We start from the raw sequence: 72,089 nt of genomic DNA on the forward strand, positions 1-72,089 counted from the left end.
TTGAACCCCCATGAAAGTAATGAAGATTCATCAGCAGTAAGGATATCCCAAATAAGATGAACCAGTCTTTGCTGAGAATTTCCAAAGGGGAGTTCTGAGGATGTTTAGAAAGAAGCACTGTTGTAAAGGTCCACACATACTTCAGAGGGTCATACTGTTAGGAGAGATTGAGATCTTAGGGTCCCCCAAACCAAACTTACTAGCTGTGCCCACTGACTTCCCCTCTCCCTGGTATCCTTTAGAATTATTTACCATTTGGAATTACCTTTAGAATTATTTACCATTTATCCACTGCCAATCAACTTGACCCTCTTCTCCATTACTCTACAAATTCACTTCTTTACTGTTCACCACAATCAGGAATATGTTCAGCTGCAAGTTATGGAAAGCCCGATTAATAGTGGCTTAAACACATCTGTTTATTTTTCTTATATAACAAAGAGTCTAGAATTAGGGGGCTGTTGGTATCCCTTCAGCCACTCCATAATGACACAGACGTCTTCTGTTTGTAGGCTTTCCCATCTTTCGTGCATTTCCTTTATCCTCAATCTTGTTGCCTTCTGGTTGCAAGATGATTCTATACCTCCAGGCATCGTATCCAGACATTCAAGGCAGGCAGAGCGTGGAACAGGGAAGGGGGAAGGTGAAGCCAGCTGCCTCTCCCTTCTCTCAGGACAGAAAAAGCTTCCCCAGAAATCGCCACAGCATATTTTCCCTCAGGACTCATTGGTTAGAACTGGTCACATGGCCACCCCTACCTGCACAGGAAACTGAGAAGTTGGGCAATAAGGTTGTCACAATTGGTGTGGATCGTTAAGATCTATCACTGGAGGCGGCCGCATTGGGTCAGCCAAAATCAGGTTCTGTTAGCAAGGAAGAAGGGAAAATGTTTCGGTAGCTAAATAATAGTGTTGACCACAACCGCAGCGTGCCGATTTTACTTCTGAAACAGCCCTTGGTTCTCCCTACCTCTCTTTCCCCTGGCTTAGCTCTGGTCCTCAGGGACTTTTAATTTGGCTATCAGAGGCAGCCTCTGAACTGACCCATCAACTTCCGGTGTGACGCTCCTCCACCCATTCTCCATCTGCTGCCCGACTGACACTCCTAAAATGCAAGTCTGATCATGGCACCCCATGGATGAGAATTTCCCTGGCTCTCTCTCTACTAATGGTCCCTCTCCCAGGCTTGACCTCATTTCCTGTCCTTCTCCCTACTTGGAACACTCTCACTCATCCCTTAAGACCAAGTCTAAATGTCCCTTTCTCTGGGAAATCTTTCCCCTTTTGCTCTTGGCTCTAATAAAGCGACTCCCTCCCATTTGTTCTCATATATCTTTTTAACATGTCAAGAATAATGCCTGTTACATAGAGTTATTTTCTCAGAGGTTTGTCTCCTGCTAGATTGTATTGTCCTTAACAGCTAGCATAGTACCTAGCACACAGCAAGTGTTTATGGGCAGAGGAAGCTACTTGTTTCCTAATATCTATTCTCACCCTCTTTATCAGTAAAGGAACTCTGATTTTTAACTGAACCCATGGTGACTTTGAATAAAGACCCAATACTTCAACCTCCTTTATAGTTCATTGAAGCCATGAGACATAATGCCTCGAGCTACAGCAGCCATATTGGATCATGAGATGACTTTGTGAATCGAAGCTGTAAATAGGGGATGGAAACAATGAAAGGACATGTGTCCTTGACATGAGATATAATGCTTTATTGGCCTGGGCTTCCCTTTGGAGTTTCTGGTGGAAAAGAGAAAAACTTCTCTTGTTTGAGCCACTATTATTTTTGGTTTTCTGTCACTTGTAGCTAAGCAATTCTAACTGATAGGAATAGATATATATAACTTATATAATATATATATAAATAAAATAAATATATATAAATATAAATATATATAAATAAAATAAAATAATAGTCACATAAAATATGTAAATAGTAAAGGTAACAAATTATATCAACTATATCTTTATAGAAGTTATATAGCTTATATAAAATAAAAAATATATGTGTGTATATGTATTTTTATTTATATTATTTAAAAAATTTTATTAGAGACAGAGACAGCAACAGAGATAGCGAGAGAGAGCGTGAGCAGGGAGGAGAGGAAGAAGCAGGTTCCCCACTGAGCAGGGAGCTAATCTCAGGACACTGGGGTCATGACCTGAGCTGAAGACAAATGCTTAACCGACTGAGCCGCCCACACACCCCTCTATATGTGTTTTTAACTGAATTGGTTGAAATACAGTTGGCTGAAACTTAGCATGGCTTGACAACTGTAGGCCCATAGGCTACATTAGGTTCTCAGACATATTCGCTATATATTCATATATGTTAAGATATGTGACTGCTAGGCAGGGCATGCCTCCTTCATCCCCGTGGTCTCACAGCTGACTGAATGTGCCTGCGTACACAACCCACCCAAGCACGTTAGCATTTGTAGCCACTTGTCCTAGAACGAACTTTGCTTAGGTTATAAATAATGGATTATTCAACAACTTCTTGCCAAGTGTTTGGCTGCCCAGTTGCTCTTCTGATGTCTACCTGACTCAAAGAGCCATTAATAAAGGGAGGAAAAGGTCAGAATAAAAATCATTTCACTCAGCCTCTAAGAGCAGAGCTCAGTCCCTGAGGGAAAGCCACCTCTCTCTGGTGGAATTGGCATTAATCACTTATACGCAGTGGCAGGACCTGCGCCAACACCATTCATGGGGATGGGGATAGAGGGGGTTGTCTCCGGTCATGGGTTGGTGTTTTCTCTGCTGGAAGAGGGCAGAACTCTTTCCCACCCTCCTGAATGCCACCTCTGACCCAGATTTGCAGTCAAATGTCGTATTGGACAAGTGGGCCAGCAGTTGGGGTCTGAAAATTTTCTAGTAGAAATTGTCACTATTTTGACTTACGAAATCTGGTATATTATAAATGAAGGACAAAATGTCTCTGGAGTGCTGTAGGCCTTGCCCAAATATATTGGCGGGTTTGAGGGGGCGGAAATCACCTCAGCAGAATTCTCAGAAGTAAAGACAGTCTAAGGCTCTTGGCTCAAGAGGCCTTGCCATTCACATGGAATTATCAAGAGCAGTGCTGAAGAGCACAGCTCAAGTCAGGAGGGTCTGGGTTCGAATCCCGACTTCCTACACTCTGGCTGGATGACCTTGACAAGCTGCTTGACTTCTCCATCCACAGTAGATCTGCTGTGTTCTGGAGCTGGCTTGTCCTTGGCAGAGGGCTGGGTGTTCGGATGTCTTCCCTGTTGTGTTCACTGATGCCACGCTGGCTATGGTGGGAGTTTTTACACCAGGAATATTGGCGAACCAATCTTCCTGACCCTTACACACAGAGCATTAAACATTTACCAGCAACCACTTTACGTTTCCTAATTTGTACAGTGAAGTTGACAACACCCATCGCACCCAGAGGTTGAATCGAAAGGACTCATAGGAAGCACATGTAAGAGTCCCTAATACACAATGGTGTTCTAATTCTTTAAGCCATGTAATAACAGCCCTATTACTGTTGAGAATATTCTTTGCAGGGGTGAGGGGTGCAGACATAAGATTTGATTTGCTCTCACACTGGTTGGCACAACCATTTAGCCTTCTGGTATCTGTTTTGCTGCTGGGGCTCAACTGTCATGGCGGCCAGTTAACCTGCTCAGAAATTCGAGTTCTAGAACTGTGTGTCCCGACACAGATAATGGGCCAGTGGAGGCAGAGTGAGGCCAGAGTTTCGGAGGAAAAGTATGTGCATGGTGCATAGGAGTGGGGATGTACCTCAACCCGACTGTGGGGAAGAGGGACCACAACGAAAGTGTGCTGGAGTCCAAAGGGCTGTAAGAGACCACACAGTCCAAACCCTTGTTCTACCGATGAGGAGACATACACTCTCAGACGGGGGCTTGGCTTTTCTTCTGCTACTGTTGTTCCCGGTTCTTTCTTTCTTTCTTGCAAGATTTTATTAATTTGAGAGAGAGAGAGCAAGCAAGCATGAGTGGAGGGAGGCAGAGGGAGAGGGCGAAGCAGACTCCCCACTGAGCAGGGAGCCCGATCCTGGGCTTGATCCCAGGATGCCAGCGTTAATGACCTGGGTGGAAGGCAGACACTTAACTAACTGAGCCACTCAGGCATCCCTTCTTTTTTTTTTTTTTTTAAAGATTTACTTATTTTAGAGATCATACAGTGGGAAAGGGCAAGAAGAGGGGCAGAGGGAGAGAGAGAATCCCAAGTAGATTCTATGCTGAGCGTGGAACCCGACATGGGGCTCAATCCCACAACCTAAGATTATGACCTGAGCTGAAACCAAGAGTTGGATGCTTGACTGACTGAGCCACCCAGGTACCCTTCCAGTTTCCTTTTTGACCAGGCTAATGCAACACTGTCTGGAAGAGATACCTGTATCCCCATGTTCACTGCAGCATTGTTCATAAGAGCCGAGATATGGAAACAGCCTGTCTATTGATGGGTAAATGGATAAAGATAAAATATATATGTGTATGTACACAGTGGAATATTATTCAGCCATAAAGAGGGAAATTCTGCCATTTGCAACAACGTGGATAGACCTTGAGGGCGTTATGCTAAGTGAAGTAAGTTAGGCAGAAAAAGACAAATACTGTATTATCTTAAATGTGAAATCTAAAAGAAACAAAGTCCTAGAAATAGAATAGATTGATGGTTGCCAGATGTGGAAGGTGGAGGGTGGAGGAAATGGGTGAAGGTGGGGGAAAAAAAAATGTCTAAAAAGAGGAGGCATCATATTCCACATTAGAAGTTTTAAGCTGCCTTTGGGCAGGATCATAGCCCTGTACTTTGCATTCAGCCAGCTTAAATAGCTACTTTTTTTTTTTTTTCTTAGTGACTCTCTCACAAATTAGCCAATTTCCGTGAATACAGAATGACTTACTGGATGTCATCTTAAAACATAAAAACAAAAACCAGTACACGAGATGGTATAAAGGCTGGAAAGACAGAACACAACCCAAAATGCCAATAATGTGTGTCTTTGGATAGTGTTAGTAAGATGAAGCTGGCTTCGAATTCTGGTTCTGCTGCTTCCTGGCGGTGTGATCTTATGCACGTGGTTCACCTTCTGAGCCTGTTTTCTCCTTTGTGGAATGAGAAGGCAAGCCCTTCCTGTCTCCCAGTGGGTTGATGTGAGAATTGTGAAGGGACATCTATAAACTGCACGTCACTATCTGTTACGGACCCTCTACCACTAAATCAAGACATTCGTCCTAGACATTCGTCCATCAAATCAGAGGCCCTCTGATGCGCCCCTGCCTCTGGATATTTCTTTATTTTCTGGTGCTTTTTCCAGAAGGTAGACCTGGGAAAAAACAGCTCATGATGTCAGGAAATCTAGGGACCTTCAATGGGAAAGGCATTGAAGCTGGCATTTAAGTGAGGTTTCTAAGTCCATCTCACTGGGAAGAATGAGCTCAGATCTTGGAATTGTGAGGGTAAGTATGCTCTAAACCTGAAAGTTGCATTCCTTTTTCATGGGGGGAGAAAATATTCACCTTTTCAGAGACAGCAAAGTAGAGAGGACACGACCAGACCGTACTCAAATCCATATAAAACTTTTATTTAAAAAAGTCCTATAAAATAATAAATGCAGATTTCCCCATCTAGTGTAGCTAAGAAAGGATAGGAGGCTGAAAGGCACACATTAATTTAAAATTTCATCATGGAAGTCAGATGACCTTTTGCAACCAATGTTAAAAAAAAAAAGTCCTTAAGTTGCTCTTTGGACTAGCAGCATTTAAGGTTTTCTTGTCCCATTTGTTCATTCCTTTGGGATGTGGTGGTGTGTTCAGGGAAGAAACGTTCCTCAGAAAGTTTGGTTAAAACCAGTCCACTCCTTTGAGTGCTTTCATGGAACTGTCAGGCAACCATGAAGAGCTAAGGATGAGGGTCCCAGCGAAGGTCTAGCTTTGGTAAATGAGGCAGAGCTGTCCCGGGCGGCAGACAGGTAAAGTGTGACATCCAGGAGCATCACTTTCATGTAGGGCCTGACGTTCTCTTAAAGACCTGACTTAGGTTCTAAAATAGTAGAGCCCGAGGCGACACCCAAATGACCAACACCGAGATGAACAGTAAAGCTCAGCACTAGTTTCTATACAAACATTTCAAACGAAGGTCTTTATGACGTGGACCAGATCTGCCAAGTGCCTAAGACGCCTCCGAGTTTAAGCGAGGCCTCGGAAGTTCGTCTGGTGCCTGGAGGGTTTTCATGAACCTGCACCTCTAAGGAGGGGCTGAAAGAAGGAATTTCCAGGGACCGCTTCCAGCTCAGGGCCCGGGGTTCCCTAGACCAGGCTGTCCTAATGCGGCTCCCAGAGCGGTGGAAGATCTTGATTTCTCAAAAGAAAGCGACAGGTGACGTTTTGGGGCATCTGAGCTCTGGCCAGGCCCCCAGAGTTTTGCATCGTAAAAGAATTTCAAAATGGAAGTGGAGCCTCTGCTTTACGGTTGCAGCCCAGGTCCTTCCTGGACAGCAGGACATTTATAAAAAAGTAATTAAATACCATCTGGTATTTCCCTCTACCCCGGATATCGATTCTTTCCTTCTCAAAACCCACGCCTCTCATAGTTGACGAACCAAAGCAGAAAATGACAACTGAGGCAGCGATTACCTGGCTCATGCCCATGGCTTGAGGCAGAGATGACAGAGGTAAAAGCAGAGAAAACAGAAGTCTGTTATCAGCTCCTGATTTACAAAATGTATGCAGAACCCAGCAGGGAAGCTGTCAGCCCTTGAACTTGGTGGTCTTTGAGAATGGGCTTGTCCTTCTCTCCCTGACCAGCTGGGAGGAAGACCCCACAGTAACCCCAGATGTGGGGCGGTGCTTCTTAGGAACAGAGAACTGGACCCATCCCACTCCGAGGAGCAGCAGTTGAGACCTGCAGCTGGGTTGAGGAATGGATTTCCCTGTACCTTTGTGTCACCCCGTCATCAAGAAAGGCATAAAGGTGGCTGAGGGACCTCCCAGAAGTGGAATAGGACTCTCGGTATAACCCGAGGGGGCCAATGTCCCAGGCCAGATGGGTCTGTAGTCACCTCTGCAGAAGTCACTGTGAGCTGATGACCTTGAAGGCCACTGCTCTGACTCCTTGTCACCAACCAGCACCGGGTAACTCCACCTCTCCCCTCCCCAGGCCTTGACCTATAGGGAAAAAGTCTATGTGTACGTGAGGACCCCCTCTGTCATTTTCACAGGATGGGAGCTAAAAGTTCTGTTAGGAAAGACCAATTACTTTTTATACCTGAGTTATGGAATAAGATCTGTTCTTGGCCACCTGTGCTTTTGACCTTTCTGTCTTTCGCCGACTTAGCAATGAAGCGGAGAAGCACACTGGTGGCTTCTAGCCATAGACCTGCAGGGTCTGCAAGTCATAGAACGGTGGCTGCAGGCTGGGCCATAGAGTAATCTTTTGAGTTCTAGCCTGTTTTCCACCCACCCATTTTGCAGAAAAGGCAACTGAGGGCCCTTCCGTCACTGGTAGGATAGAAGAAAGTAAGGAAAAGGAGGTACCGGGCAGGGTATCTGGAATGAGATGAGGCCCTCATCTGACGGACCAGTCGTGAGTACATGCTGTCCGTCTGGCTGCCGTGCACACTGTGCGAGCCAAGGACCCCATCTGTTCAGGGAGGACCATCCTTGGCTCACTGTCTGTGTGTAGGCCGGTCGGTTCTGCTTCATTCCTGACCACCAGTCAGCTTGTGGAACAGGTCCTCGTCAAGGGTCTCATTCTGGTCCTTAGACCGAGTAGACAAGAAAATATAGCCACCGATGTATTCATGCACGATCTTGCAATCTGCACTCAGGCAGGTGAACGCAATGGAGACATTCTGGTCAAATTCGATTGCCACCTGGAAGAGGAAGGCATAGGTGAGCTTGAACTCTGAGTTATAAGGTAAGCTCAAACATTTCAAGGAAAATGAGGGAAAAACTGCCTTGGGATGGCCCCCAGAGCTGAGGACTGCTTAGGTGGCTTACAGTTGATTTCCCTCCCCCTCCTGCCCCCCAAAATCCACACACAAAAAAATCAACACACACACCCAAGCATCACTTCAATTGAACGCTTCCAGAAAACAAGTCTTTGCTCTCTGCGCGCCCTCTTGTGTCAACTATGCCATACAGCAGGCAAAACATTCTAACTCCCAACACGCAGAGGTATTTTTGGTCGCTCTTGTTTAGATATAAGAACTTCCTAAGCACACCCTCTGTCAAGGGGTGGGGTGCTTTGCAGACTTTTGAATGGAAATAAAAGGCTCACTTGAATTTTCCTACCCCAACAGCCCTGCACCACTTTACAGCTGAAAGCTGTAAACTCTAAACTCTAGAAGAAACAGATTTTCCTGCTTCTCAACCCTGGTTGCCCATTGGAATCACCGGTGGACCTTTAAAAATTGCTACCCGGCGCCCACTCCCAGAGACTGGGATTTGAGGGGTCTAGGGTGTGGCCTGGGCCCGGGTGTTAAAGCTCCCTGTGTGATCCTAATATGCAAGGTTTTAGAGCCACTGCCTTAGAGGTCACCTAATCTCAAACTTTGATTCTATAGATGAGTTAACAGCCCTGCTGAGAGGATTCCATGGTTTAAAAAAAAAAAAAAAAAAAGGTGGGAGTCCCCTCCCCTCCCTCTAAGGTAGATGGCTTTCTACTGGGAAAACGAGAAAACGAAGGAGGAAGGATTCTAGATCAGCAACATCAGAATGTCTTAAATCAGCTGGATGCTCAGGGGCTTCTGACATGATCTAGAATTTCCCATGCTATAGCCTTGGCTTGAACTTAGCTCCCCGGGTGCAAGTGCAATGGATGGGAGACAGAGGGCTTGGGGGCTCCTTAACTCAGGAGGCAAAGCTCTTCTCAGTCGTCCCTGCTCCCCTCACTTGCTTCTCTTTTCCCTTTGGGGACTGGAATTCTCCCCAGGTGGGCAGTTGAGCCTCTGAGTCCTCAACAGGTTAGATCTCCAGGCAGCCAGTCAGTGAAGCCTCTGACAGCACCAACTCAGGCGATTTCTGCGAAGCACTTTTCAGTGTCTTATATAAGTCTACGCTTAGTGGAAGGAAACTAATCGAACTGCTCAGCGGTTTAGAGTCTGTATGGAAAGTCCGGATGGAGACTAAGCCAACTTGTGGTGTTAATTCCAAGACCATTTGGCCTGTGCTTGTTAGCAAACTGCCCAGACCTGCACGTGATTAGTTTAGCAGCCAATTAGCACAGGCTTGTGGTTTCTGAGTTCTAAATATATGAACAGAGTAATGTACAATTCGGAGGGAACACACATTTATAGCCTCGACGCTGAATACACCGAAAACTTTATACCTGCCGGATTTCCCAGTTTACGTTCCACTGTTTCATATTTGTGAATCTCCATGTTGTAATTGGAATCCCGGTGGCTGCATCAATTCTAATCAGCCTGTTATATGAAACTCCCAGGATATCATCTTTCTTGCTTCCTTTAAATCTAAAAAAAAAAAAAAAAAAGAATATGAACGAAAAGAAACAACTGCTACATGAGGTTCATTCATACACAACTTCTTAAAGATAATAGGAACATCTCTAAATGATATCTGAAGAATGGACAGTGAGGGTTTAACTCTTCCACAGAAGGGCATTTTTATTGTGATAGGAAGAGAATATGAAGGATGGAGAGAACTAAGGCTGTCCTGCAGACACCCTTTATGTGAAACTGACGTCAGAGGGAAGCAAAGTAAGAGAAGGTCAAGTCAATGAATTTAAAATCTACTAGGCACAGGGAATACATTAGCGACCTAACTGAATAGACAATGTCTCACTTCTGGAGCTTGTATTCTAGGGGCGAGTGGGTCATGAATAAGTGAAAAAGATATGGCAGGTTAGATCATGAAGGCAAATAAAGCATAGGAGGGGGACAGGCAATACTGGCAATGAGGGGGTTACCATTTTAAGAAAAGGGAGTCAAGGAAGACTGCAGTGAGAGAGGACATTTGATTAAAGATGTCTGTCAGGGAATGAGCCACATGGGTATCGGGGGAAGAGTACTGGGGGCAGAGGGCACAACCAGTGCAGGGCGGCAGCTTTCTTTTTTTTTTCGGGGGGCGGGGGGCATGCTCATGAACCTGCCAGGAGGTCAGTGTGGCTAGGCACAGTGAGGGAGGGGCAGAGGATGTGAAATCCCAGAGCTAAGGTCTTATTGGGCCATTGTTAAGGATTTGGCTTATGTGCCAAGTGAGCCAGAAGGCCTTCAGATGGTTCTGGGCAGATGCCTGCTGTGGTCTGACACAGGTCTTAAAAGGATCACTCTAGCAGCCAACCTGAAAATTCAGGGGGACAAGGGGAGAAGCAGGGAGCCCAGGTAAGTACTGTGAAGAGAAGGTGTGGAAGATCGTTACGAGCAGACGATGTGTTGGGGCCATTTGTGAGAGGACAGTATTCTTTTCTTTCTTTTTTTTTTTTTGTTTTTTAATTACTTATTTATTTGAGAAAGAGAGCACAAGCTGCAGGGAGGAGGAGAGGGAGAGGAAGAAGCTGGCTCTCTGCAGGAAGCCCGATGTGGGGATGGATCCTAGGACCATGGGATCATGACCCGAGCCAAAGGCAGATCCTTAACCGACTGAGCCGCCAGGCCCCCGAGAGGACAGTGTTCTAGAATTACAAAGAGTTCTACATTCTAGACTGAGAATACACTGGGCTCCGAGAAAGGCACTTGGAGACAGACAGGAAGTGAGAGGGGCCGGTGAACAGTGTGATCACCTGACAAGGTAGTAGGTGAGGCCAAATTCCGGCAGAGACTGCCACGCCTGGATGAACCGCAGCTTGGCTTCGACCAGCGGCATCTGGGCCACGTTCTGGTGGGCTTCTAGAATCCGGGCTGCCAGCTGAGCAGAAGTGGAAAACATTGAACCGTCCTTAGCATACCCTGACTCTTCTGTAATCATCCTTTTAGCTCAGGTCCCCAGGGAGAAAAATAAATGCAAGGCCCAACTGCAACTCTACAAAGACAATTAATTCCCATTCATTCATCCTCTGTTCTTCTCTGTAATTCACTGGGGAGAGGAAGGATCACATCAGCCAACACATAAACCCTAAGGTTCATGGAGATGGAGGGTTCTGGCTCCCTCTTTCTGTATGGTGTCCATGGACAATGGTTTCTCTTGAATCAGTTTATCTGTATAACTTTTAACCCCCTCTCATGGGAGCATAATTTCAATTTTTAACTTGTGGGGACTCAATGATTTTTTTTTAAATTTTTTTTAGAAGATTTTATTTATTTATTTGTCAGAGAGAGAGTACACACAAGCAGGCAGAGAGGCAGGCGGAGACAGCGAGAGAAGCAGGCTCCCTGCTGAGCAAGGAGCCCGATGTGGGACTCGATCCCAGGACCCTGGGATCATGACCTGAGCCGAAGGCAGCGGCTTAACCAAATGAGCCACCCAGGCGTCCCGGGACTCAATGATTTTAATGAAATCTGGGAATACTGCCTTGTTCAGTTAGCAGTAGTCAGCTCTACCAAAGGGAACAATAATTTCTTAACATCGTCTAATACCGAATCCATAGGCAAAAATCCCTATCAGCCAATTTTTCATGACGATGGCCTCGATCATTTTTTTTTTTAAGATTTTATTTGTTTGTTTGACAGAGAGAGAGATCACAACCAGGCAGAGAGAGAGGAAGAAGCAGGCTCCCCACTGAGCAGAGAGCCCGATGTGGGGCTTGATCCCAGGACCCTGAGATCATGACCTGAGCCGAAGGCAGAGGCTTAACCCACTGAGCCACCCAGGCACCCCATGCCTCGATCATTTTAATTCCTCATTTTATCTCAGAAAATACAGCATTTACTGCAAACAGTCTGCTCCAACAAGATTGGCGGTACCTGCTTTGACTTGTGTTTTTTTGCACACCGAGGCGACACAAAACATTCAGGGTTCATTTCCATGGTTTCATTATTGGAAGCTGCCTGAGATGTTGAGTTCCGATTTTTCATCCTCAGAAATGAGAGGATGTTGAGGACCTCCGGCTGGTAGGAGCTGTCTGCCATGGTTTTGCCCTTCGATGCCAGGATGCAGGCAGCCATCCATTGCGCGTACTGGTTCTCCTGAAGCAAACATCAGACGGCTGAGACACAAATTCAAGTGCAAAGTGCCCCCCTGCTGGGAAACGACCAGGACGTGAGCTCTCAGCTCTATAACACACAAAACTGTCAGCTACTGATCGAGGCAAGAGGTGAAGTGCCCCATGTTCTGAGTGGCTGTCAATCACTTACTTTAACACCCAATAGGAATTGGGTGTTTTGAGTCCTGAGTGGAGTTTCTCTGTGCTAAGGGGCTAGAGAATAGGAGTGTCAGTTGTGACCCATTCCACACAGAGAACTTTGCATTGAAAGATGAACCCAGGACACAGGTGTACCATGGAAGACAGACAGGTGAAAACCCAAGCTACCTGACAGCCTTCCTTGATACCTGTTTCCATTTTCATATCATGTCGGATCTCTGTGACAGAAGGAAAGGAGGGAAAAAAAATCATGAACTGATTTCCCATATTCTGTCTACCCTGGCCTATCCTTAGTAAAGATTCTAATCCCAAGGGAGGAATCAGGTCCACTGACAGGCTCTGAACCAGTCAGTGGTGGTCTCTATTGCTCTTGAATGTTTGTGTTCATTTTTTACCTCAGGAAGCCAAGGGCGTGGTTCTAGAAGCTGAGGGGATGCAGCTGGAGAGAGGAAGTCTTCAGAGCAACAGTTGCTGTGGTGCACTGAATTACTGACCTCAGTCTTCATCCTCCTGGTATCCGTACTTTCTGCCATGGAATTTTACAGTCTGTCTCATCAGAGACAGAGTGTAATTTCCCACCTCTGGACTTTGAGCCCCACCATGGACATGCTTTAGCCAACGGAATGTGGGTGGAAATAACAGTGTACTACCTGCCGGGCCCGAGCTTTAGGAGGTCTGCCATGTTTGTAATTCCTCTCTTGCATTTCTGCCATCATTATGAGCAGAGCCTCCCCAGGCAGCCTGGCACTTCCAGCATAAATACAAGGAGTTTCACTTCCAGCAAGGAGCCAAGTCTAGCCAGGCCTACAGCTAGAAGCAGATCTGTCGGGCGCCTGGGTGGCTCAGGGGTTTAAGCCTCTGCCTTCAGCTCGGGTCATGATCTCAGGGTCCTGGGATCGAGCCCCGCATCGGGCTCTCTGCTCAGCAGGAGCCTGCTTCCCCCTCTCTCTGTCTGCCTAGCTCTGATTTCTCTCTGTCAAATAAATAAAATCTTTAAAAAAAAAAAAAAAGAAGCAGATCTGTCCAGGGGACACATGGCTGGATCACTGGAGCGCTAGCCTACTTGCCTTCAGTTCAGAGGCAAATGTTTATTGGTATATGATGTTTGATTTTGTGGTTGTTTGTTACAAAGCAGTAACTGACTGATGAGTGCTCTGATTGGAAAAAAAAAAACATCTCAGCTGGTTTGTCCTTAGGCTGAAGAAAAGTAAAGGGACTTAGCATTTTTCTTTTGGATTTACTTACATGGTCACATCTCAGATACACTTCATTCATACCATCGGCAACAGGGATTAGTAACTTGATTCCAAATTTTCTCCCTGCTACATTGACGTCTGGCACAACTTCACAGCCTGAATGATAAAAGGCAGGAACAAAACTGAGTTCTGAGAAATGTGTTCTGTAAATCAGATGTGCATCTAAAAGAAACACTTTGAACATAAGCCCTTGGCATTTGTTTCTTCTCTGAAAAATCGAGGACAAGCAGACAACATTAATTAAAGAGGAACTAAATAAGACTCATGAACAATTCATGTGGATAACAAAAAAAAAATCTTCTGTTATGATTTTCTTAAATATGTCATCAATTGAATTCATTTTCCGGGTCAATTTGGCTATGCTAACTCATTGTAACATGGAGTTATGAATATGAACTTTTAAATAAACCCACATAGAGGGAATTCTCTTACTGTCACAATGCTAAGGGAACTGAGTGCCCCGCTTAATTAAGTATTTCAGTTAATGGAGTTACCAGCACAATCATGGCCACTTTCAGAAATTAGAACAGAAACTAAAGTGACATTTGAATTAAACATAACCCTTCTGGAATGCAGGAAGCTTTTCAGGACCCTACAATCCCTCATGTACTATGTGGATGACACCAACTGTCACCACTTCAGAGACCTGGGCACGCCGGGGAAGAAGGGACAGCAGAATGGAAATAATCACATTTATCGCTCCACATTCCAGGCCCATGCTCCCTGGAGAAAAGGAGCTGCAGGCAGGTTGCAGTGGGAACCAGTGGGAACCAGTGAAATAGAGGGGCTCCCCTCCTTCAGGGGGTAAGAGTTTGGCTTTCATGGCTGGGTGATGACAAGCCATACCCAGATATAATACTTTCTTACCTCTAAGATTTAGTTTTTCTATTGGTTCTCCTTGCTCAAGTTCCTTATTTTTAAAGTAGGCTATAGATGTGTCTTTAAAGATGAACCAATATTGTTTGAAAGCCTTTAAGATTAGCTTCTTGGGCCTGCAAATTAAAGTACAGTAAGCATTTTAACAGCCATCCAGAAATGGAGGGATACATCGCAAATTTCACCTGGCTTGAGATGTTCTGGAAACCTGTTCAAATAACACACTGTATTGTTGAAAATAAATTTACATTGCTAACTCATTTCTAAAAACTGAAATGGGGTTTTTAATAGATGTAGTAGTTACTTCAGAATCTCAGGGTTTCGACCACTTTGGCTTTGCTACTGCCTGACATGTGACCCTGAGGAAGACACTTCCTCTGCCTGGGCCGCATGTCCCGCCTCTGTGTGATGGGGACAGTACCAGCCTCCAGCTCATGGGGCTTCTGCGAGAATGGGAAGAAGTAATCTCTGAGGGTGCTTATCACAGGACCTGGCATAACTCAATAAATAATAATAATAATAATATATAAGTAATATAATAAACATAATGATAATAAATTATTATTATTAGAGAAACATCTATGGATCTGGAGACATCTGTCATTTCAGTATACTTCTTGGATCTGAAAAAGCTATCCATATGGATGGCACAGCTTTCAAGGTATCAGGCATAAACACTAGATCTAAAAGTAAGCAAATTTTTCTGTAGTTTCCTCTTGATCCTTAAGAGAAACCGCCATAGGGGGCACGTGGGTGGCTCAGTGGGTTAAAGCCTCTGCCTTGGGCTCAGGGCATGATCCCAGGGTCCTGGGATCGAGCCCCACATCAGGCTCTCTGCGCAGCGGGGAGCCTGCTTCCCCCTCACCCCCGCCTGCCTCTCTGCCTGCTTGTGATCTCCGTCTGTCAAATAAATAGATAAAATCTTAAAAAAAAAAGAGAGAGAAAACGCCATAGAATTCCCAGTGAGTCATGGAAATCACAAAAACCTACAGCTAATCTATACAGACTTTATTGTTACTAAAAAAACATTTTGAGGGGTAAGATTCCCAAAAGTGAGATATGTGGGGGCCAGAACACTTTGCACTTTGGGTTGGACAAGGTTGGTAGGGCTAACGGCAGGTCTCAGTTGGGTCATTCAAAATAGAAAATGTGAGACAGAGCTGGGGAGTAGGAAAGTGGGTACAGCTGGGCAAAGAAAAGGTAATATGAATTGTCCATGTTTCCATGGGACAGTGCTGGCTGGCCATGGGGGTAGGTCAGGGTCTCTTATCTAAAGCAGTGGATTTCTGCACTCAAGAATGGTAGAGGGGAAGCCTGGTGTTGACCCTACTTATACATAATTTGGGGCAACTTTTCTGACATGTCAGTCCTGGATTTTCCTTAGCTAAGAATGTGTTATCCTTAACAGAAGGATAAGGGAGAAGATGATCATTTAAAAATTGGTGTACTACATAAAAAGTATAAAATAAAATTGGAAAACATTATAGGCAGTTAACATTTCCAAGATTTAGAAAACCGCTGCATTAAAGTAATATTTGTCGTTATTTTATATTTATATTTATTTAAATAATATTTGTCATGTTCAAAGTTGTAGTTATAATTCCAAGAAACGTATTTAGAATCAGATTCTCCAAAATTAATGGCATTTTCAAAATAGAATCTAAAGACAAGCCTATAACCAAAAGATAGTAAGGTCTTTCTTAGTTTAGTCCTAGGCATTTAAATATTTCATTCAGAATTAAGACTGAAACTCTGTGTCTCCATTCCAACTGGACTCTGAGAGTAGGGACAGATTCCCTCTGCTACCGTCTCCCAGTTTAGCTCGTCTTTCAGGCTATTTCCATTCATTCCCAAGGCTAATGATTACTGCTCCTGTTCCATGGTTCAGAAGCTGAGGATAGGGCCGGGGAAGAAGTGAAGAAGGTGGCTGGCTGGAGCATGATACCCACAGAATGCGGCAGTCATCTGAATCCTCATGGAGCCCATAGGGTCAAGAGAGCTCATGAAGAGATAAAATATGTGAAGTCACCTAACGAGGATGTGCGGCATGAGGAGTTTACAGGGGACACAGCACGTAAACAGAGAATGAAGGATGGATAAGACTTTGGGGGAAAGTGAAGAGAATTTCAGAAGGTGGCAACTGCACATGCCAAACGTAGAGGTGAGTCAGAGCTGGGCCCCTTGTGAACAAGAGTGGGGTCAAACACTTTTTGAACTCCTACCTCCCACTGGGCACTGTGTGGAGCAGTGGAAATGGGAGAGGGGAAGCTCTTCTGTAGCTATAGCATTTCCACAGGTGAGGGATGATTGAGACAGGAATGGCAAGATAGTTTGGGGCCAGGGTCGGACTTCACATGTTCAGCTAAGGCACTGGACTTTATTTTCTAGAATAATGGCTCTCACACTCTGGTGTTCATCAGAATTAGAAGGGAGCTTGTTAAAGGTACCTGAGCATGGGCCCTAATCCCAGAGACTCGTAGTCAGCAGGTCCAGGTTAAGGCCCAGGGTTCTGCATTTTAAGTAAGCTTTCCTATGGTGATTTCCAAGTTTGAGAAATGCGAGTCTAGGCCAGTAATCTCCAAACTAAAACTGGGTACACCCAATCTTTAAAATCTTTTTAATATTTTAATATATGATGTTACCAATATATGTTACCAATATACGTTACCAATATATGTTAGTGACTATAATAAATACCCATCCCTTAACATATTTATAATTGTTTATGTGTAATATTTGTAATATATGTACATTATTATCCTATACAAATAAAAAATGAACATGGAAAGTTCAATTTGTTTCAAAAAGGGAGGTTGTTACTCAGTGACATAAATCCCCGTTGAGGAAATACACTATTGGCTGTGCTCACTAAATCACAGTGTCCATGGTAGAATGCCATCTACTTCATTTTGAAGGTTTGTTACAGCAAAGCTACTGAGTTCCATCTTCCCTGATCTCCAACACTCACTTATGCAAATTAATCAGAAGAGGCTGCATTTGGGGCACCTGGGTGGCTCAGTCGTTGGGCGTCTGCCTTCAGCTCAGGTCATGATTCCAGGGTCCTGGGATCGAGCCCCGCATCGGGCTCCCTGCTCGGCGGGAAGCCTGCTTCTCCCTCTCCCACTCCCCTGCTTGTGTTCCCTCTCTCACTGTGTCTCTCTCTGTCAAATAAAATCTTAAAAAAAAAAAAAAAGAAGAGGCTGCATTTTTATATATTTAATAAGTGGGTTTCAAACACACTACAACTGCATTTAGATGACGTTTAACAGAGTTTAAAACTCTGCTTCCAAGTTTTAAAGGTGTGCAGATAACATTGTTTTATTATTTTTTAAACTAAAAATTGGTTTTATTCTAATTGGCTTTATTAAGTGATTCATAAATTGGGCAGCATCCTACCTGACAAGTAGAGAGAAGCTATGGGGAGGGGTACAAAAATGGAAGGTTGCCATAGGAAGGAAGGTGGGGTGAGAAAGTTATTAGTAAAAGAAAGGACCATCCCAGGCAAGGCCACCTTCCTTGTGGGGAAGGGCAGGAGGTCTTATTAGGTGATTACCTCATTTTTTGGGAGATGGAGGGCCCATGTGACAGATGACCTCATTGGTGCTGATCAGAAAATTCCCTTCTGATTGATTAGGACTCATTTCTGGGGGAAGCTGAAATTGCAACTAGGTTAGGTGTTAAGCCCTAGTTTGGAGACGGGATCTAAGTGATGCTGTTTTGAGCTTGTGGTTTTCTTTTTCACAGTTCTCCCATTTTGAACAGACTCTCAGCTTAACTGAGAGATGTGATCAAAATTTAGGGCAAGAGAATATTGTTTTAATAGGCAGTATCATTATTGGCAACACTGTGACAATGGAAACATTTCCGAATAAGTGCTTTCCAAAACGCTCTCTTCACAGCACTAATCTCTTTCGAATACCAATTGCATTCTCACTCATTTCACAGTCACCTTTTTCTTGAAGGAGAGGTGAAGTGTTTCATTATTTTGAAAGCATCTGCAGGCTGACCACGCACAGCCACTTGTCATCACAGAGAGGTCATAAATTCGGAACACATTCTTTTGAAAAAACAAGAGTGCATGACTCCTCTTAGACATATTTTTCCATGTGATAACCAGGGTATCTTAGTGGGACCAAAGATTTTAATGGTCACTCCCTCTTTATGAAGTTCCCACTGTATTTTAGGTGTCTTCTATTTATCAAGAATCTCACCAATAATCTCCCATAGACATTGTGTCAGTCAGCCCGGAACTTCTTTGGTCTAGTAAATTGCCTACTCGCCTACAGTAACTTGTCTGTGAATGAGGCAATGAATGAATTTTACATGTGCTCCTCTCTCTGTAATCCTCTAGAGGAGCCATTTTATTTATTCCGAAGTAATCTCTGCAACAGTGATTGCACCTTACAGTTTGGACATAAATAATTGTTTTTATTAAGGATGTAACTTAGCAGTAGGATAATAACTTGTCTGATCTGTACTTAGGGGTTTGCATAAAGTAGAATCTTGAAAGCCTGGTTGGACAGGAAGTTCTAGATTGACTGTTATTTTCTCTTAGCACTTTCAAGAGATTTTCTAGCCAACAAGAAGTCTGCTGCCCACTTAACCGTTTTTCCTTGCCAGGAAATCTGTCTTTTCACTCTGATTTAAAGACTTTCTCTTATCAATTATTGGCCTTACTAAGATGTGCATTTATAGTGATTTATTTTGATTGGAATTTATGATTCCTCAACTTAAGGATTTTTGGCTTCAACAATTATGGAACACTCTCAAGCTTTCTGTTTTGAATACTTGCCTCTTTCCCATATATTCTTCTAGAACTCCTAGTAGGTATATATTGAAACTTCTTATTCTACCTATAACATTTTCCATTTCTACCTATCTGTGTTCTCTATTCAACTGTGTTTTTATTTTAATTATTTATTTTAATTATTATTATTATTTTTTTTAGAGAGAGAGCGAGCATGTACATGTGTGTGAGTGGCGGGGGAGGGGAAGGCAGAGAGAGAGTGAGAGACAGAATCTTAAGCAGGCTCCACGCTCAGTGTGGAGCCTGAGGCAGGGCTCGATCTCACAACCCTGAGATGATGACTTGAGCTGAAATCAGGAGTCAGAGGCTTAACCTACTGAGCCACTCAGGTGCCCTTTAACTGTGCTTTTAAACTTGACATTCAGTGTACCTATTCAATTTTAAATTCCTATGACTAAATTTTTCCAATTTTAAATTCAATTTTAATTTTATTCAATTTTAAATTCCTATGACTAAATTTTTCATTTCCAGAATTTCTATCTGGGTCCTTTTCAATACTGTCTCTTCTCTTTCATGAGGATTTTTATCTGTTAGTTTCCTTAAGGATTCTAAACATATTCATTTTACTGTTTTTCCAGATTGTTCTATTACCTAACTGAAACTGCTAATCTTGTTTGTTGGGTCTGCTGTCTTTCCTTTACGGTGGTTCATGGTTAGTAGTTTTTATTGGGAGGTCAGTTTTTAGGGGGTTACTGTTTCCTCTAGAAGGCCCATGCATGCTAGGTTGTGGTTATTTCCCTCCAGGTATTTTTGTAATTACATTTGCCAAGGGCTTCATGGATTTTGTGGTCTTGGGCCATTTCTTTCTTTTTTTTTTTTTCAGAATTCACTTCTCATATAAGACATTTAAATTTAGATCTACATCCATGTGGGGCATAGGGTTTGACTCTAGTTTCTCCAAAGACTTTTCATTTCCCCATATAGGGCCCCACCCAGGAAGAACTTCCTCCTGCTTCCTAGGGCAGATGGACAGCTCTTCTACCCCCGGCTAAACAGAGAAGGCCACCTGTGCAAGTTTCTGCTGTTAGGCACGGGCTTCAGGCCAGGGTCAGTACCTTACAATAGGCCTACAGGGTCATCTCCTGTCTCTCCCAGGGATTAAAATCCCAGCCCCAAACCATGAGAATCTAGGTCTTGGCCCAAATCCCTCTGTACGTTGAGGCTTCATTGGTAGAATCGGATTCCCTCTGCATCGCCTGCAAGCTGGACCTCCCCGTCTCACCTCAACCTTGTATTCACAATGCTTTTATTTTCACTTTACCTTGCACTCATGCATATTTAGAGCAAGACTGAAGTTTGCATTAGATCGGACGTGTTTAGATAAGTTGCTGGAAACTGAAGTCCACTGTTTATATAGTGGGTTCAATAGATTTTGTTTAGGAAAAAAAAGAGCTTCACTGTTAAAAAAAAAAAAAAAAACAACAACGATTAAAGATGGTTCAGCTCAATGCTCTTCTACTGATAAGGAAAGGAAGCCCAAGGAATTGAAATGAAGGGTCTTTAAGGATCACACACGCTAAGAAGTAGGAGGAGTGGAGCTCCACTCTCCATGCTCCTTCCCGCCTTCCTGTCTCCTTTCTTTTTTGCTTCCTTTCTCCTTCTCTTCCTCCTTCATTTCTCCCTTCCAAGAACTGTATTATCTATTAAAGTCGACATCTTTAGACCTTTGGTAGATATAGTGACTGCTGTGAAACAGAAGACAATTTTGTGTGTTTGAGCAAAGCAATCACATTAAAGTGAAGTGGATGGAGGGCTTAACCCCGGAATGCTCTCTCCTTCACTGAAAACATCTAGAGGAAGGGAAAGGTCATCATTTGGTTTGGGAAGAGCTGCATTTGCTCTAGACAGAGAATATGGCAACTTACTTTCTTCACAGAATGATTATTAAAAATTATAAAGATGTATTGGTGGATTCAAATTATTACTGTAGCTCTGACTATAACAATATATGTGGTTGCAACCATGTATGCCACAAAAGCTAAATTTAATTAATTAATAACAATTAATGAAATTGACTTAATTTTTTAAAAATGGGTATTTCTGGTTTATTTATTTTTTATTTTATAAAAATATTTTATTTATTTCTTTATTTGACAGAGCGATAGATGGCACAGGTAGGCAGAGCAGCAAGCAGAGGGAGAGGGAGAAGCAGGTTTTCCACCAAGCATGGAGCCCAATGCGGGGCTTGATCCCATGACCCTGGGATCATGACCTGAGCTGAAGGCAGCCGGTTAACTGACTGAGCCACCCATTGTTTGAGATCACATTAAAACAACAAAAAAATCTTTTTGTTAAAGATTTTATGTATTTATTTGACACAGAGAGATATAGTGAGAGAGGAAACACAAGCAGAGGGAGTGGGAGAGGGACAACCAGGCTTCCTGCTGATCAGGGAGCCCAATGCAGGGCTCGATCCCTGGACCCTGGGATCATGACTTGAGCCGAAGGCAGATGCTTAATGACTGAGCCACCCATTGTTTGAGATCCCATTAAAACAAAAAAAGCAACTTATAGAAACCCAGTGATAAAAATCATTACCTTTGGATGCTTCTCACTTATACCTGATTTGCTGTTCACTCTTTCTAAGTCTTTCTTTGCATCATATGTTCCCCAAACAACTCGTGTTTCTTTTCAAGCCAACTGACCCGCTGAAGTGTCGGTGTGTTAAGAAAAGTAAACGAACCATAAAGTGACACGAGTAATTGGTAGAACTTCAAAGGGGCCTTATTCTTTTCATCTTAACACACCCTGGCACCATCATAAATGTTTTATTTCTTTCCATGAAATAAAAAACTCCTCTGTCTTTTTAAGTCTCAGATTGGTCTGAGGTGACTGGGGAGTTTTTCAGAAACAGTGTAAGAGGCAAAGGTTGATAAACCGAGGTGACTACTTCTGTATAAGCCCAGGACCAAAGTTCTAGAGACAACTGACTTTTCAACCATGAAAGAACCTTCGAATGATGCCCACTCCTGAGCCTCGCGGATGACCAGTCTAGCACAGGCGTTCACTAGTTGCAGACACTGGCCATGTTTACACCATTTATTGAGCACATACTATAAGCCAGGGACCATGCTCAATGCTTCATATATGTTATTTTCTTCAATCCCCCCAATAAACCCAAGAAGAGGTGTGCCCCATTTTATAGATCAGGAAACTGAGGCTCAGGCACATGACAATGCCCAAGGTAACCCAGCTAGTACAGGTTGTCAAGCCAGGATTCAGCCCATTGTCTGTCTGATGCCAAAGCTCGAGCTTCATCTTTGAACCAGGAACTTGCCTAGTGCGGGTTCAGTTTAAATTCCTGGACTGTTCACCTGCGAGGCTTTGTTAGGAGAAATCCCTTTCCCCTTTAAGGGTCACTTACCTAAATAATTTGAGATGATCTGCAAGTTTAGGGATATCAGTAATGTCCTCCTAAGGAAAAACAGATAACATTTCATAAGTGGTTAATTAGGTGGTGTTGATCCTCTGTATCTGCACTGTCCAATACTGTAGCCACTCACCACATGGGGTGATGAAAATGTGAATTAATCAAAATTAAACTAAATGAAAAACTCAGTTCCTCAGTCACACGAACCACATTTCTAGTAGTGACCTCAGCAGATGGGGAGTGGGCGATGGAGGGGGGTGGGAAGGGGCACAGCAGGGGTTTCTGGGTGGCTGGCAAAGTTCTAGTTCTTGATCTGGATGGTGACTTGGATGATTATACAAATTTGTTAAGATGTACATCCCCCCCCCCACTTTTCTGTATGGATCATGGGTCATACAAATGAAAAGAGATTTAAAAAACTGACCAAGCACTACCATTCAAGATAAAAATTTGAGTTAGAAACTGCTACTTTTATATACAAACAAAATATTTTACAAATTTTACCTCAGAGAGGGTAAATCTAGTTACATCTAGTTCACTGATTAACTTCTCAAAAGGAACGTGGTTCAGAGTTCATTCTGCGGTGTAGGCGGGTGCCTACTTTCCAAATGAAAAGCCTATTGTTTAGCATCACATGAAAATATTGAGGGAGGGAGGAGGGACTTTTTCATTTATTCTGAGAAGGATCATGGTCTACCTATTCAGTGGAGGAAGTTGACAAAAGAGAAGTCCAATTCAGTGAGCCCTGTGTCTCCTATAAACGTGAGACAGGGCTCTGAATCTCCACAGAATCTTGGCATTTAGTTTGTGTGAAGTATTTGCTTTTGCGTAATACCAACTTCCCATTTTTAAGGAAATCAATTATAGGGAAACATGCATTAAATCCATAAGAATATGGTGACTCATTTTTATCTCTTACTATTTATATCCAATGACAATAGATCCACCTCTCTGATTCAGTGTGCATTAAACTAATAATTACTCCCATGACTGAAGTACTTAGTTAAACAAAAGGGTGGTACTCAACAGATGAATCAAACAGGAGAGGCATTCCGATTATAAAGCACAACTTATTGTGCCATTCGGCCACGTTTCATGGATAAGGAGATGATAAAATAGTTGTATTACTTTATGTCTCACCGGAAGGTTTTTGTCTATTTCCTGAAGTCAAAAGGGTTTAGGAGCTTTTTCGAGTGTCCCAGAATAAAGGCCCTCACTGTGTCAACCTTGCCCAGTTGCAGTGCACGGCTAGGTCAGTAGATAATAGGCTTTGTATCTGTGAAGCACCTTCTCCGTTCTCACAGCTAGCTGTACAACAGACTGGGTGGTTCTCTCCACACCTGAGGGGAGGGACTGCCTCAATGAAGAAAAGCCCTTGGCGGTGGCAGTCTTTGCCTCCTACTCCCCAGCTTCTCCCTAAGAAATACATATAAAAGTACTGCCCTTAACAGCACCGAACATATCTCATAGTCCCTTCCAGAACTGACCAGAGAAAAGCCAGTCAGGTCTTGCTAGCTTTAAGCTTGTGAGAAGTATGTTTTTTTTTTTTTTTTTTTAAACAGACACAAGATTCTCTTATTTCTCATAAAAAAGAGCTCATTTAGATGTGTCAGCCCATGAGAACGCAGCCACTGTTCTGAGTTACCGGAAAAGTTCATACCAAAGTGTTGTCTGCTTTTCCACCTTCTAGGGTCACTTCCAAGTTAGAGAGTGCCGCTTCTACTTCATCGACCTCAGACTCATTTGCAAAATCCTCTGTGTCAGCGGACAGCGACAGTTTGCTAATGTGATACTATGATATAAACAGAGGTTTCAGAAATGTTATAAACACACATGCATCCCTCAGCACTTTCCTCTTGTTGAAGACAATCTCTTCTGAACGTCTTCTGGAAGGAGGTCTCCCTCCTCTGAAGGGAAAATGACATTTTCATCTGAATTATTTTGAGAAGGATGCTTAGTCATGTTCAAACTTGGTTCTTCTCCGTCACTGGTTGAGCTTGTAGTAGGGATGAGATAAAAATTACAAGACTAACGCCTTATAGAAGATGGGCGCATGTGCGGGGTATGAGGAATATTTTAAATTGAAATGGATTCCCCTCAATTTCAGTTCTTTCTTCAAAGAAAAGAAACAGTATGAAGAAAAGGAAACTTTAAGAAAACAAATTTGCTTTGTTTTCTTCCAGAGAGAAGGTACTGAAGTTCCCATACTTGCAGTGCTGCAAAGATCAACATTTCTTCTTCCGTGCAGTCAATTTCTTCCAAGAGGATGGCCCACCTGGCTTGTTCATAGAGTTGGTTGATTCGGACAGCATCGTACTAAGGGAAGAAACAGGTAGGTGTGTATGTGTTGGGGAGGGGACATATTTATATTCCTCAGTACGAAAACACTGGAAACATGGAGGCCATTCTTTGTTAATGCAGAAATTTGTGCTCAGGTTAGTGAAAGAAATACTTCTCTTTCCACTGCCCCAGCTCATTTTACTTCTGAACTTAGAAACTGCTTTGTCAAAATATTTTCTAGAGCTTCTTCAAGGGGCCAGAATTGACCCATCTCTGATTGCATTATTTCTCCCTCTCTTTTATTATACTTCCACTGATAGGAAAAACCATCGTCACCACCAATCTACAGGACTCTCTTCATTTGACAAAACTGCAACTCTGTACCCATTAAACCATACTCCTATTCTGCCCCCCCCCATAGGTATACAGTTTCCTGTGTCCTTAAAGAAAAAAGGTGAGGAAAATATGGAGGACGAATAGAAAGATAGAGTGCCTAAACAGATTTATCACAGGGTGATTAGCATTAGTTTATTTTTCCTTTTGCATTAACCTTGTACACACTAGAAAAAAAGGTGATAGGGGATCTAAAAATCCATAGTGAGCCCAAACCAGCAAAGAGCATTGCTATCAGGTCAGTGGGAAATGGAACCCACAGTAAAGGCATGGTCCTTCCCGGCAGTGCCGGAGCTGCTGGCAGGGCAAGACAAACACGAACCCACACGCGTGGCCCTTGGGAAGCTGGAGGACTGAGAACCTTAAGAAAGTCTGTCTTTGCTTTGTGAACTTTGCGGGGCACACCTCAGAAGCTGGCCCCAGGACCTGCCCCAAACAAACCAAAACAGAACACACGTGAGAATATTCACAACAACGTTGCTTATAACAGCTCTGAACCAGAAAGGTTCCAGGGGGGTCCCTCGATTGGTGAAAGGCAAAAATGTGGGCCTCAGGCACAAGGGGATGCCACTTGGCAGTAAGAAGGAATGTGCTATGGATACACATGAAAACACAGAGGGACCTCAGATCCAGAGGCACCAGATGACATACTGTATGAGTCCATCTAAAGGAAACTTCCAGAAAAGGCAAACCTGGAGACAGAAAGCGGACCAAGTGGTGGGCTGGGGCTGGGAGCCAGGACTGACCACAGATGGGATACGAGGAAACTTTTTTGGGTGATGCCAAGTGTTTTACAACTGGATTGTGGTGACGGTTGCACAACCATATGAATGTACTACAATCATTATAATAGAATTTTATGGCATGTAAATGACACGGCAATCAAGATAAAAACAACTAAAAAAGCACATTCTAAGTATACCAAAAACCATGCAACCCCTGCCCCCCTCCCTAACAAAAAGACCCCTATAAACTGTTTACAGACAAAATCCAAATAGTATGTGCAGCTACTAAAATTTGAATTGGACTGTCTGTCTGTCTTGGTCTGTTCCCCAGTCAGTCACAGTGTCTTCAATCCTAATGCTGTAGGAGTTTTAGTGAGAGTAAGTTAAATCACCCAATCAGGCTTTTCTCTCGAACGCAGTCAGTAAAGACGTACAAAAATGAATCAGAACTTCCACACCCAAACAAACCTAATTCCCCTGCCACCCCCCCTCCCCCGCCGCAAAGCCAAATAAAACAATATGGTTGGAAGAACGTTGGCCAAACAGAAGTTGGCCCACATTTGCAGACTGACAGTAGGAGAACAAGCTCTAGTACAAGATGTTATGATGGACAGGATGAGCCCTGGCTCCCACTGAAGAACACTGGATTGTTCTATGGCAGCCAGCAGAGCTCGGGATTTCCTTCTCTGGAGTCTTGTTCATGTTCCCCCTGAGGCTCTACAACATCAAAAGGTCCCAGGTTTTGGTGGGTCATTTATTAACAAGCACCCTAACAGGTCTTTCTCTCTCGGAGAACTCTGTCAGTGGTTTCCCTGACGCAAGAGACAAATTTTCTTCCCTTGGTGGGGATTGGCTGTTCTTGCCCTTCCTTGGCTCTCGATTTCCCTTGTCTGCTGGTTTTCTGAAAACAGAAATCCTAGACTGGGAAGCACATGGTTTCTGCCACCTCCATTGCCTGAATCCCTGTCTCTTCTCCTCCAGACAATTCAGTTAACCCCTCCCTCCGTCCACCAGCCACCAAGACAAACAAGTACCAAGACCTGTTTCCCAGAGTTTCACTCCCTCAAGAAAGGGTCACTATTGAGATCTCCTCATGGAGGGTTCCCAGTTAGCTGGGAGGAACTTTCAGTATCCTCTAGGACTCTTACTAAAACTGATGTGCACCTTTTCTCTACTGAACATTAAAAAAAAATACTATGAATTATTGGAGTTTTAACAGTTTTTTTTAAATTCACAGTTGAAATGGGGCAAATGAATAAATAATAAAGGGATTTGGTTTGAATGAATTCTAAAGGGACAAAAGAACGAACAACAAAAAGTTAGTCTCTTTCTCTTCTTTGTTCCCTACAAATGATAGTTTCTCTATGGACTGTTTTATACCTTGTTCTTTTTCATTCGATAATGAAATCCCTTGAATGGGATCCACATCAAAAGAAAGCTGATTCATTCTTCTTAGCAACAACACTACATGGATATATTATAATATACTTAACCACTTCCCTATTGATGGATGGTTAGGTAGTTTCCAATTTTCTTCCTCAAGCCTTATTTCTGGTCAGTTTTTGCTTTAGATCCAACTTAATGCCCCTGGACCTAGCTTGTGTCTGGAGTGCCTCACTTCCACTGAATCATGGCAAATGAGCAAATTTTGGTAATAACTGTTCTTGTATACAGACATATCAATGCACATATTTGAGTATAACTGTGGCATAAATACAGTGCAGTGGATTTTCTGGGTCAAAGCTATGTAGAATTACCTAAGCTATGTAGAATTATCTTCGATAAGGATCAGATTAATTTGTACTTTGGACTACAAGCAGGGTATGAGAGCCATTTCCCCCACACTCTTGCTAAGATAGTGTATGAAACTTTTTGATCTTTGCCAATATAAGGCTAAAAGTCAGTCTGGTTCCTTTTCTATGAACTACATGTTCACATCCTTTGCTCATTAGGTTACTGGGTGGTTGCTGTTCTTCTTTTTTTTTAAATTGATTTCCAGGAGCTCTTTATTAGGGAAATTAGCCTTTTGTTTGTTGCATGTGTTGCAAAGACTGATTTTTTCCACTTTGTATATAGTTTCTTGGCATGCATAAAATTTTAATTTATGAAAATGTACCAATCTTTTATGGATTCTGGATTTTGTATTTTTAAACTATATTATTTTTGAAATTTTGTATATTCTAGTATTTTTGTGTATCTGAGATTTTAATCAGTACTTGTAACCCTGGTGCAACCTCCTGCCTACATCTCTCCTCTGAAAGCTGGAGAGGAGAAGCTCCTTCATTCTACTATACAATCTGGTTCCCATCTGTGGGGTGTCCTGTCTGTTTTACCTGGTTTCATGGGTGCTATCTTTGCTCTTCTTGCTTTGATTGTAGATTCTATGAAAACATGAACTGCATCTTAAGTTTCTGTATCCCTCTATCTACTCAGCATCTAGTAGAAAGTTGAAACTAAACGTAGTTGTATTTATAGCATTTCATACTTTAGAAGAGGGGAGAAAGGAACTCTAAAGTGGTTGGGGACCATTTTTCCTGTGCCCCAAAGCCATATCCCCAAAGCCTGAGTCTTCTGGCCATGCTTGGGTTGACAGCTTCTATTTGGCTATTAGATTCAAACAGGTTTCCTTCATGAGCCATGTGGAGAGAACTCTTTAGCAATTAAGCAAATATAATCATTTAAAGCACCCTTGAAAAAAATCAAAACAACCCCCCCCCGCCCTGCATTTTGGAAGAAGCCGTAGAGTAATTTCTCCTGAAGTTTTTATCAAAGAGCCAAAATTGGCTTGTTTGCCATGATTCAGTGGAAGTTAGGTGCTCCAGACACAAGCGAGGTCCGGGGGCATTAAGTTGGATCTAAACCAAGGACTGGCTTATTTTGAAGAAGATGCCAGTTAGGAAGCACTGGGACCCAAGTTGCACCTGCAAAGACCAGACTTAACATCAGGATCCAGGAGAAGACAGTGCCACGAGAGGCAGAATCACTGTTGTGGGTGAGAAAGGGTAAGAAAGGGTGAGAAAGGGGTCTACCCACCAACCTGGGATAAAATCACCCTGTGCACGTGGAGGGCCCGTTTATATTCTCAACATGTGGCAGGTTAAGTGCTGACTCACAACTCCACAAACAGGCCAAGGAGGGCCAAGGAAGGGGCAGAAATTCAGAGGATTTATTTCACCACTCAGTTGTCCTAGTAAACGTCGGCAGGCAGATGGGTACTTAATGGGAGTTGCTGACCAGCTGGGGTCTTTATTCATACAGATGGTCTCTCTTTCTCATCACCAAATTCTTATCTGGCTCTGCAGTGGGGAGTGTGGTATGCACCATCATGGGGTCCTGGCTTGTTCATGAGAACTGGCTCTTAACCTTGGCTCGGATGCTCCTTCCTTCCTAGGAGAGTCCAGCTCTGTGAGCCACTCTCCTCTTGTTCCTCCGTTCATGGGGATGGAAAGGGGCAGCGCACACCACGCTGGGAGGGAAGACCCCGAGAGGCTCCCACTAACTCAGGGGCAGCTGATCACGTCATTGCTTTTATGTAAAAAGACTAGAGAGTTTAGCAGAGCTAAACAGAAGATTATACAAATTAACCCTAATTCGGAGAACTAAATGACTGGATCTTCCACTTCTAGGCCTTCACATTGAAAAAAGGAGAGAGAGAGAAGAAGCACCTGGGTGGCTTAGTTGGCCAAGCGTCTGCCTAGGGCTCAGGTCATGATCCTGGGGTCCTGGGATCGAGTCCCATGTCTGGCTCCCTGCTTGATGGGGAGTCTGCTTCTCCCTCTGCCTCTACCCTCCTGCCCCCTGCTCATTCTCTCTCTCTCTCAAATAAATAAATAAAATCTTTAAAAAAATGAAGAAGATAAAAAGTATCTTACTTTGGGATTCAAGTCAAAGAAAGTGTAGTATTTAAATCGTAACAGCAGCTGCTCATCCTCCTGGATGCCTTGCTCCATAAGGGAACGTGAAGAGTCCAGCCAACTGGAAAACAATAGGATGAGTTTTAATAGTCAATCAACTTTACACACACCTATTATAGCATTACCTAATATGTTTCTATACATATTTACATTTATATACATGTATTGACATTTATATACACATAGATGTAGATGTACACATACGTGTGTGTGTATTTCCCTGAACAAAGTCTGAGTAAGTAATATAACCAAAAACCTGTAAGGGAGAGGACTTGATAATATCTTACATCTACGTTTTATTTTATAGCTTTTAATAACTTTCCAGATGTTTTTTGTATGTATATTTTGTTTACACTGATACTTTAACCCAGTGAAGAAGCCAAGAAAGTTCCTATTTTCTCAGTGTTATGGGTGGGAAAATGGAGTCTTAGTGACATTAAGTGCTATGTTCAAGGTCATGTGCCTTGTCATGGAGCCAGAATGAAAATCTCTACTTGCTGACTTCCCGCACTGCTTCTCCTCTGTCTGGTCTGACTCAACGCGGGGTCTATCTCATTGGCTAGAACTTTCTATAACAATGTAAATATTCTGTATTGCCCTGTCTGACCGACTGCCCACTAGTCACATGTGGCTAGTGCAGATTTAAATGTAGCTAGTGCCACACTTTAATTTTAATTAAGTTCAAAGTGAAATGTAAATATCCACCTGTGGCTAGTGACTCCGGTCTGGATGGCACAGTTCTAGAGCTGAAAAATAAATACTGGGTCATGGTAAGGGGTGGAGAGGTGGAGAATAAAAGTGAGCAACAGAATGAGACGGGGATGAATGCCATCCAGTCCCATGGAGTGAAGATAGCCTGAATGTCTGTTCTACCAGGTCTTGGGGGGTAAATAAGGATGACTGAGATACAATCTGTGGTGTAGTGGGGGAGTGAGGTCCAGTGAGGGAGTGAGGTCCAGTGGGAGAGAGTGAGCCTCATAATAGAGGAATGTGGTGACAGAGAAGCGAAATGGAGCCATGTCCTTACCCTGTGTTAAGCCTGGCTTTGTCAACCAGAGACCGAGGCTGGTACATATCTGCCAGTGCTTCTGGTGACTGGGGGGGTTGGCTGAATGCCAGGATGCTGCAGTTTTGTTCCGTCAAAGGGCTGTCGCTGAACCAAGTCATGGTGGAGGATGCGGGCGTTCCACTGATGGGGTCGTACGTGGGAGTCATGGTTTTACTGTATAAGCCAGGACTTACTGCAAGGCAAAGGGAAGCATGCACTATGATACGAGATTCAGGGGGAAGGGTCTTCAGAAAAATAGGTGCTAACATTGCTTATACCCAAATGGATTTTGAATTTAAATGTTTGTACCACTTAAATGAGTTATGACTGATGGGAGAAGAGTTTTTAGCTCCTGAAAAGGCAGAGAACTCATAGGCCATAGTAACGCCTAAAACTAACCCAGGCAAATGTTGGGGACTTTCTCTTTGTCAGTTCAAAATTCTATTTCAGCAGTGAGTTTTGGCACCATCAGAGAACAGAAGGTCCCCCAAGAGTGCATGTACAGACTTTATTTTTGGGCAAATTCTTTAGGCAAATAACAGTACCTGACAATTTTAAGAACCCAGCTAGTTGATGGTTTATAAGTCATATGGTCTGTGTAAGGAAAATGCAAAAAACACTTTTATTCTTTGCATTAGAATATACTACGCAAGAAGACCTTTATTGCAAGCAAGCTAGAGGTTGATTTGCTTTTATGTAAAAAGACAAGGATAGTGTCTTTCCAGAATTTTTACCTGCCCACTTGTTAGACGCCCAATGCAAAATTTAAACTGAATTCAGGAAAGAGTTACATGAAGATAGAATCAGGAAGAGAAAAGTATTATTTGAGTGATCCAACTAATCTCTTTCCCCCCAGATTCACGGCCAATTCCCTTAAAGTTTTGCATTCATCAACAACATAATATACACAGTGAAACTAATAATGTATACAGTGGGTAGAGCATGTCTTGATCTCAGGGTCGTGAGTTCAAGCTCCATGCTGGGTATAGAGCTCACTTAAAAAAGTAATGAGCTATAAAACAAACCATATTAAAAATATTCTGTGAGTTCTAAGATTAATATGCATATAATTGCATAAGATTAATTGCATATTAATTGCATATTCTTCATCACAGGAATCCTGAAATTTTAGTCCTTCTTTGGGGGCAAGGGAGGGGAGGGATGGGAAGACGAGGGAAAGAGGAGCAGAAGGAGGGAAATGTCTTGGGATTTAAGAAATCTTTGTATTTAAGAATGAAACACAACAATAAAACAGCTGTCATGAATCATACCCGGTGGACCTGAAGTCGTTGGAGAACCCTCCAGGTTCAAAATATCTTCAATTATGGGCTCCCTGTTACTTTTGTCTTTTTTTTTCTTCTTTTTAAAATAGTCACCAGATGGCTTTAACAAGGAAAGTTCTTCTGATCTTCTGATATCTAACAAACAAATAAATATAAAGAAAAATGAAAAACTATCAAAAAGGAAAAAGAGGGGGTGCCTGGCTGGCTCAGTTGGAGGGGAAGGTGACTCTTGACCTCAGGGTTGTGAGTTCAAGCCCCACGTTGGGCAATGAGATTACTAAAAAGAAATAAAATGAAACTTAAAAAAAACAAAAAACAAAAAACGAAAATTCCTTGAGACTCAGAGTCATGCTGGGCATCTGAAATCATTTCTCAGGAAATTCCTGAGACGTCAATGGAACTAAATTACACCTCTTTGGAAGAAACAGAAGGGGAACAGAGACTCCTAAAACAGGTGCGGGCACGTGTGGGGTGGGCGGGAGAGGGGAGTGTCCAAGAGTGGAGGGAGATTTAGTCTAATAAAAGTCCTAGTTGTTTTTTAGTTTATTATGAAACTATTTCAAAGATAACCAAAGCAAAGAGAATAGTATAATAGTCCCTTCGTGTTTTCGTCAGTCAGCTTCAACCACCATCAGCACTTGGCTGTTCTTGCATTATCTGTTCACTACCAACTTTTCCCTCCTTCTCTTTTCTCTCTTTTTTCAGTGTGTTTTCTAAAATAACAACCAAGAACCTCCCTTTTTCTTTATAGAACATAGATCCTGACAGCCTTTCTCTTACACTGTGCCGGATCACTAATTTCATCCCTATGGCAGGAAGCCGGGCTGCCTGCGCATCTCTTTGCCGCCCTCACCACTTCCGCTCTGATGCAACTTCCGGTGGCTGCTAGGACAAGTGTCTCTGCGCCACAGAGATGCCATGGTCTGCACTGCCCAAATGCTAATGCATCAGGCCACACGAGTTCAGAGAATTAACATTCCCCGAGGGCAGCCCTCAATGACTGACAGGAGTGGTATATTAACCTCCTGGTCCCTCAGCCCTTGGGCAGGCCAGCTCTGAGGCATGTTACATTGTCTCCCAGGAGCCCCCAACTGCCCCAAATGCGACTGGGTTGGTGACACTCTCTTATGGATGGCATTCTCTTTCCAGTCTTATGTCCTCACCCCCAACCAGTGTCTACTGGAATCACCTTCCCCCCTCTCACCCAAATAAATGTTTGTCCTTGAATTCTTATCTCAGGGTCTGCTTCTGGAGCACTCAAACCAAGAGGATTCCCGGTTTTCTCCATTAGTCAAATATATTTATAATTGCCATTGCCAATCACAACTCCTGATGACCATTAACCACACTGAGCTGCTATGTGATTCCAAGTAAAAGCCAAGGAATGTGCAGGGTAGAATCTGAAAGCAGCTTTCCTGGAGGCGGATGCACCCATTCCATAGGTCCTGCCATTTTTCAGTTCAAACACTGCTTCATGCTGAGGCTGAGGCTAGCAGTTCAGCTTCATCCTCTTCCCCTGTAACCAAGGATGCTTGATTGTCAGGTTGCAACCCACACCTGTGCCCATTCCAAATGCATAATTTATAGATGAGACCAGGAGATGAATCAGAATTTCCAGTAGGAGAATTAGAAACAAAACAATCAAACCAAACCAAACCTGCATCTCTAAGCCCAAGATTTGCATCTTGCCTTTTCTTTGTGAGAACACCCATCATATTGCTAAATATTATTTAACTTCAGTTGAACAGATACAAAAGACAATAATCAGAAATGCCAGGTTGAGCCCTTTAGAACGACTATGAAGATATATTCTGGAAAAGAGAAGAATGTCTGACCTTCTCTTTTCCAGATCTATATATGTTGCAACCTCAAGTTTTTGGCCCCAGCCACAGATGTGTCTTTCTTGTCTATTGTGGACTGGGCTTTATTTTATCATTTCCTTTGTTTTCCAATCCTCATTGGAATATTGCTGGAAACAACACGCCCTGGTGCTGGCCATTTTCCCACCATGTATCAGAGGCACTGCTGGTGAGCTCTGAAATGGAAGGTTCCATTCACTTGTTCACTTAATAGTTAATGAGCAGCAAACGTGTGCCCAGCGTTGTGCTAGGTGTTAGGAACTCGGGCATGCTCAAATAATGGTTTCTGTCTTCACCCTATTTAATACCATAGCAGTCCCTACTGCCCAACATTGGAACTCCCAATCCTACATATACTGTTAGAGCTTTTCTTTTTTTTCTCTACCAAATATCTCCTTTTAACATCTTATTTTTAAATTACTTTTACATTCATTCTTTCTTTCTTGTCTCTTCATCTTAGCATGTCAGCTCAAGAAGGGAAGGGGTTTGGTACTGTTTTTATTGTTCACCAATCCCTAGCACTCACCACAATCCCTGCCTAATCGGGATATATTTGTTGAAGGAATGAATGAATGAACAGTTTATAGTTTAATGGGGAAGAGAGATCACTCACTCATATATCATAAATACTGTATTCAAATGCCAAATCTTAGCCTTAGAACCAAAGAATGCACCTATACACATTTAAAAATATTAAACAACAAAACCTTCAGAACATAGGGTTCACTTCCATTATAGAAGTTCCCCAAATATATGGTTTGGGCAGTGTTGTCCCTAAAGACTGTTAAAACTGTAAGGATTAGTTTTCAATCCATAATGAAGTATAACTTCCTGCTTTAAATAAATTCCACAGATAATTTTTGTGGATAGAGTTTTGCTGTAGTGAAGTGTTAGTAAAGCAATTAAGACACTGAAACACCATTATCTCAAAAACAATAAAGATACATCAGCTCTATGGTGGTGATGATTGAATGGAACTTCCTTGTTTGCCTTAAAAATAATGATGATATTAGCACAGCTTAAAAGAATTAATTTTTTTTGTGGGGGGGATAATCTTAATGGGTTTGTTTCTTCTGTTTACAGATCTCTTTTGAAATAGTGTTAAGCTTGGTGGAAATGAATCTGATTTACTCCAATAACGTTCCATTTGGTTTAACTCCACTTGCACGGTGAAAGTCCCCAGAAAAAACTTGAAAAGTATGCTTCCTAGTAAAGGAAGCGTTCTATAAAGCCAACCACTTGTAGGCAGAAAGCACACATAATTTCTCTGTCCTCCTTCACCAACAGTCCAAAGGGCACAGGGCCCCTCTAGGGTACTCACTCAGGATTTTGCAGATATCACTGACAGCTTTAAAAACCACAGCCGAGAAGCTGACTCGCAACCTCACTGTCTTCGCGTTTGGCAGGCGGAGGCGAAGCATTTTGTGCTGAGGGGTGAAGAGAAGCTTTGCGTCTGCCTGGACCCCACATTTGTCCAGAGTCCAGTGCGTTTTAAGAAGCCAGCAATGTTTCTGTTCCCACCAGAGGGCAAAGTCTGACCAGTCTTGGGCTATGTCTGCAAAAATGGAAAATACCATGAAGTGAAATGAGAGAGAACGCTAGAGTCCATTTCATTGTATGCAAGAGCTGAAACCTACAAATGGTCTTCAGCTCCCCATCTCCTTTTACAACCCGCGGCTCAAACAAGCCTTGGACTGTCTTCAAAGTCTCTAAGGTGGGGCAGGTAGAAAACAGAGACTGAACCTTATCCTGATGACATTTGAACACAGTGAAAGGAACAGAAACATACACATTTTGTTCTTGATAAAAAAAGCTGGAGTTCTTTTCCCTTAAGTCCTTTAGGGGCGTGGTCCTTTCTGGGAAAGCCGGGAGTATTCGACTTTAATCAAGATTATTTCCCTACTAGAAATGAATCCTTACACCACTGCTCCGCAGAAGAACATCAATAACTCTCAAAATCTGCACAGAAGGACTATAAAGCCGACATTCCCCGCCCCCATAATGTCCAGCTCTCTTATCACCGACACCAGATTCCCAGTTTCCGAAGTGTCTACATTGAGATCAGCTGAATATTTTCTCTCTCTCAATGTCAGCATCAGTGTGGACTCTTTCCCCTCCTTCAATGCTGACATCAAAGTTGAATCTTCTTCCTTTGTCAGTGTTGGAACCAACAGTCCATCCTTTATTTTTTTTTTAATTTTAATTTTTTTTAAAAGATTTTATTTGACAGAGATCACAAGTAGGCAGAGAGGCAGACAGAGAGAGAGAGAGAGAGAGAAGGAAGCAGGCTCCCCGCTGAGCAGAGAGCCCGATGCGGGACTCGATCCCAGGACCCTGAGATCATGACCTGAGCCGAAGACAGCGGCTTAACCCACTGAGCCACCCAGGCGCCCTTATTTGTTTTTTAAAACATGTTTCTCTTTCTCTCATTCTCTCACTTTGTTGGAAAACTTTTCTTTCAATGCTGTTGGTAGAAGTAGAAATTCTGTGACTATTTCAGAAAGTCCTATTGTGCAGTAATTCCTCTCTGAGCTATACCCCAATGAAAATGCCTCTATCTACTCACCAAAGACCCTGAAAATGGAAACAACCCAAATGCCCACCAATAGGTAAATGGATAAATTGTGGCCTAATCACATGATGCAATACCACACAGCAATGAGAGTAAAAGAACCAAACTATATGCAACAATATGGGTAAATCTCACAGATATAATGTTAAGTGAAAGAAAGCAGATGCATAAAAGTATGTTCTACGTGAGTGCACCTACATACAGTTTAAAAACAAGTAAAATTATTCCTGTGGTGTTAGAAGTCAGGAGAGTGGTTTCCCTTCGTGGGGCAGTGACTCGGGGAGGGGGGTGTCTGATGTGATACTTGGGTGGGGGAAGTCAGTAATATTCTATTTCTTGATCTGCATGGATGCTATATGACTGAAATTTCATTGAGCAGTACACTGAATGATAAGTGCACTTTTCTCTGTACGTATTATACTTTAAGGAAGACTTACTTAAAAAAAGTCTCCAGCTCATTAGTGTAAATGAAAAGTCAGCATCTGGACAACTTTGGATAGAAAGTAAAAACAAATAAGAGAGAAAAGAAAGAACACTGTTAAGTTTTAGGTTGATCATGTTGATTCCTGATGTAAAGACTGACACTTAAGACTTCTCTTCCTTTGTTTAAACAGGGAGAGTAGCAAATGGTGGATATGTATTAGAAGACACACTAGCACTGAGCTGACTTTCTCACTGAGCAATCAAGCTTTAACAAAGAGAATCAACACAGTTATCTAAAGTCATGCTACCTAAAGTCACCTCAGATGCCACCAGTGGGATGAGCCTGTGGGGACATGGTTTCATACCACTGGGGATCTTTAGTTTGCCACCAGACTCAACTTTTTATGAGGGTGGCTGAGGGGTTCATTTTATGGCTTTTGCAGGATCTTCTATTCCTCTTCTTCCTGTGGGAAGGGTCTTGTTCTCTTAGACGATCAGATGACCTAGATCAGCCATTGACTGTTGATGCAAGAGAGAGGGTTTCAAATATAGGGAAACCATAAAGAAACAATAACTTACTGATCTGTTCTACTAACTTGAGCATCACCCCCCCAACATGCAGGTCTCCAGACACTCTCAGTGTGACCTCTTTCTGCTCCTCCTCGTTTGGACGGTCAACTCTGACGATGAGCTCCCAAGAAGCAGACGCAAAGTCACTGGATGAGAGCATCGTGGCAAACGCAGGTGTCTGCCACAGAAAAAGGAGGACATGGATCAGAATGTGAGAAGGATGCTGGAGCTTGTCAGTAGACCCTGAAGGGCAAAACTTCTTCTCATGTTAGCTTCTTCTTCAGAAACTCAGCAGGGTGTCCAGTGCTCCATACTAAATTCAACATCTTATTTTATTTTATTTATTTATTTGACAGAGAGGTCACAAATAGACAGAGCAGCAGACGGGGGGGGGGGGGGAGGAGGAGGCTCTCTGTTGAGCAGGGAGCCGATTGTGGGACTTGATTCCAAGACCCTGAGACCATGACCCTGAGACCACGACCTGAGCCAAAGGCAGAGGCCTAACCTACTGAGCCACCCAGGCACCCCTAAATTCAACATCTTAACTTTAAAGACAAAAAGTCCTATCAAAATGGTCTCAAGTCTTCTAAATTTATGTAACTTTATCTTTCCATAGGCACTTGACTATTTTCTGTGCCTGCCCAATGCATCAATCTTCACTTGCTGTCTCCACTGACTTCTCTTGACTTTCTCTGAACTATTTTGAATAGTTCTCTGAATTATTGTGGCAATAGGCAATAAATCATGGGAATCCTTGATATCTTAAAAAAAAATCAACTTCATTGAAGTGTAATTTGCATATAACAAAATGCATAGACTTTTTTTTTTTTTTAAAGTACGTTCCATGCCCAACATGGTGCCAAACATGGGGCTTGAACTCACGACCCTGAGATCAAGACCTGAGCTGGGATCAAGAGTCAGATGCTCAACCAACTGAGCCACCCAGGCATCCCTGCTCAGATTCTTTTGTAAGTATAGTTGATATACAATGTTACATTAGTTACAGGTGTACAATATAATGATTCAGCAACTCCATATGTTATGCTGTGTTCACCACGAAAATGCACAGATTATAAATGTATAATTTGATTGCAGTTTGATGCAAATTATGCCTTGATAAAATTTATTTTAGAAAAGGATGCCGTTAAAATCCTCCTCTATCTACATTATTATATTCCTCCTATATATATATATATATATATATATATATATATGATTCTATTTATTTATTTGACAGAGAGAGAGATCACAAGTAGGCAGAGAGGGCAGGTAGAGAGAGAGAGGGAAGCAGGCTCCCCACTGAGCAGACGCAGGGCAAGACCTCAGGACCCTGAGATGGTGACCTGAGCCAAAGGCAGAGGCTTAACCCACTGAGCCACCCAGGCACCCCTCCTCCAATAAATACTGATGACATCTTCTGCTATGAAAATTCAAAAAATGGAAATATAGGAAAATAGTTTCTATTTCAGTCATATACTATGTAGTTTTACCTTAAATGCATATAAAGATCAAGGTTATTAATAATTATAGTCACGTATTGGACTTACTTGAGCTACCAATTTATAGTATATAAAAGTTAATAAATTAAGTGCATCAATTAAAATTGTGGACATAGCTCTGGCAAAAGATTTAAAACAGGAGTGAGAGACGTACAGAGCCCACTCTTCAAAATACAGATGGGGTGAGAACTTCAAAATCGGAGTTTTCCTCTTATTGGAGGAATGAGAATAAAATAAGCTACACAGAATCAAGACTGAAATGTTTTAGGGGTAATAGGAACACTGGAATCTGAAATTGGCAGAATTAAAATGAGGGCTCTTCTAAACAGAAAACAAATGATACTACCACTCCTGACTATTTTTTAATATTTAAAAGAAAAATCAGTCATTTAAATGATAACACATCTTTTTCACTTCACTATGTAAAGACATCTTATGAGATGCCCATGTTTTCATAAGGCCTATTTTTGAGAAATATCAGTGCACTCAAACTCCTAAAAAGGGACTTCTCCTAGGGAAAGTGCATGAGGCCCCCGGGGTCTTCCTCATTTCAGATTCTGTTCAGCAGATGTGCGGTGCACCTAAATTTTTTATTTATAAGAATTTATAAGAAGCTCCAGGTACCACTGGTCTGTGGCTCACAGTTTTGAGACCAAAGAGCCACATGAAAAATTAGCTTCAGGACTCTGTTCTGCCCTTCAATCTGCCCAAATCAATATTAAGCCAGGGACTGTGGTGCTACCTGAGGAACATTATTTATTTTTTTAAAGATTTTAATTTATTTATTTGACACAGGGAGAGAGATCACAAGTAGGCAGAGAGACAGGCAGAAACGGGGGGGGGGGAGTAGGCTCCCCGCTGAGCAGAGAGCCTGATGTGGGGCTTGATCCCAGAACCCTGAGATCATGACCTGAGCCAAAGGCAGAAGCTTAACCCACTGAACCACCCAGGCGCCCCAGGAACATTACTTTTAATAATAATTACACCCCCAGTGGTATACCAGTGTTGTTTGCATTTGAAACCATTCACATTTGAAAGCACAAGAGGGGGTGCCTGGGTGGCTCAGTCCATTAAGCCTCTGCCTTTGGCTCAGGTCATAATCCCAGGACCTGGGATGAGCTGCACACCAGGCTCCTTGCTCAGCAGGGAGCCTGTTTCTCCCCTGCCTGCTGTTCACCCTGCTTATGCTTGCTCTGTGTCTCTCTCATTCGCTCTGTGTCAAATAAATAAATAAAATCTTTACGGAAAAAAAAGAGAAAGAAACCATAAGAGAATCTCAAAATACACAAAAAATACACTGCAAATCTGAATGGGCTTAGGACAGATTTTATTTGTCCAAGTCAAATTTGAGAGTTCAAAAGTAGCTCCTTGTGTGTTTGTATGACCAAAAGAGATGTAATGCTTGTACCTCCCCATGCACAGATCTCCTGCATGGCCAGTGAAGGCTACGTAATGACTATATTGGGCCTAACCACTTGCGTCACTGTCATCATCAGGCTCAAGTATCACTGTGTGATAGACTCTGTGTGAACCACTATTTTGTGTTATCTCCTTCATCGGCCCAGTAGTCCCCTTGGAAAGGAGGAAATCCAGGCTCAGAGAGGTTAGGCAACTTGTGGGAAGCCACACAGCAAATTAGATGGCGGCGCCCAGACAGAAATCCAAGTCTTTCCAACTCTAAACTCTTAGCCACTACCCTGGGACACGTCCTTCAAAAAGTTGCAACACCAGTATGAAATAAAACTCTTAAAACCACATTAGCTAAACTCTCAGGAGGCTTCACTAAGCATTTCTACTAACATCCTTCACAGTGAGGAAGCAATAAAGATAACTCCATACCGTGGCACTGAACTATTTGACTTTAAGACTCTCACAATTTCTAAACTGCTATGGTTCAACATGTAGTTATTTTAAAAATTTGTACTTTAAAGTGACTGTTCACTGCTTGTTTCATCAGTATTAGACATTGGTCTCTTCCTAACTTGGGCAATCAAAACCCTTCTCAAACAAAAACAACAAAAAAGAAAACCCAATTCTCATGCAGGTAATAATATACGGTGATTCCCTTACAGCGAAATTCAGGCTTAAATTGGACAATCTGGTTTCCCCGCATTCCTCTCCTATCTTTCTGCACCTTCAGTTTTGAGTGAACTTCTCATTGGCAACAAGCTGCTACTTGTTGAGGGGAGCAGCAAACTCCAACTGGGAAAACACATCGAAGGAGCCCAGAACAGAAAGCCAAGAGCGCCAGTTGACCTGCCTTCCCTGGGTGAAGCCCTGCAGTCCACCTCCTCCTGTCCTCCTTGTCTACAGAAAATGCAACGAAGGTCAGCCAGCCAGGCAGACAGAAAGATGAGGGAAATAGCCCCCATGCTTCCCCTGGAAGATCAGAGTGTGCCTGTCCAATGGCCACTCCACCTGTCGGTTGCCAGTCCTGCAGGGTCCTGGGGCCAGAGTGGGTGAGGTGGGTGGACAGAAACCTGCCCCTTTATCCATAGGGCGGCCCCCGCGACTAAACGGAGAGTTTATGTTGCCGGGCCAGATACACAAGGCCAGAGAAAGTGGCCACACGGACGGTATTTTTAATTCCGCAACTATTTCTGTGCAATGGGGCTGAAGAAAGGACAGCAGGGGTCTCCAGCCGGGGCGGCGCCTATCTCAGCCTCCCCGCCCCCCGAACCCCAGCCCCAGCCCCAGCCCTCCGCACCCACCTGCTTTCCGGGCGCGGGTAGCGCGCAGCCTCGCGGACGCGCACGTGGACGCCTGCGCCCCCGGAGTCCCGGCGAAGGCGCCCCAGGTCCGGCGGGCGCGCGAAGCGGAGTGCCCGGGTGGGCGCTCGCGGCGGCCGCTCGAGGCTAAGGCTGGGCCGGCGGGGAAGCCGCCCGGGACCTCCCGCCGAGGCTCGGCGCCCGCCCCCGGCGGCACGCAGGGCGCGGGGTGCGCGGTCTCCGCCCTGCGCGGCCCCCGGAGACCCGGCCGAGGCCGGCGCGCGGCGGGGCAGGTGAGGGCACGCCCAGCCCCGGGCCTGCTGGGTCTCGCTCCCGGGGAGGAGAAGCGCTCGGCGGCAGAGTCTGGAGGGTTGAGGGTGCCCGCAGGGCTGCGGCGCGGCGGGAGGGAGGGGGCAACCGAGGCGGACGCCCGCCGCCTGCGCCCCTCGAGCGAACTCTCCACCGGCCCCTCGGAGGCGCCTCCTGTTTCTAGGGTTCCCGAGACCCTGCGGGGCCTAGCCCAGGTGGCTGAAGTCCGACTCCGTGCCCTGCCCTCCAGGTATACCCATCACTCCCACCCCCGCGTGCGTCCGGGTCCGGAGACTCCCTTCTCCCCTTTAAAGAGCCTGGGGGACCTGCGAGCGCCAGGTGGAAGAAACGAGAGCGGCTCATCTCTGAGTAAGAGGGTGATGTAAACCCCCGACAAGGGCGAGGCGCCCAAAATATGCACAATGCGAGACCCGGGGGCAACTCAAGGCCACGCCCCAGGCCGGAATTGGGCCGCTCGCCTCAGATTCATCGCCTGGTCTCGCCGGTCACCTTCCTGTCGGATTTCCTCCCAAAGAAGGCTGGACCACCCTGGAAGGGTGGGTTGGGTGACTTTGGCCAATGTACACAACCTGTCCAAGCCTCTTTGGTTCATATTACACACCTCTGTGGAGTGTTTACTACGTGCCAGGCATCGGTCTGAGTTCTATGGATAGAGTGGTTTAACGAGACAGTCAGGGCCTTGATGTCTTCCTCATCTGTGAAATGGGTAGAGGTGGAATGTCCACCCCCAACCAGTGTGAGATTTCATTCAGTCCATGGCAGAATTTCCTGCAGTATAATATGGACTTTAGCGATTTACCCCAAGTACATAAGGCGCGTGATAATTTAAAATGCTATCAAATTTAGAAATGGAATCCTGGTTTTTCTTGCACATTACCATATTCAGCCATTATAATGGTTTTAAAGTATTTTACATTTAATTTTAAAAAAAGGTTAGTTGACTTTGATTTCAGGGTTGTAAGTTCGAGCCCCTGTTTGGGTGTACAGATTACTTAAAAAAATAATTATATCCTTAAAAAGATCAGTTGAGGGGCGCCTGGGTGGCTCAGTGGGTTAAGCATCTGTATTCAGGGCAGGTCATGATGCCAGGGTCTGGGATGGAGCGCCTCCCATCGGACTCCCTCCCCATCAGGGAGTCTGCTTCTCCCTCTACCCTTCCCACCTTCTCGTGAGCCTGCTTTCTATCCCTCTCTCTGTCTCTCTCAACTAAATAAAATCTTCAAAAAATGTTTTAAAATAAAAAGATAAGTTGAATCATTGTTAGCAAGTGTGGGATTTTAAAATTAAAACAAAATAATTAAAACATGAAACTGAATTTCCTGATTTGGTAAATTTTGTCACCTATGGGAAGGGCATCAACTGTCATCCAGTCTCACTTCCCTATGGGTCCAATACCAGCAGCACAATTACATTATCTTAGGCAGAAAGTGTCTAAAGCCTTGCTTTGTGGAGACTGTTTGTGGCTGCTTAGAACATAGACATTCTTTAAGATCTCCTGTGTGAACCTGAAGTACTAATGGCTTTATTTATACCAAATTGGTGTCTCATATTAGTTGAAAATATCTGGGTTTTGCTGAAGAATTTAACTGGCTTTAAGCTTTCTGCTTGGTCTACGTTATTTTTTCAGCTTTTAATTAAAATACTATATATTTATATGCAAGAGCACAAATTATGATTATATAGCTGATGAGTTTTCACATACTGATTACACCTGTGTAATGAGCATCCAGATCAAGAAACAAAACTTACCAGTGCCCAGAAGTTCCCTAGTCTCCCCTTTTAGTTACTAGCACCCCCCCACCAACATAAACATTGTCCTGACTTGTAACTCCTTACCTGGGTTTTGTTAATCTTTATACCGTATATACATAGTACCAGATGGTATGTACTATTTAATGTCTGGTTTCTTTTTTTTTTTTTTTTTAAGATTTTATTTATTTATTTGACAGACAGAGCTCACAAGCAGGCAGAGAGGCAGGCAGAGAGAGAGAGGAGGAAGCAGGCTCCCTGCCCAGCAGAGAGCCCAATGCAGGACTCGATCCCAGGACCCTGAGATCATTACCTGAGCCGAAGGCAGAGGCTTAACCCACTGAGCCACCCAGGCACCCTAATGTCTGGTTTCTTTTGTTCTACATTATGTTCTTGAGTTTCATCCATATTGTGGGTCCTAAGCTTTTTTTTTTTTTTTTTTTTTTAACTATCTGGTTATTATCATTCTTGTGCGTGCGTGTGTGTGTGTGTGTGTGAGTGAGAGAGAGAGAGAGAGAGTAGTAGGTAGGGGAGGGGCAGACTTCGTGCTCAGCACAGAGCCCAACATGGAGCTCAATCCCACGACCCTTAGATCATAAACCAAGTGAAAAGCAAGAATCTGATGCTTAACCAACTGAGCCACACTGAAACCCCTGGTTATTATCATTCTTGTAACACAGGTCTAACACATCCCTAAGGTCCTGGGTCAGAAATGAATTAAAAAGTATATTCTGGACTTGAATATATATATATATATTGCTTGTTCATATATATATATGAATCCATATATATATATTCATATATATATATGAACAAGCAATACCTACCCTTTCTCTCTCTTAAAAAACAAGCAGAATCAACAGTTTGAATCAGTTATTTAATTAATTTACACATTCTGATCACTTAATGAATTAGTTTAATAAATCATTCAGTCATTGTGTTACTTTGGGCTAGACTCTGTGACATGTGCTGAAAATACTCAGATTATCGAGGCACAGAGACTTTATCTTCAGATCATAGTTATGATGCCAGGGAATTCAGAAGAGGGATATCTACTTCAGTCAACTTTGCAGAGTTGGGAGAAGTGTGAGAAAAGATATCGGAAAGGAGATGATTTTTGAGATGGATTTTGAAGCTTTGGATAAAAGCTTGATAGTTGCCTATAATAACCTGTAGTCTCTAGAAAACTGTTTTAAGATTTTTAAAAAAGATTTTATTTATTTGAGAGAGAGTGTGAGTGAGCAGTGAGAGAGAGTACAAGCAGGGGTGGGGCAGAGGGAGCTGATGTGGGACCCAGTCCCAGGACCCTGGGATCATGACCTGAGCCGAAGGCAGTTGCTTAAACAACTGAGCCACCCAGGCTCCCTGTTTTAAGATGTTTTTAAGTTAGCAAATCGTTCTTGTTAGCTTCGTTGGCAAAAGATGGAGGATAAAGAGGAGGTCTCCTGACCTCAAAATGTTATGTGTTCATGGTACAAATAAATATTGAAACAATAACTGTTATCAGACACCCATATGCTGAAAAACTGACGTGGGGATTAGTGTCCTCCAGTTGTAAGTTAGTCACGTCTGCTTTATCGTATGGGATATGAGTAGCTTGGACTGGGTGAGAGCTGTGACCACGTTCTTATTCACTGAACAGGAAGGGGAAGTAAACAAGTAGAGGACTTCTGAAGGTCCTAGTTGTCTTGTTAAATACTAGCAACTTCCCTCCTCCAGCACCTTTCCACTTCCACTAAATGAGCCCTCAGAGCTTTAAAAAATTATATATAATTGAGAGAGAATGAGAAAAAGCAGCTGGGAGGAGAAAAGGGGTGGGGTTTCTCTGGATTGATGGTTTTATTTGACCAGACAGGATGTTGTCCAACATAAACTTCTTTATTAAATATTATCAACATGCTAAATGTCCAGGAACTAAGAAATGACAACAGATACTTAAAATGTATTTTTATTTTCACCTAGTCCTTGGGACTCAGGAGCTGTGTTCATGTTTGTGGCGAACATGTTCTGTTCAGCGCAAGGAATCCAAATGTGCCTCCTTTCCAGCTGGATGGATAACGAGCACTTTCTATGCCCAGGCAAGTTCTATAATTTTCTCCTTGCGAGGGTGGAGAGGGTGTGTCCTGATGTATCTGTAGGCACTAGATGGAGAAAGAAAAGTAAGCAGACCTTGCTGGAGGCCACAATAGAGCTGACTATCAAGGATGAGAGGAGCAAGGAAGATGGTCACTCTCTCTCTTGTTCCCTCCCTTCTTCTCCCTTCTTTCACTTTCCTTCCTTTACATCCATCTCAATCAAAGTGTACAAAAGAGTTTACACTGATAGTCAAATCTTCTTCCTCTTTGATGATAAAGTTCTCTTGCACAGAGAAAATGGTTATCTATTTCCTCTAGAACCTTCTGGAGACAGTCTATGCATGTAGACTATTTTTGCTTTTTATACAAGTGACTGTATTCTATACGTATTGTTCTGTGTTCTTGTTTTCTCATTTTAAAATAGCTTGGTGATTGTAGTGGGCATCGTGACTACTGACCATCCTTGGAAGGTCCTCTTTATGTTTGTAGAAATCCTTACATTAGCATCCCCATCTAGAAATTGGAACTCACATTCCCAGCCTCCCCTGCAGCTGGGGCACAGGCTTATAACCTGGACTCTGTCACTCAGATACACTCAGACTTTAATTTGGAAGTGAGTGAGATGTGGAGACAGGATGCATCTGGGGTTTCCACCCAGTCATCGCAGCCCAGAATCATTGATAGATTTAAAAGTTAGTGAATAAAAATTTGATGAGAAACAGGATATTTGCAGTTTCAAGATATCTTCCTCTACAAAGCATTTGTTAATGATCTAGAGAAAGATAGTAACACCAGAGTGGAAAAAACTGGTAGCTGTCCCCTTAACCAAGTGATCAAAATGAACATCTTTGGAGATGACCCGAATTGACTTCTCCCATCTCCTGATAGGATACACTGAGAAGGACACAGCATCATTTCCGTGGTATTCTTGCCCAAAATGTATAACTTCAATTTAACCATGAGAAATTATCCAGCCCAAATGGGAGGACAGTCGCTCATACTCTCCAGAAGGATCAGGGTCATGAGAGTAGACAACCTGAAGAACTTTCTCAGATCAGAAGAGACTGAGGAGACATGGGAACTGAATGCCACGTGAGACCCTGGACTGGATGCTGGAGCAGAGAGAGAACATCAGACTTTTGGAAACTGACCAGTCTGGGTTTACCTGCTTATACTGCTGATTCTAAATAGATCAGAGCGCTTGGGCATATTTTAGTTTGTTTCTCTGAAACCTTCAGTTTCCATAAAATTGGGAGTAGTAATACCCACCTTGTTGGGTGCTATGAGATGAGAGAATGTGTGTAAAGCACTGAGCACAGAGCCTGAAACATAGCAAATGTTCAATAATTAATTTAGAGAATTCAATAAATAAGAAGGAGTGAAGGTGTTCTCAGGGAGGTAGGACTGTACTCACCTCTCCTCTTTTCTTGCTCACACGTAAGGGATCAAAGAAGGGGAGGACCAGTCATTTAGGTGAACCCATGTAGACTGCACCACAGGGAAACTGAGAGTTCACATCCAGGTTAGTAGCAAAGGGTCACAGTGAACTCTTTCCAAATCCCAGTGCAGTTGCAGGTTGCTCCAGAAATATGGGAATGACTTCTATGTTACTTTCTGGCAATGGATGTTCGATAAACACTGGTTATTTATATGGTAGCAGGCATGATTATTTTTTAAAAAATCTAGAATGCTGAGTGTGAGAATGTCTTTATTTTTCGGAGTCTAACTTAATCTGATTGATTTTTGGTTAAAGATGGTTGATTGGCTACTCCTATTTATTGTTTCTCCCTATTGAGTTCTCTGTTAAAATAACAGTCTTGGGGCGCCTGGATAGCTCAGTTGATTAAGCAACTGGCTTCAGCTCAGGTCATGATCCTGGATTCCCAGGATCCAGTCCCACATTGAGCTCCCTGCTTGGCGGGGAGTCTGCTTCTCCCTCTGACGTCTCCCTCCTCATGCTCTCCCTCTCCGTCATTCTCTCTCACTCTCTCTCTCAAATAAACAAATAAAATCTTAAAAAAATAATAATATCAGAATTAAAAGGTCTAAATCTACCGTGACAAAGGTTAACAGGAGAAAGGTCATCAGTCAGTGAGAGATTTCAAAGATTTTCTATAGGATAGAAAATTGAAGAAGAAGCGTTTGGCAATGAAGAAGGGTAGTACAATCTGTAGTCTAGGAGTATGTGAAAATGGGAGTGTCCCTGAGGCTTTCCAGAATATTTTCAGAGAAACTCAGGACTTGGAAATGCCGGGTATGGCAGACAGTGGAAGTGAAATATGTTGCCGAAAAGGAATGAATAGAATGTCTCTCTACAAGACAGTCAATCCTCCACTATCACATTTAGGCTAAGTGTGTGAATGCCAGATCTCCACCCTGCTAGCCCAAATCCAGGGGGCTCTACTCAATAGAAGTTAAATGTCTCTTTGGAAGGGTTACCTGGTTTAAAGGCTAACTCCCCTCTCATTTACCCTAAAGCAAACCTTATCCGTAGAACCTTGAACACTGAACTCCCAAACAGATTAAAAAAAAAAAAAAGAATCTCCCCATCCTCAAACATTATCAAACATTTAAGGAAATCCTCCAATATGCAAGAGAGATAAAAAAAATTCTTTTGAATCTTTGTTTTACTTTTTTTCTGGTTTTATGAAGTAAAATTAACATGACAAAATTTGACATAGAAATAAATGAATAAAAAGATAAGAAACCTGGAAGATTAATACAAGAGACAAAAATAGAGTAGAATAAATTATCACAGAATTAATATGAGAAACTGCCCAGAGATAAGGAACATGAACCTCAGTTTAAAGAGTTTACTGGAGGGGTGCCTGGGTTGCTCAGTGGGTTAAAGCCTCTGCCTTCGGCTCAGGTCATGATCTCAGGGTCCTGGGATCGAGCCCCGCATCGGGCTCTCTGCTCAGCAGGAAGCCTGCTTCTCCCTCTCTCTCTCTGCCTGCCTCTCTGCCTATTTGTGATCTCTGTCTGTCAAATAAATAAATTAAAAAAAAAAAAAGTTTACTGGATACCCAACAAATGAATAAGCAGCTATACCAAAGGACAGAATTGTGAAATGTAAGCTCACCATGGGAAAAAAAATGAAAATTCATAAACTTTCAGTAAGAAAAACCAGGTTACTTACAAAGGAACACAAATCAACATTCTGTACCCAGATGATCAGTCAAGATATTTTTCAGACATGCAAGGACTCAGAAAATTCAATTCTCACATAACCTGCCTTAGAAATATTTTCAAGGATGAGTCCTAGAAAACAAGCAATGTTTTCTAAAACATTTTCAAAAACAAGCAAGCGAATCAAGAAAGGGGAATACCCAGGATGCAGGAAATAGTAAATCCAATCCAAATGGAGGAGAGAGGGAGAATTGAGGGCCTGGGGAGAGGTCTCCTGGGCAAATGAAGACCTCAAAGAAAATCTAGCATTATGAGAAGTTTGGGGAAAAACCTGGGATATGGTGAAAGGAAAATGCGGCAAAAAAATAATAAAGTCAGTCAGAAAATTCAGGAAAGCAAATGGCTGTAAGAAAAGGAAACAAAATGATAACTCTTTCAATTTCAGAAAGTAGTCTATAAACAAAGCAAATACGGATTATAGTTATGAAACGGTGTAAACATTGTCATGGTATAATAAGGAAGATAGTGGTCTTCCGCTGGTTACTGACACACAGCTCCGAAAACCCTTGGAATTTCCCATACGATACAAATGACAGGAGTGTCTCTTGTTCTAAGGTGGTGACTCTTGGTGGGGCTCTAGATAGCTTCAGGATGGGGGATGGTGGCCAGAAAGACCAAACCTTGATTAAAATCTTGGAACTTTCAAGCACCTCCGTCTAATCTCTGGGGAGGGAAGAGGGGCGTGTCATTGAGTTAATCACTAACTGCTCTAATCCTGCCTATGGTGAGAAACTTCCATTAAAACCCTTAAATGTGGGTTTTGGAGAACTTCTGAATTGGTGAGCACATCTACATGCCAGAAGGAGGGTGCACCCTAACCCCAAGGGGACAAACGTCCCTATCTTTGGGATCCATCTATCTAAAACTACACTCTAAAACTACCTCTTTCATCTTCCTGTTCATTTGTTTCCTTTATAAGTAACTCATAAAATAAATACAGCATTACTCTGAGTTCTGTGAGTTGTTCCAGCAAATTATCAAGACTTGAGGCTTAGGCAACCCCTGATTTTATGGCCAAATCAGAGTACAGGTACCCTGGGGACACAATTCTTACAAATGGCATCTGAATAAAGACCCTTCCTTCCATGCCAAAAGGCAGAATGGGAAACAAATAAGATAATTTTAAAAAATTACACTGCATAAGTCTTGCTTAGTTAATGTAGTAGAGATACATGTATTTCCATAATACTGAACATGATCACAAACTTTCTGTTATCTGTATATACATAATTTATCTTAATCCTGTAAGCTTACTGTTCTGAATTGTCCTTTTCCCTAACTTAAAGCTGTCCTGGACATTTTGGTAAATTGTGTGCATGCACACAGAAATTTAAAGAGTATTTTTCCAGAAAGATTGCACCCATAAATAGACTCTCAAGCAACATATCTGAACTCCTCTAAGATTATTATTTATTGTTATCAGGCAGTGCCTTGTGTTAAATATTTAAACTGTGCTAAGTGCTCTACCAGGCCCTTGGGAAACCTGCCGTTGACACGTAGGTGAAATAGTGAGGGTACTTATCGCAAACAGCTGTGCAGTCATAATAATATGTGCTTATTGCTGTATAGTTTATAAAGCATTTTCATATACCTTTGTTCAAGACTTTTCAAACTATAATGTGCCTACGTGTCGTTTGGATTTCTTGTTAAAATGCAGACTCTGGTTCAGTGGGTCCGGGTTGGAGCCTAAGAATCTGCATTCTAGCAAACTGCCAGGTGATGCTGATGCTGTTGTCTCCAGACTACGGTTTTTTCCCTTTTCAAATTTTTATTTAAATTCTAGTTAGTTAACATACAGTGCAGTATTGGTTTCAGGAGTAGAATTCAGCGATTCATCACTTACACATAACATCTAGTGCTCATCACAAGTGTCTTCTTTAATACCCCATCACCCATCTAGCCCATCTCCCACCCACCTCCCTCCACTATCCCTCAGTTTATTCTCTATCTTTAAGAGTCTCTTATGGTTTGTTTCCACCTCTCTTTTGTCTTTTTTTCCTCCTCCCATATGTTCATCTGCTTTGTTTCTTGAATTCCACACACAAGTGAAGTCATATGGTATTTGTCTTTCTGACCGACTTATTTCACTCAGCATAACACACTCTAGCTCCATTCACATCACTGCAAATGGCAAGATGTCATTCTTTTTGATGGCTAAGTAATATTCCATTATATATATACCCCACATCTTCATCCATTCATCAGTCAGGGGACATTTGGGTTCATTCCATAGTTTGATTATTGTTGATAACGGTGCTATAAACATCAGGGTGCATGTACCCTTTGAATCTGTATTTTTGTATCCTTTGGGTAAATACCTAGTAGTGCAATTGCTGGATTGTAGGTAGTTCTATTTTTAACTTTTCTTGAAAATGATTATTTATTAATTTGAGAGAGAGAGTGCACGTGTGAGGGGGGCAGACAAAGGAAGAGGCTCCTGCTGAGTGCAGAGCCTAAGTGGGGCTTGATCCCACAATCCATGAAATTGTGACCAGAGCCGAAACAAAGAGTCAGAGGCTTAACTGACTGAGCCACCCAGGTGCGTCTATTTTTAACTTTTTGAGGAAACTCCATACTGCTCTCCAGACTGGATGCATGAATTTGCATTCCCACCAACAGTGCAAGAGGGTTCCTCTCTCTCCACATCCTTGCCAACACCTGTTGTTTCTTATGTTGTTAATTTTTGCCATTCTGATAGGTGTGAGGTGATAGATACCTCATCGTGGTTTTGATTTGCATTTCCTTGATGGGAAGTGATGTTGAGCATCTTGTCATGTGTCTGTTAGCCATCTGGATATCTTCCTTGGAAGATATCTTCTGACATGTCATGTCTTCTGATCATTTCTTAATGGTCAGACAAGTCATGACATGTCATGTCTTCTGACCATTTCTTAACTGGATTATTTATTATTTGGGTGTTGAGTTTGTTCAGTTCTTTATAGATTTTGGATACTAACCTTTTATCAGATGTGTCATTTGCAAATATTTTCTCCCATTCCATAGACTGCCTTTTAGTTAGTTTTTTTTTTTTTAAAGATTTTATTTATTTATTTGACAGAAAGAGAGAGAGAAATCACAAGCAGGTAGAGAGGCAGGCAGAGAGAGAGAGAGGGGGAAGCAGGCTCCCCACCAAAGCAGAGAGCCCGATTCAGGGCTCGATCCCAGGACCCTGAGATCATGACCTGAGCTGAAAGCAGAGGCTTAACCCACTGAGCCACCCAGGTGCCCCTGCCTTTTAGTTTTGTTAATTTTTTCCTTCACTGTGCAAAATATTTTGGTCCTGATGAAGTCCCAATTGTTCATTTTTGCTTTTGTTTCCTTTGCCTCTGACAACATATCTAGTAAGAGGTTGCTGTGGCCCAGGTCAAAGAGGTTGCTGTCTGTGTTCTCCTGTAGGATTTTGACGGTTTCCTGTCTGACTTTTAGGTCTTTCATCCATTTTGGATTTATTTTTGTGTGTGGTATAAGAAAGTGGTCCAGTTTCATTCTTCTGCATGTGGCTGTCCAGTTTTCCCAACACCATTTGTTGAAAAGACTGTCTTTTATCCATTGACAAGTCTTTCTTGCTTTGTTGAAGATTAGTTGACCGTAGAGTTGAGGGTCTGTTTCTGGGTTTTCTATTCTGTTCCAGGGATGGATGTGTCAATTTTTGTGTGAGTGCCATACTGTCCAGACTACATTTTGAATAGTTAGCCTTACTTCATCTTAATTCCTGTAATTACCTAACAAAGTAGGTTTTAGCATTCCCGTTTTAGCGATGAGGAAATTAAAACTCAGATAAAGGAATTTGTCTGCAGTGTTAACAGTATAGCTGGTTTGAAGCTTGTTGCTTTTATTCCTTTCTTCATTCCCTCATTTATTCCTTCTGGCACTGTGGGTTCAGCAGTGAGCGAAACCAAGCCCTTGCCTTTGTGGAACTTGTCTTCTAGTAGAGAAGCCTGACAGTGGGTAAGTAAATAAATACAGATAAAGCGTACTTTCATGTTACAGAGGAAAACAAAGCAGGATAAGGGATTGATTTTTAACTGAAGGGGTCTTTTCAATCTGAAGTTTATTGCTTGAGCCTCCTCATTTGAAGATATGGGCCTTCATTATTGTGTAACACCTTGTAGCCCATGTTTTTCTTTCGAATCTGTTTCCCCTGTTTAATTGTCACAATAGCCCTGTGATTAGCTTAGGCAAGAATTCAACACAATCTAGCCGGTGAACCCTCCAAGCTTCTTGAACTAAAATACAGCGGCAAAGAGTTACCCTTGTTAAATAAAAAGTCACTTGATAAGTCCTGTTTTCTTTTTCCTTTTTTTAAAAAAAAATTATTTATTTATTTATTATTATTATTATTTTATAAACATATAATGTATTTTTATCCCCAGGGATACAGGTCTGTGCATCTCCAGGTTTACACACTTCACAGCAATCAGCATAGCACATACCCTCCCCAATGTCCATAACCCCACCCCCCTCTCCCGACCCCCCTCCCCCCAGCAACCCTCAGTTTGTTTTGTGAGATTAAGAGTCACTTATGGTTTGTCTTCCTCCCGATCCCATCTTGTTTCATTTATTCTTCTCCTACCCCCCAAACCCCCCACGTTGCATCTCCACTTCCTCATATCAGGGAGATCATGTGATAGTTGTCTTTCTCTGATTGACTTATTTCATTAAGCATGATACCCTCTAGTTCCATCCACGTCATCGCAAATGGCAAGATTTCATTTCTTTTGATGGCTGCATAGTATTCCATTGTATATATATACCACTTCTTCTTTATCCGTTCATCTGTTGATGGACATCTAGGTTCTTTCCATCGTTTGGCTATTGTAGACATTGCTGCTATAAACATTCGGGTGCACGTGCCCCTTCGGATCACTACATTTGTATCTTCAGGGTAAATACCCAGTAGTGCAATTGCTGGGTCATAGGGTAGTTCTATTTTCAACTTTTTGAGGAATCTCCATGTTCCTCAAAACAGGAACCTCCGCTGTTTTCCAGAGTGGTTGCACCAGCTTGCATTCCCACCAGCAGCGTAAGAGGGTTCCCCTTTCTCCGCATCCTCGCCAGCATCTGTCATTTCCTGACTTGTTAATTTTAGCCATTCTGACTGGTGTGAGGTGGTATCTCACTGTGGTTTTGATTTGTATTTCCCTGATGCTGAGTGTTGTGGAGCACTTTTTCATGTGTCTGTTGGCCATCTGGGTGTCTTCTTTGCAGAAATGTCTGTTCATGTCTTCTGCCCATTTCTTGATTGGATTATTTGTTCTTTGGGTGTTGAGTTTGCTAAGTTCTTTATAGATTTTGGACACTAGCCCTTTATCTGCTATGTCGTTTGCAAATATTTTCTCCCATTCTGTCAGTTGTCTTTTGGTTTTGTTGACTGTTTCCTTTGCTGTGCAAAAGCTTTTGATCTTGATGAAATCCCAATAGTTCATTTTTGCCCTTGCTTCCCTTGCCTTTGGAGATGTTCCTAGGAAGACGTTGCTGCGGCTGAGGTCGAAGAGGTTGCTGCCTGTGTTCTCCTCAAGGATTTTGATGGATTCCTTTCTCACATTGAGGTCCTTCATCCATTTTGAGTCTATTTTCATGTGTGGTGTAAGGAAATGGTCCAATTTCATTTTTCTGCATGTGGCCGTCCAATTTTCCCAACACCATTTATTGAAGAGGCTGTCTTTTTTCCATTGGACATTCTTTCCTGTTTTGTTGAAGATTAGTTGACCATAGAGTTGAGGGTCTATTTCTGGGCTCTCTATTCTGTTCCATTGATCCATATGTCTGTTTTTGTACCAGTTCCATGCTGTCTTGATGATGACAGCTTTGCAATAGAGCTTGAAGTCCGGAATTGTGATGCCACCGACTTTGGCTTTCTTTTTCAATATTCCTTTGGCTATTCGAGGTCTTTTCTGGTTCCATATAAATTTTAGGGTTATTTGTTCCATTTCTTTGAAAAAAATGGGTGGGATTTTGATAGGGATTGCATTAAACGTGTAGATTGCTTTAGGTAGCATAGACATTTTCACAATATTTGTTCTTCCAATCCAGGAGCATGGAACATTTTTCCATTTCTTTGTGTCTTCCTCAATTTCATTCATGAGTACTTTATAGTTTTCTGAGTATAGATTCTTAGCCTCTTTGGTTAGGTTTATTCCTAGGTATCTTATAGTTTTGGGTGCAATTGTGAATGGGATTGACTCCTTAATTTCTCTTTCTTCTGTCTTGTTGTTGGTGTAGAGAAATGCAACTGATTACTGTGCATTGATTTTATATCCTGACACTTTACTAAATTTCTGTACAAGTTCTAGCAGTTTTGGAGTGGAGTCTTTTGGGTTTTCCACATACAGTATCATATCATCTGCGAAGAGTGATAGTTTGACTTCTTTGCCAATTTGGATGCCTTTAATTTCTTTTTGTTGTCTGATTGCTGAGGCTAGGACTTCTAGTACTATGTCGAATAGCAGTGGTGATAATGGACATCCCTGCTGTATTCCTGACCTTAGCGGAAAAGCTTTCAGTTTTTCTCCATTGAGAATGATACTTGCGGTGGGTTTTTCATAGATGGCTTTGATAATATTGAGGTATGTGCCCTCTATCCCTACACTTTGAAGAGTTTTAATCAGGAAGGGATGCTGTACTTTGTCAAATGCTTTTTCAGCATCTATTGAGAGTATCATATGGTTCTTGTTCTTTCTTTTATTAATGTGTTGTATCACATTGATTGATTTGCGGATGTTGAACCAACCTTGCAGCCCTGGAATAAATCCCACTTGGTCATGGTGAATAATCCTTTTAATGTACTGTTGAATCCTATTGGCTAGTATTTTGGTGAGAATTTTCGCATCTGTGTTCATCAAGGATATTGGTCTGTAATTCTCTTTTTTGATGGGATCCTTGTTCTGGTTTTGGGATCAAGGTGATGCTGGCCTCATAAAATGAGTTTGAAAGTTTTCCTTCCATTTCTATTTTTTGGAACAGTTTCAGGAGAATAGGAATTAGTTCTTCTTTAAATGTTTGGTAGAATTCCCCTGGGAAGCCGTCTGGCCCTGGGCTTTTGTTTGTTTGGAGATTTTTGATGACTGTTTCAATCTCCTTACTGGTTATGGGTCTGTTCAGGTTTTCTATTTCTTCTTGGTTCAGTTGTGGTAGTTTATATGTCTCTAGGAATGCATCCATTTCTTCCAGATTGTTAAATGTGTTGGTGTAGAGTTGCTCATAGTATGTTCTTATAATTGTTTGTATTTCTTTGGTGTTAGTTGTGATCTCTCCTCTTTCATTCATGATTTTATTTATTTGGGTCCTTTCTCTTTTCTTTTTGATAAGGCTGGCCAGGGGTTTGTCAATCTTATTAATTCTTTCAAAGAACCAACTCCTAGTTTCGTTGATTTGTTCTGTTGTTTTTTTGGTTTCTATTTCATTGATTTCTGCCCTGATCTTTATGATTTCTCTTCTCCTGCTAGGTTTAGGCTTTCTTTCTTGTTCTTTCTCCAACTCCTTTAGGTGTAGGGTTAGGTTGTGTATTTGAGACCTTTCTTGTTTCTTGAGAAAGGCTTGCACTGCTATATATTTTCCTCTCAGGACTGCCTTTGCTGTGTCCCACAGATTTTGAACCATTGTGTTTTCATTATCATTTGTTTCCATGAATTTTTTCAATCCTTCTTTAATTTCCTGGTTGACCCATTCATTTTTTAGAAGGATGCTGTTTAGTCTCCATGTATTTTCATTCTTTCCAAATTTCCTCTTGTGATTGAGTTCTAGCTTCAGAGCATTGTGGTCTGAAAATATGCAGGGAATGATCCCAATCTTTTGATACCAGTTGAGACCTGATTTATGACCCAGGATGTGATCTATTCTGGAGAATGTTCCATGTGCACTAGAAAAGAATGTGTATTCTGTTGCTTTGGGATGAAATGTTCTGAATATATCTGTGATGTCCATCTGGTCCAGTGTGTCATTTAAGGCCTTTATTTCCTTGTTGATCTTTTGCTTGGATGATCTGTCCATTTCAGAGAGGGGAGTGTTAAAGTCCCCTACTATTATTGTATTATTGTCGATGTGTTTCTTTGATTTTGTTATTAATTGGTTTATATAGTTGGCTGCTCCCACGATAGGGGCATAGATATTTAAAATTGTTAGTCTTCTTGTTGGACAGACCCTTTGAGTGTGATATAGTGTCCTTCGTCATCTCTTATTATAGTCTTTGGCTTAAAATCTAATTGATCTGATATAAGGATTGCCACCCCAGCTTTCTTCTGATGTCCATTAGCATGGTAAATTGTTTTCCACCCCCTCAGTTTAAATTTGGAGGTGTCTTCAGGTCTAAAATGAGTTTCTTGTAGGCAACATATTGATGCGTTTTGTTTTTTTATCCATTCTGATACCCTGTGTCAGAATGGGGCATTTAGCCCATTACCATTCAGGGTAACTATTGAGAGATATGAATTTAGTGCCATTGTATTGCCTATAAGGTGACTGTTACTGTATATTGTCTCTGTTCCTTTCTGATCTACTACTTTCAGGCTCTCTCTTTGCTTAGAGGACCCCTTTCAATATTTCCTGTAGAGCTGGTTTGGTGTTTGCAGATTCTTTCAGTTTTTGTTTGTCCTGGAAGCTTTTTATCTCTCTTTCTATTTTCAATGATAGTCTAGCTGGATATAGTATTCTTGGCTGCATGTTTTTCTCGTTTAGTGCTCTGAATATCTCATGCCTGTTCTTTCTGGCCTGCCAGGCCTCTGTGGATAAGTCTGCCGCCAATCTAATATTTTTACCATTGTATGTTACAGATTTCTTTTCCCGAGCTGCTTTCAGGATTTTCTCTTTGTCACTAAGACTTGTAAATTTTACTATTAGGTGACGGGGTGTGGACCTATTCTTGATTTTGAGGGGGGTTCTCTGCACCTCCTGGATTTTGATGCTTGTTCCCTTTGCCATATTAGGTAAATTCTCTCCAATAATTCTCTCCAATATACCTTCTGCTCCCCTCTCTCTTTCTTCTTCTTCTGGAATCCCAATTATTCTAATGTTGTTTTGTTTTATGGTGTCGCTTATCTCTCAAATTCTCCCCTCGTGGTCCAGTAGCTGTTTGTCCCTCTTTTGCTCAGCTTCTTTATTCTCTGTCATTTGGTCTTCTATATCACTAATTCTTCTGCTTCATTTATCCTAGCAGTAAGAGCCTCTATTTTTGATTGCACCTCATCAATAGCTTTTTTGATTTCAACGTGGTTAGATTTTAGTTCTTTTATTTCTCCAGAAAGGGCTTTTATCTCTCCAGAGAGGGTTTCTCTAATATCTTCCATGCCTTTTTCGAGCCCGGCTAGAACCTTGAGAATCGTCATTCTGAACTCTAGATCTGACATATTACCAATGTCTGTATTGATTAGGTCCCTAGCCTTCGGTACTGCCTCTTGTTCTTTTTTTTGTGGTGAGTTTTTCCTCCTTGTCATTTTGTCCAGATAAGAGTATATGAAGGAGCAAATAAAATATTAAAAGGGTGGCAAAGACCCCAGGAAAATGCGCTTTAACCAAATCAGAAGAGACCCCAAATCGTGGGGGGGGGGGAGAAAGGGGATAAAAAGAAAACAAATAAAGAAAAAGTATAAGAAAGAAAAAAATATATATGTTAGATAAACTAGTTAAAAAATGTTAAAAAAGAAAAGGGTAAAGGTTAAAAAAAATTAGCAGAAAAAAAAATAAAATTAAAAATATTTAAATTAACCGCAAGACTAAAGAATCATGGGGAGAAAGCCATGAGTTTCGTGTTTTGCTTTTTCCTCCTCTAGAATTCTGCTGCTTTCCTTGGTAGCTGAACCTGGTCTTGGCTGGATTTCTTGTTGATCTTCTGGGGGAGGGGCCTGTTGTAGTGATTCTCAAGTGTCTTTGCCCGAGGTGGAATTGCACCGCCCTTACCAGGGGCCGGGCTAAGTAATCCGCTCGGGTACGCTTTCGGCAGCTTTTGTCCCCTGAACGCTTTCCGTAGAGTTCTGGAGGATGGGAATGAAAATGGCGGCCTCCCAGTCTCCGGCCTGGAGGAGCCGAGAGCTCGGGGCCCCACTCCTCAGTGCGCCCTCAGAGAAAGGAGCCCAATCACTCCCGTCTCCCTGGCCTCTGGCCGTGCTCCGAGCCCACCCAGCCTGCGACCGGTTCAAGGTAACCCCGAGCTGAGAGCTCACTCCTCGGCTCTGTCTCTGTAGCCGGCTTCCCTGGTCTAATACCTGCGAGCTCTGTGACACTCAGACACCTCCGATCCTTCCGTGACCCCGCGGGACCTGGGGCCACGCTGACGCCACGTGGGCTTCACCCCAGTTTAGCCTCTGGAGCGATGTTCCTCTGTGGAGCAGACTTTTAAAAGTCCTGATTTAGTGCTCCGTTGCTCTGCTGCTTGCCGGGAGCCGGCCCCTCCCATTGAGGTCTATCTTCCCGTCACTTTGGATTCATTTCTCCGCCGGTCCTACCTTTCAGAAAGTGGTCGATTTTCTGTTTCTGGAATTGCTGTTCTTCTTCTCTTTGATCTCCCGTTGGATTTGTAGGTGTTTGCAATGGTTTGATAAGCTATCTAGCTGATCTCCTGCTACCTGATGTAGTCTCAGCCTGCTACTTCTCCGCCATCTTGACTCCTCCCCTCTTTTTCTTTTTTTTAAAGATTATTTATTTATTTGACAGAGAGAAAGACAGAGAGATAGATAGATAGAGAGAGAGAGAGAGAAAACAAGCAGGGGGAGCTGTAGGCAGAGGGAGAGGGAGCAGCAAGCTCCCCACTGAGCAAGGAGCCCGATGTGGGCCTCGATCCCAGGACTCTGCGATCATGACCTGAGCTGAAGGCAGCCGCTTAACCAACTGAGCCACCCAGGCACCCCTGTTTTCTTCTTCTTTTTTACGTTTTTAAATTTATTTAAGTGATCTCTATACCCAAGGAAGGGCTAGAACTCATGACCCTGAGGTTAAGGGTTTTATGCTCCTCTGACTGAGCCAGCCAGGTACCCCATCCTTTTGTTTTCATTTAAGTTGACAAAGGAAAACCTTGTCCTCTTCTTGCCAAGCTCACTCTTCAAGGTCCAAAGGGAAGGGAGGTGGGAGCGATGACACTGTGCATGTGTGTGTAGCATACTTAGCCGTTTTGTCTTGGAGGACTGGGTTTAGCTGTTAGAGGACTTTGGTTTTAGGCAGCATGAACCAATTCTGTCTTAAATGTGTAAAAAGACAAAATTAAAAGGAGTTTATGGTAAGGATCTGAAGGTATAGTTCATTGAATCAAGGAAAATCTCCCCATTAGACTTTGGAAAACAGAAGGACCAAGGCACACCAGGGATCCAGGAAGTCTCTTCAGGCTCCTCTCTCTGGATGAATGAGTTCCATATGGTTTTAGACTTCATGTCTACTATGGGTTGGATCGTGTCCTCCCCAAAACATATGTTGACGTTTTAGCCCTCCATTCCTGTGAATGGGATCTAATTGGGAAGAAGGATATTGGTAGATGTACTCAAGATGAGGTCCTGCTCATCCAGTGGTGAGCCAGTAGGGTAGTGATCCAGTAGTACTGGTGTCCATATAAGAGGAGAGACAGTGACATGCAAGGGCATGATGATGTGATGATGGGGCAGAGACTGGGTTACTGGGTTGATACATCTAAAACCCAAGACACAATGAGGACTGCCAACAAACACCAGATGCTAGGAGAGACAAGGAAGTGTTCTCCCCTATAGACTTCTGAGGGAGCATGTGGGCCCTGCCAGCTGCTTGATTTTGGAATTGTAGCTTCCAGAATTGTGAGATTAAAAGTTTCTGTTTTAAGCCACCGGTTTGTAGTGCTTGCTTATGGCAGCTCTAGGAAATGATTAGTGTTCTTCTGCTCCAAGTTCAAATCCCAAGAAGCAAACATCTGGGTACCTTAGCTTATGTCATGTGCCCACCCAAGAGATCATATTGGGAGGAGGAAGTAATTCTTCCAATGGTAAAGAGATGCTATTGTCAGGAGTAGGGAAAATGGTGAGGATAGCAGAAACAGGAGGTACTCGTGACACTGACCCATGTGTGCTGCTGGAGCCTCATGACCTGGGATGAAGATTCAGCAATGTGCAGGTCACTTCCTGGCCATGGGCTGCTCCTAACCCTGGTGGTGTTTCTGTGATTGGAGCAAATTCAAAACTCTACAAACTGAACATTATCATAAGTATCATGGTCACTGTACTGAAACTTTGCTGTTTTAAAAATCACCCAACCCACATAAGCACCAACCCAGCCACACATCTATTCACCCACTCATTCATGTCACATTAACCCTCCCTACCTTCTACTTGTCCATCCACCATTAACTCACCCGTATACGTATCCATCCACTCCTCTACTCCACCACCTGTTCATCCATCTAACTTCCACAAACCAGCGCCTACCATCTACCAGGCAGTATTTCTAGGTTCATTTGTTTATTCATTCATTCGATAAGTTAATCTTTGTTGAGTGCCTCCTAGGTGCCAGGCACTGTTCTAGGTGCTGCAGATAAAGCAGTGAATTAAAAGACATGACCTCTGTTCTCATGGAGCTTGAAATATACTTGCAAAGGTAGATTTTAGACCAATAATTAGGAAGATAAAATGTGAAGCAACTTCTCTTCTCCTAATGCCTTTCCCCCTGGTGCCTCTCTCTCCTCAATGTGCGTGGGAAGCTTTGATTTTGGAACATTTGCAGAGCATTTAGCATAGAAAGACGACAAAAGGAAATCATTTCTAGAGGTGAGTGAGATTTAAGTCCACTAGGTTCTAAGGTCCCTTAGGGCAGGAAGAGTGGTTTTAATTCATCACTTTACCCCCAGGGTCTGTCACGTAGAAGGCACTGAGCAAATAGTCGCTAAATGATAAAGAGGGAACAGACTTGAGTTTTGACCCATCGGAATGTTTAAAGGCAATTTTTTTAAAAAAAGAAATTAGGGAAGATCTTAGTAATATCTTTATAAATTTCACAGCTGTTCTGTGCCAGCCATTGTGGAGGTAGGAAAGCAGCCATGAAACGGAGAGGATGTGTGGACTAAAGAATCCAGAATAGATGATTCAAAGCTGATCGAATTTTAAGGATCCCAAAGAGCAAAAACAAATGGTAGGGAAAAAATATTCTCAGCACTATGTAGCTTGACAGGATGCAAACCACTTCCTTGAGTATATTTCTAACATATGCTTAATGCTTTTGTGGAACAAACATTTGCCTTTAAAAATGCATTTTTCTGTATTATAAGATGCATCATGATGGTAGAAGATGTAGAAAGGAGAGCCCCTGTGTGGAACCTCACCTTTTCCCCCTCAAAGGACCACATGGGTTCTTCCACATGGAAGAGATCCCAAGAGAGTGCCAAGCTGTGAGTGCCCCTCTGACAACACTTGACCGAGGAGACACCAAATGGAAGTGAGAGGGAATTTGATGGCACCTCTGGGAGGCTTCACTCTAGCAGCTTAGGACCCACTGGGAAACACTGGGACAGGTGGCCACACCAAGGGCGTATTAACCAATGTTGTTTCTAGATTCAAGAAGATTCCCTCAGTCCATTTTCAGCTGAGGTGATTCCTAGGAGCCTGAAACTCTCAGGTAGCAATAGGGGAGGATAGAGGCGGGAGAACTCTGGCACCCCACATCTGTCAACTACTGAGTCTTTGGAAGTCTCTTAATTAAAATCCCAGACACACGCACAAAGGTTAACTATAAGCTTCTATTCAGAAATGATAACATTGTTAATATTTGGATATAAATTTCTGCAGTCATTATTTTCTTGTCTACCTGTAGAAACGTGTACACAGAAAAGTATTTTTGACAACAGGATTTCATATATAAACACTGTTTTGTGTTGGCATGGCAATAAAATAGCTAAATAATACAAGATAGCATTCGAAGAGTCCACATTACAGTTTGAGGAAGAATGTTGACATTATGTCAGCAGTGTTGTCCAGTAAATGATTCTGCCTCACAATCATTTTCTGTCTCCTCATCTACAAAATGGGGATGAAGATAAAAATCATACCTTCCCTGGGAAGTTGTCTTGGGGAAAAAATAAAAATAAAAATAATGATAATCGTGGTAATAGTAGATGCTTCTGTGGAACCTACCATGCGCTGGGCACTGTACTCAGAATTTAACACACGTTAATCAACCAAACATCACAGCAGCCCCGTGAGTAAGGAACTATAATTATCCCCATTTATAGTTGAGGAAATGGAAGCACAGGGAAGTTAAGTAACTGGCCCAACATCATACAGCTAAGAAGTGGCGAAGGTGGGATTTGAACTCAGGCAGTTTAGCTCTTGTCTTGACTAGGCATCTAAGGAAGACTTAGCAACTGAGAAGCTTAGAGGCATGCTAGATGCAGGATTTCAGCAGAGTCCTGCCTCTTTCTCATCATGTCTTGGTTATGTTTTCTTCTGCGATGGTGTCATTCTCAGGCTGACTCAACCTGGCGAGAGGATGACCTTCACCAGGCTCATTACAAATGCACAGCTGGCAATGCTGAGTAGTTCTGACAATGTCCTGGGAAGGCTTCCCATAAGCCTGGCTTGGGGCATGTGCCTGTTTTGGGGAGGGTAGAACCAGCCTTAAGTGAGTCACTTGGAATGAGGCAGATTCCTATGGATTGGGAGTGGGATGGGTTCTCCAAGAAAATGCAGTGCCAGGCAGACGAAAATGATGTCTCCTACAGCCTTGCTGCTTGCAGTGTGGCCCACAGATCAGCAGCAACTGCAGCACCTGGGAGTTGTTAGAAATGCATGTTCTTGCTGCCCCTCCTGACCCACTGAATCAGGATCTGTGTTCTGACAAGATTCCAGGTGATTCCCGAACCCAGAGCTGTACTCCAGAGGGCTTTTAGAAAGTGAGGTGTGGTTACTCTCTCCCACTCCTCTTCTACACTGACTATATGAATGCGTAAACAGTTGTTGCAGTCATGATAATGGTCCCAGCTGGGAACTCTCACTGTGAGAGCAGTAGTACCCTTAAGTCTTGGCAAGAGCTCCCTTCCCTCCCCCATGGTTCTCCTTTGGCTTCTCACTGCCTGAGCAGTCCATGAAGGCTAAGAGGAGTGTCTACTTGGAGCCCACCCCTGCCCTCATAGACCTTGTTTTGGGTACCTGAGACTCAGGAATTCCTTGCACAGGTGGTCCCAAGCATATCTCTGCATGGGCCTCTCCTCCAGCCATTGGACTCTGAACACCCAGCTTCCAATGGGTCTCCAGCCCGCTGTGAGGTGTAGGACCTCAACAGAAGAGGAACAGTGCCCGGGGCTCCCCTTTCTCTGCAGAGTGGATCTGTCACAAGTGTGTGCACCTTTAGGTCCAAGGGCCAAAGGACCTCCCTTTTCTCCAAGCCCTTTCTGTTTACTTCTTCCCCTTCTTTTCTTCTCTCACAGCCCTTGTATTGTCTATAGGGTGCTTTGTGTTTGTTGGAGGAAGAACACAGGAACGATCTCAGGGAACAGAGCATGAAAGTAGTTTGTGGAGTAGTGAATGACCCCACCCCTAGGGTCAACACCATAATCGACCTGAGTGCACATGTTTTTCTTTGTCCCCGTGAACAAATATCCCTTGCCTAGATTTGGTAGTCTCATAACCCACAGGAGTTTTTGCTTTGGCACTGACTCTGCAGTCAGTTCATTTTAGAAGGTTAAGAATAGCCAGAATCATTTTCTTTACCTACCTTGTGTCTGCGACTTGGCTGAAGTATGTACACGTGAGGCTTTTATGGTGTGGAATAGAGCCAGGGGCTGGAAAAGAACACGAGTGGGCTGCTGGCCTGGACCAAATGAGATATTAATCTATAATAGGTGCTCAATAAATGTTTAACGAGTGGTTCTCTGTTCTTGCTTTCAAAATCTGTAGCATTTCCTGGTTAGGTACTTGAGGTGCTTTAGCATATGGTGCCCACTAGATGTCACTGTTGCCATGTTCACCAATCCTCTACCTCCAGATTCTTCCTACCCCTCCCCCACCCTGGTTTGATTTCATTAGACTGAGAACCCGAATATGCCCATTTTTAAGTTAGAAGGCAGATTTGCCTCAATAAATTATCAGAATCCTTGCTTTGTTTGTATATTGTCACTGACTTTCCATTACATTTGTGGTTTTTCTTGCTCATATTGGGTGTGTGGAGGTTTCTGTATACAGTAGGTGCTAAATAAAATTTGAATTGAATTGAAAGGGACAGTTTCCAGAAATTTGAGGAGATAGTGTCCTTCTACTTTAATTTGCTGAAGTACTATTTATTTATTAAAACGATTTTATTTATTTATTAATGAGGGGCCGGGGAGAAGCAGAGGGAGAGGGATAAGCAGACTCTGTGCTGAGCTAGGAGCCCATGAGGGGCTTGATCCAGGGACCCTGAAATCATGACCTGAGCCGAAATCAAGAGTCGGATGCTTAACCAACCAAGCCACCCAGGCGCCCCCTATTTATTTCTTTTAAATTAAGTAAATTCCTTGATTCTACCCAGGTTCTCAACCAGAGCTTAATCCAAATTTGGTGTGAATTTGAGTAGGAAAAAAAAAATCCCTAACCTCTAACAGAAAAGTAGCATTGCCTTTGAGTATAAATATAGGTGTAAATGTAGGTAGTAGTTGTACTACCTAGGACTCTGCCACCAATAGAAATCACAGTTTTTACAATACACGATTGTGGATGATTTTGAAGTAGCATATATACCTCATCTCCACTTTGAAATTAACATTGTTACTAGATTCACTGTTAGATCTTATCATGTGTTAGAAGAGAAGTGCATATATTTCTGTATCACACATTTACTTTTAAAGTATTTTGATAATCATATTTAGTGGGGTTGGTTTCCTTGGTAGTCATATGCATATTATGGAATGCCTTTAAAAACATCATGCTGAGAGGGGTTCTGTGGATTTCACCAGACTGACTAATGGTAGGCAGAAAAATGGCTCCCCAAAGACATTCACAACCTATGCCCTAGAACCTGTGAAATGTCATGCAACATGGCAAAGGGAGAATTAAGGGTGCAGGTAGAATTAATGTGGCTAATCATCTGACCTTAAAATAGGGAGAACATCCTAGAGAGGCCAGATGGACTCAATGTAATCACAAAGGTTTTTGTAAGTGAAAGAGGGAGTCAGAGTTGGAGTCAGAGTCAGAGGGTTAATGACTTTGTGATGATCGAAACAGAGTAAAGGGATTGCTTTGAAGAGGGAAGGGCCCCAAACCGAAGAATGTGAACAGCCTCTAGCAACTGGAAAAGGCAAGGAAACAGATTCTCCCCTGGAGCCTATAGAAGGAAACAACCCTGCCAACACCTTGGTTTTAGCCTTGTGAGTTCCGTATGAACTTTTGACCTGCAGAGCTGTAAGACAATACATTTGTGTTGTTCTGAGTGTTTAGGTTTGTGGTCATTTGTTAATAGCAGCGATAGGAAGCAAATACAGTGACAAAGAGGTCTATGGCACAAACAAATCTACCCGACCCTGTGTCGAGACTAAGGATCACTTAAGGACAGGTCTACCTTTGGTGGAGGTCGGTGGTGAATAAGGAGTTGTCTGTGGCTGTGTAGCAAATCACCCAAATCACAGCAGCTTAAACAATACACATTTATTATCTTAGTGTTTCTATGGGTCAGGAATTTGGGGGTGACTTAGCCGGGTGGTTCTGGCTCTGAGACTTTCATGAATCTGTGGTCGAGATGTGGGCAGGGGCTGTAGCTAGCTGAGGGCTGAAGTGGGAAGTCTTCTAAGATGGTGCAGTCGCATTGATGTGCATGGGAGGCCTCAGTTCCTTGCAGCGTGGACCTGTGCATGGGGCCTCTGGAGGATCCTCCCAACATGGTGGCTGGCTTCCCTGAGAATGGGTGACTTAAGAGAGAGGGAGAGAAAGGCAGAAGCCGCATGCCATTTACAGTCTGATCTCTGAAGTCACACCATCGCATCTGTCACATATATTTCTTAGAAATGAAGGGACAGGAATGAGGTCCACCTCAAGGATCAAAGAATCTGTAGACTTATTTTTGAACTATCATACTACTTCTGTCTCTTTCTTCCTTTTGAAAACTTCTATGAATAGATTCATATCAAGAGCTGAAACCAAGAAAATTGGGAGAAGGAGAGTCAGTGACAGACAAGAGCATGTATTGATAATTTTATTTTTAATTTAATTCATTAAAGCCCTCTTTTAATCGTATTCATGGTTGAAGTCTTAAGCCAAAGAAATAGTGTTCTTCCTTTGTAGAAATTCTGCGATTACCAACTTGAATTGGCAAGTGTTTTTTGTTTTTTTTTTTAAGATTTTATTTATTTATTTGACAGAGAGAGACACAGTGAGAGAGGGAACACAGCAGAGGGAGTGGGAGAGGGAGAAGCAGGCTTCCCAGGGAGCAGGGAGCCCAATGCAGGACTTGATCCCAGGGCTCTGGGATCATGACCTAAACCAAAGGCAGATGCTTAATGGCTGAGCCACCCAGGCACCCCTCTTTAGGGATAGTTCTACAATCACAGAAAAGTTGCCAAGATAGCACAGAGAGATATTGTATACCCTGTACGCAGTTTCCTCTATTGTTAATATCTTATATTACTGAGGTACATCTGTCATAACTAATGAACCAATATTGGTTCTATTGGTTCTATACTATTAGTAACTAACGTCTGTGGTTTGTTTTTGTTTTGGATTTCCTTTGTTTTTACTTAATGCCTTTTTCTCTGAGCAGTACTTTTTCAGATAGGTTTCTTCCATGTGTCTCTGGTATCTTCCTGGTACCAGCCCTTTTAGAAACGGCTATAAAAACAAGTAGGTATGATGAAGAGGACAGAAACTCTGGAGATGGATTTGGCTTTGAATCGTGCCTGTATTATTTACTGGCTGAGGGTCTCATCATATTTTCCTTCATGACCTCAGTTTCCTCATCTGTAAAACGGGAATGATGATCCATCATAGGAATGTTGTGATGATTAAACAAATCCATTTACATAAAGCACTTTGGATGATATTTGGCACATTAGCCATTTAGGGGTAGCTATTTCTATTGTTACTATCATTACTATTGTTAACTCAGGCATTTTGTGAGGTAATCTGGCCCAGAAGACCCTTCCTATACAACATGGGACGTGCAGAGTCCCTGTTAGTGTTTGGGGATGATTATAAGGGCTCCTGCACAAGTGACATGGATTGAGTCTTGAAGAATGGAGGGGTGTGGGTAAGAAGGAAGTAGGGTTTTGAGGAAGAGAGGTGATGGCATGATCCTTGCTGAGGGGATGTGTATCAGCCGGGGAGCTTTAGAGAAGGCGAGCTGCCCTGTGTGAGGTGTGAATGGCCAGGAGCTGGGCCAGGAGCCAGACTCATAGGCTGTGGTAGGGAATCTGGACTTTTCTCTTTCCTGTGGGGAATGGGGAGCAACTGAAGGGGTTTCAACAGGCGAGTCACTCAGATGAAGGTCTTGTAGGAATGAATTTGATGGAGAAGCAAATTGGAGATACATCTACACCTTTTATGTAACACCATGGGTTTTTTGTTTTTTGTTTTTGGTTTTTTCCTTCTAGTAGGCTGGCTGGAGTGGCGACCACCCCCAAATAACTGGATATTGAAGATGGCAGAGACGAATAATGCCTAACTCCCGCCTCTCCCCTGCCCAGGACTCATTGCTTGGAGTAGAGATGCTTGATGATAGGAAACACTTGTTTTGGGGTTTACATAAATAAGAGATACTTCTCTTGTGTTCAGACACTGATCTTTAGGGTCAGTGACAAATATAGCTACTATGGATTGGTCATATGGCAGGGAAGAGTTAGAAACACTAATGGATTTTTTTTTAATGATTTTTATTTATTTGACTGACAGAGATCACAAGTAGGCAGAGAGGCAGGTAGAGAGAGAGCGGAGGAAGCAGGCTTCCCGCTGAGCAGAGAGCCCGATTTGGGACTCCATCCCAGGATCCTGAGATTGTGACCTGAGCAGAAGGCAGAGGTTTAACCCACTGAGCCACACAGATGCCCCTGGATTTGGGGTTTTAAACTTCTGATATAAATTTGTGAAACCCTGGGAAGGAGCTTTGCCTGGCCTCTTATGAAGGTCTCTAAAGCAAGCCACAGTAGCTGCAGTGATCACCGACCGCTGTGTCATTCATAGGCATTTTCAATGGTTTGCAAGTAGAGAGAAATGAAATGCAGAGGCTTCATGTTAAAGCTTAATATATTTCATCAAAAAAGGAGGAGACTATAAGTACATTAAGGCTTCCTTGAAAAGCACCTGAAGTATAGAAGGGATCTCTTTCCTCATGATAGCATAATAAACTTAAGAAAGACCTCATAAATAGACCAAAGACTTTTTGTCAGACTGAAAGTCACATCTTAAGGCTCATCTTCGCTTGTCACAAGTGAATAGGTAACATACGGTTTTATCGAGCTTTCCTGAGAAAGCTTTCAAGACTGCTTACTTGATTACTGATTTTCAAGGTTTTATTTATTTATTTGAGAGAGAGAGAGAGAGATCACGCAGAAATCAGAGGGAGAGGGAACAGACTCCCTGCTGGGCGGGGAGCCCTTCAAGGGGCTCATCCCAGGATGCTGAGATCATGACCTGAGCCAAAGGCAAATGTTTAACTGACTGAGCCACCCAGGCACCCCTCAAATCTTAATTTTTTTGTAAGATTTTGTTTGTGTTTAGAAATGTATTAGGTTAACTTAGTATTTGGTGTCCTAATATCTAATTTCCTCTCCTTTTTATAAAGAAATGCTTTTTGTCCAGGATGAAGTATAGGAACAGAGTACAAATGGTAAAGTATAACATTAGTTAAAATAAAAAATATAAAATATAAGTATATAATATGCAATATAAAAATAAAATATAAGTAACAATAATGTATAAAAATTATAATAGAAAAATATTTTTAAAATTGATGTATAATAATAGAATATATTTTCCCCTGGTCATGAAGTTACTCCATCATCCACTGAAGTAATCATTTAACAAATGCTTTCTAGGTGGACTGAGGGGATAAAAAATGCTTTATTAATCCTATTTCCTTTCTGATGGGGAAGTTCACTGAAATCTATTACTTCCTGTTTACTTTCTTTTCAAAGCAGAAAGCTTTGAAACACAAAGCTGACAAAACACACCCATAAGGCCTATAAATAATATATGTTGACTTTGTATAAATGGATCTTTTTTGGGAGAACATATATAAAAATGAATGAACTGTGTGAAATTTGAACAAAAAAAATTTTTTTACAGTTGCTGTTTAAGAGCTAAAACACAACTTACACAACTGACAATTTTTCCTGTGCCATTCAAAGTTACGGTTTCTGAACTTAATTGTGTATTTTTAAAATTTCTCTTTTGAAAACTGATCTTGCTGAGAAGGTTTTAACTAAACTTTCCCTTGAAAAATACTTGAGCAAAATTTCCTTTTTAGTATCCTAAATTATAACAACAACAATAAAGTAAAATAAATTGTAATAACAAAATAATGTGATGTAGGAAAAACCTGGAAAACTAATACAAGGTCCCTCCAGCCTTTATTTGTTAAGACACCATACAGCCCCCTCACCTTTCTGAACTCTCCTGCTACCTCCCTGGAGTTCACTCCAATCTAGCCCATCCTGGCTTCCTCGCTTTTCTCTGAGCATACCAGCCCCACACTTGACTCTGGGCTCTGCCTGGAAATCTTTCCCTCTAGTCTCCATCTGACTGCCCCTGTGAACTTTTTTTTTTTTTTAAGATTTTATTTATTTGACACATAAAGAGATAGAGAGCACAAGCAGGGGGAGCGGCAGGCAGAGGGAGAGGGAGAAGCAAGCTCTCTGTTGAGCAAGGAGCCGGGAGCAGAGCTCAATTCCAGGACCCTGGGTCATGACCTGAGCTAAAGGCAGAGACTTAACCCACTGAGCCACCCAGGCGCCCCATGAATCCTAATTTTTATTTAAACAAGATGCATAGAGGACTTGTGTGCTCATTAAACTAAGGAATCAGGTCATTTAATTTATCGAACTTGTGAGCAGAGTTGTTTATAGTATTCCTTATTATCCTTCTAAATCCATGGGATCTGTCTATAAAGATGACCCCCTTTTAATTTCTCATATTGATAACTAGCCTTTGGTTTGTTGATTTTCTTTTCTGTTTTCCTGTTTTTAGTTTTGTTGATTTCTGCTCTACTTTTAAAATTATTTCTTTGTTTTTATTTGCTTTAGTTTTAAAACATTTTTTTTTTTAAAGATTTTTTTTATTTATTTGACAGACAGAGATCACAAGTAGGCAGAGAGGCAGGCAGAGAGGAGCGGGGGAGAAGCAGGCTCCATGCTGAGCAGAGAGCCTGATGTGGGGCTTGATCCCAGGACCCCGAGATCATGACCTGAGCCAAAGGCAGAGGCTTAACCCACTGAGCCACCCAGGCGCCCCTATTTGCTTTAGTTTTAATCTGCTCTTCTTTTTCTAGTTTCCTAAGGTGGAAGCTTAGGTTGTTCGTATTAGGTTGGTCAGCTTTTCTACTATGTGCATTTAATGCTGTAAATGTCCTTCTAAGCTCTGCTTTAGCTGCAGCAACAAATTTTGATAAATTCAGTTTAATTTTCGCTTGATCGTATTTGAAAAACGTCTTGAAACGAACGACTGCTTTGGCTCATGAGTTATTTAGAAGTATGTTGTTTAATTTTCAAATAGGGGATTTTCTGGCTCTCTTTCTGTAATTGTTTTCTAATTTAGTGCCAGTGTGGTGTGAGATCCTATTTTGTCTGACTTTCATTTTTTTTTGAATCTCTTAAGGTATGTTTTTGGCCCAGAATGTTCTATGTGAGCTTGGGAAGAATGTATACTTTGCTGTTGTTGAGTAGAGTATTCTACAAATGTCAATTAGTCCAAGTTGTTTGGTAGTGCTTTTCGGGTCATCTGTAGTCTTGCTGACTTTCCACCTGCTTGATGTATCAGTTGTTGAGAGATAATGAAGTCTCCAATTATAACTT

The 72,089-nt window shown here is 42.5% G+C and overlaps 1 protein-coding gene across 1 annotated transcript; it reads right to left on the minus strand.

Annotated features, from left to right (window-relative positions):
- Nucleotides 1-5,566: 5,566 nt before the first annotated feature.
- FERMT1 (FERM domain containing kindlin 1) lies at nucleotides 5,567-42,058 on the minus strand. The gene is made up of 15 exons (XM_080813726.1): nucleotides 41,847-42,058; nucleotides 37,646-37,814; nucleotides 35,393-35,626; nucleotides 32,201-32,347; nucleotides 30,909-31,122; nucleotides 29,840-29,942; nucleotides 24,778-24,885; nucleotides 24,230-24,361; nucleotides 22,564-22,613; nucleotides 14,384-14,508; nucleotides 13,506-13,612; nucleotides 11,863-12,084; nucleotides 10,743-10,867; nucleotides 9,333-9,474; nucleotides 5,567-7,875 (listed from the first exon to the last, which is right to left on the minus strand). Exons 2-15 carry the CDS (start codon nucleotides 37,794-37,796, stop codon nucleotides 7,702-7,704), a joined length of 2,034 nt encoding a protein of 677 aa, XP_080669852.1. The 5' UTR covers nucleotides 37,797-37,814; nucleotides 41,847-42,058; the 3' UTR covers nucleotides 5,567-7,701.
- Between the last annotated feature and the right edge of the window lie 30,031 nt (nucleotides 42,059-72,089).

This window comes from Martes martes, assembly GCF_963455335.1.
Source record: "Martes martes genome assembly, chromosome: 9".
NCBI classification, from domain to species: Eukaryota; Metazoa; Chordata; class Mammalia; order Carnivora; family Mustelidae; genus Martes; species Martes martes.

What these genes read in the sequence shown, in the direction of transcription:
- FERMT1 (XM_080813726.1), bottom strand. Translation starts at nt 37,796, where the DNA reads ATGCTCTCATCCAGTGACTTTGCGTCTGCTTCTTGGGAGCTCATCGTC. An exon ending in GAAAAGCAGACAACACTTTG is followed by an intron (nt 22,614 to 24,229) that starts GTATGAACTTTT and finishes GTTTTTCCTTAG; the next exon opens with GAGGACATTACTGATATCCC. An exon ending in CTCACCTACTACCTTGTCAG is followed by an intron (nt 9,475 to 10,742) that starts GTGATCACACTG and finishes TTTTTTTTTTAG; the next exon opens with ATTTAAAGGAAGCAAGAAAG.